The 72,089-nt window shown below is 44.1% G+C and overlaps 1 protein-coding gene and 1 pseudogene across 4 annotated transcripts; one reads left to right on the top strand and one right to left on the bottom strand.

Moving 5' to 3' along the window:
- Window positions 1-32,769: 32,769 nt before the first annotated feature.
- LOC123068755 (uncharacterized) lies at window positions 32,770-47,318 on the top strand. Of its 4 annotated transcripts, none has more exons than XM_044491400.1 (16): window positions 32,770-33,053; window positions 33,168-33,224; window positions 33,375-33,545; window positions 33,647-33,712; window positions 33,859-33,963; window positions 36,915-37,034; window positions 37,150-37,284; window positions 37,392-37,517; window positions 37,604-37,729; window positions 37,812-37,958; window positions 38,074-38,202; window positions 38,314-38,448; window positions 38,573-38,698; window positions 45,685-46,662; window positions 46,749-46,878; window positions 46,945-47,318. In XM_044491400.1, exons 1-14 carry the CDS (start codon window positions 32,921-32,923, stop codon window positions 46,608-46,610), a joined length of 2,502 nt encoding a protein of 833 aa, XP_044347335.1. In that variant the 5' UTR covers window positions 32,770-32,920; the 3' UTR covers window positions 46,611-46,662; window positions 46,749-46,878; window positions 46,945-47,318. The 4 variants fall into 4 exon arrangements, with proteins under 4 accessions (XP_044347335.1, XP_044347337.1, XP_044347333.1 ...); XM_044491402.1 differs by having other exon boundaries at window positions 46,789-46,878; XM_044491398.1 differs by having other exon boundaries at window positions 46,749-47,318.
- Window positions 47,319-47,572: 254 nt separating this feature from the next.
- LOC123067344 (putative serpin-Z5) lies at window positions 47,573-49,111 on the bottom strand (annotated as a pseudogene).
- Window positions 49,112-72,089: the final 22,978 nt, after the last annotated feature.

The following is a 72,089-nucleotide window of genomic DNA, read 5'->3' on the forward strand; positions in this document are numbered from 1 at the left end:
GAAAAGATACTTGACATTAGAAAAGCTTTAGCATACGAACTACACGATCTTTGTGCTAGGCTTAGGATTGGGTCTTGTCCATCACATCATTCTCCTAATGATGTGATCCCGTTATCAATGACATCCAATGTCCATAGTCAGGAAACCATGACTATCTGTTGATCACAACGAGCTAGTCAACTAGAGGCTCACTAGGGACATATTCTGGTCTATGTATTCACACGTGTATTACGATTTCCGGATAATACAGTTATAGCATGAATAAAAGACTATTATCATGAACAAAGAAATATAATAATAACACTTTTATTATTGCCTCTAGGGCATATTTCCAACATGGTGCCCACAAGGGTCGGCGGGGCACAGTGGGCAGCCGTCGGGATGGGCAAGGGCGCGGGGATCGGTGCCCTCGTCGGGGCAGAGGGCGTCAGCGGTGACGTTGACCAGCCTGACGACATCGGTGGCGGCGACGACGGTGACGTTGAGCAGCCTGACGGCGTTGGTGGTGACTGATACATCCATTTTGCATCATGCTTTATATCAATATTTATTTCATTATGGGATGTTATTACACGTTATGTCACAATACTTATGGCTATTCTCTCTTATTTTACAAGGTTTATCATGAAGAGGGGGAATGCCGGCAACGGGGATTCTGGCTGGAAAAGGAGCAAATATTGGAAACCTATTCTGCACAGCTCCAAAAGTCCCCCAACTCCATGAAAGTCATTTTTGGATTTAATAAGAATTATTGGGCAAAGAAAGTACCGGAGGGGGCCCACACCCTGGCTAGGAGGGTGGGGGGTGCCCCCCCTACTGGGCGCGCCCCCTGTCTCCTCGGCCCCCTGGTGGCCCTCCGGTGCCCATCTTCTGCTATATGAGGTCTTTTATCCTGGAAAAAATTAGAGGCAAGCTCACGAGATAAAACTTTGCCGCCACGAGGCGGAACCTTGGCGGAACCAATCTAGGGCTCCAACAGAGCTGTTCTGCCGGGGAAACTTCCCTACGGGAGGGGGAAATCATCACCAACGATCCTCTCATCGGGAGGGGGTCAATCTCCATGAACATCTTCACTAGCACCATATCCTCTCCAAACCCTAGTTCATCTCTTGTATCCAATCTTGTATCAAAACCACAAATTGGTACCTGTGGGTTGCTAGTAGTGTTGATTACTCCTTGTAGTTGATGCTAATTGGTTTAGTGGAAGTGAAGGAAATATGCCTTAGAGGCAATAATAAAGTTATTATTTATTTCCTTATATCATTATAAATGTTTATTATTCATGCTAGAATTGTATTAACCGGAAACATGATACATGTGTGAATACATAGACAAACATATAGTCACTAGTATGCCTCTACTTGACTAGCTCATTAATCAAAGATGGTTATGTTTCCTAACCATAGACATGTGTTGTCATTTGATTAATGGGATCACATCATTAGGAGAATGATGTGATTGACATGACCCATCCCGTTAGCTTAGCACTTGATCGTTTAGTATTCTGCTATTGCTTTCTTCATGACTTATACATGTTCCTGTAACTATGAGAATTATGCAACTCCCGTTTACCGGAGGAACACTTTGGGTACTACCAAACGTCACAACGTAACTGGGTGATTATAAAGGAGTACTACAGGTGTCTCCGAAGGTACATGTTGAGTTGGCGTATTTCGAGATTAGGTTTTGTCACTCCGATTGTCGGAGAGGTATCTCTGGGCCCTCTCGGTAATACTCATCACTTAAGCCTTGCAAGCATTATAACTAATAAGTTAGTTATGAGATGACGTATTACAGAACGAGTAAAGAGACTTGCCGGTAACGAGATTGAACTAGGTATTGGATACCGACGATCAAATCTCGGGCAAGTAACATACCGATGACAAAGGGAACAACGTATGCTGTTATGCGGTTTGACCGATAAAGATCTTCGTAGAATATGTAGGAACCAATATGGGCATCCAGGTCCCGCTATTGGTTATTGACCGAGAATGGTTTTAGGTCATGTCTACATAGTTCTGGAACCCGTAGGGTCCGCACGCTTAACGTTTCGATGACAGTTTTATTATGAGTTTATAAGTTTTGATGTACCGAAGTTTGTTCGGAGTCCCGGATGTGATCGCGGACATGACGAGGAGTCTCAGAATGGTCGAGACATAAAGATTGATATATTGGAAGCCTATGTTTGGACATCGGAATGGTTCCGGGTGAAATCGGCATTTTACCAGAGTACCGGGAGGTTACCGGAAACCCCCGGGGGGTTGATGGGCCTACATGGGCCACGAGGGAGAAGAGGGAAGGAGCCAGGAGGGGGCCGCACGCCCCTCCCCCTCCTAGTCCGAATAGGACAAGGGAAGGGGGGCGGCGCCCCCCCTTTCCTTCCCCTCTTCCTCCTCTTTCCCCCCCTTCTCCTACTCCTACTTGGAAAGAGGGAGTCCTACTCCCGGTGGGAGTAGGACTCCCCCCCTTGGGGCGCCCTCTAGGCCGGCCGCCTCCTCCCCCCTGGCTCCTTTATATACGGGGGCGGGGGGCACCCCAAAGACACACAAGTTGATCTACGGATTGTTCCTTAGCCGTGTGCGGTGCCCCCCTCCACCATATTCCACCTCGGTCATATCGTCGCAGAGTTTAGGCGAAGCCCTATGCCGGTAGAGCATCATCATCGTCACCACGCCGTCGTGCTGACGGAACTCATCCGCGAAGCTTTGCTGGATCGGAGCCCGGGGATCATCATCGAACTGAACATGTGCTGAACTCGGAGGTGCCGTACGTTCGGTACTTGGATCGGTCGGATCGTGAAGACGTACGACTACATCAACCGCGTTGTCATAACTCTTCCGCTTACGGTCTACGAGGGTACGTCGACGAACACTCTCCCCTCTCGTTGCTATATCATCACCATGATCTTGCGTGTGCGTAGGAAATTTTTTGAAATTACTACGTTCCCCGACAGTGGCATCCGAGCCTAGGTTTTATGCGTTGATGTTATATGCACGAGTAGAACACAAGTGAGTTGTGGGCGATACAAGTCATACTGCTTACCAGCATGTCATACTTTGGTTCTGCGGTATTGTGAGATGAAGCGGCCCGGACCGACATTACGCGTACGCTTACGCGAGACTGGTTTCACCGTTGCGAGCACTCGTGCTTAAAGGTGGCTGGCGGGTGTCTGTCTCTCTCACTTTAGCTGAATCGAGTGTGGCTACGCCCGGTCCTTGTGAAGGTTAAAACAGCACTAACTTGACGAACTATCGTTGTGGTTTTGATGCGTAGGTAAGAACGGTTCTTGCTCAGCCCGTAGCAGCCACGTAAAATTTGCAACAACAAAGTAGAGGACGTCTAACTTGTTTTTGCAGGGCATGTTGTGATGTGATATGGTCAAGACGTGATGCTATATTTTATTATATGAGATGATCATGTTTTGTAACCGAAGTTATCGGCAACTGGCAGGAGCCATATGGTTGTCGCTTTATTGTATGAAATGCAAACGCCCTGTAATTGCTTTACTTTATCTCTAAACGGTAGCGATAGTCGTAGAAGCAATAGATGGCGTAACGACAACGATGCTACGATGGAGATCAAGGTGTCGCGCCGGTGACGATGGTGATCATGACGGTGCTTCGAAGATGGAGATCACAAGCACAAGATGATGATGGCCATATCATATCACTTATATTGATTGCATGTGATGTTTATCCTTTATGCATCTTATCTTGCTTTGATTGACGGTAGCATTTTAAGATGATCTCTCACTAATTATCAAGAAGTGTTCTCCCTGAGTATGCACCGTTGCGAAAGTTCTTCGTGCTGAGACACCACGTGATGATCGGGTGTGATAGGCTCTACGTTCAAATACAACGGGTGCAAAACAGTTGCACACGCGGAATACTCAGGTTATACTTGACGAGCCTAGCATATACAGATATGGCCTCGGAACACGGAGACCGAAAGGTCGAGCGTGAATCATATAGTAGATATGATCAACATAGCGATGTTCACCATTGAAACTACTCCATCTCACGTGATGATCGGACATGGTTTGGTTGATTTGGATCACGTGATCACTTAGATGACTAGAGAGATGTCTGTCTAAGTGGGAGTTCTTAAGTAATATGATTAATTGAACTTAAATTTATCATGAACTTAGTACCTGATAGTATCTTGCTTATCTATGTTTGTTTGTAGATAGATGGCTCGTGCTGTTGTTCCGTTGAATTTTAATGCGTTCCTTGAGAAAGCAAAGTTGAAAGATGATGGTAGCAATTACACGGACTGGGTCCGTAACCTGAGGATTATCCTCATTGCTGCACAGAAAAGTTACGTCCTGGAAGCACCACTGGGTGCCAGGCCTGCTGCTGATGCAACTGACGACGTTAAGAACGTCGGGCAGAGCAAAGCTGATGACTACTCTATAGTTCAGTGTGCCATGCTTTACGGCTTAGAACCGGGCCTTCAACGACGTTTTGAACGTCATGGAGCATATGAGATGTTCCAGGAGTTGAAGTTAATATTTCAAGCAAATGCCCGGATTGAGAGATATGAAGTCTCCAATAAGTTCTATAACTGCAAGATGGAGGAGAATAGTTCTGTCAGTGAACACATACTCAAAATGTCTGGGTATAATAATCACTTGATTCAACTGGGAGTTAATCTTCCTGATGATAGTGTCATTGACAGAATTCTCCAATCACTGCCACCAAGCTACAAGAGCTTCGTAATGAACTATAATATGCAAGGGATGAACAAGACTATTCCCGAGCTCTTCGCGATGCTGAAAGCCGCGGAGGTAGAAATCAAGAAGGAGCATCAAGTGTTGATGGTTAACAAAACCACTAGTTTCAAGAAGAAGGGCAAAGGGAAGAAGAAGGGGAACTTCAAAAAGAACGGCAAGCAAGTTGCTGCTCAAGAGAAGAAACCCAAGTCTGGACCTAAGCCTGAAACTGAGTGCTTCTACTGCAAGCAGACTGGACACTGGAAGCGGAACTGCCCCAAGTATTTGGCGAATAAGAAGGATGGCAAAGTAAACAAAGGTATATGTGATATACATGTTATTGATGTGTACCTTACTAATGCTCGCAGTAGCACCTGGGTATTTGATACTGGTTCTGTTGCTAATATTTGCAACTCGAAACAGGGACTACGAATTAAGCAAAGATTAGCTAAGGACGAGGTGACGATGCACGTGGGAAATGGTTCCAAAGTCGATGTGATCGCGGTCGGCACGCTACCTCTACATCTACCATCGGGATTAGTATTAGACCTAAATAATTGTTATTTGGTGCCAACGTTGAGCATGAACATTATATCTGGATCTTGTTTGATGCGAGACGGTTATTCATTTAAATCAGAGAATAATGGTTGTTCTATTTATATGAGTAATATCTTTTATGGTCATGCACCCTTGAAGAGTGGTCTATTTTTATTGAATCTCGATAGTAGTGATACACATATTCATAGTGTTGAAACCAAAAGATGCGGAATTGATAATGATAGTGCAACTTATTTGTGGCACTACCGTTTAGGTCATATCGGTGTAAAACGCATGAAGAAACTCCATACTGATGGGCTTTTGGAATCACTTGATTATGAATCAGTTGGTACTTGCGAACCGTGCCTTATGGGCAAGATGACTAAAACGCCGTTCTCTGGTACTATGGAGAGAGCAACGGATTTATTGGAGATCATACATACAGATGTATGTGGTCCAATGAATGTTGAGGCTCGTGGAGGATATCGTTATTTTCTCACCTTCACAGATGATTTAAGCAGATATGGGTATATCTACTTAATGAAACACAAGTCTGAAACATTTGAAAAGTTCAAAGAATTTCAGAGTGAAGTGGAAAATCATCGTAACAAGAAAATAAAGTTTCTATGATCTGATCGTGGAGGAGAATATTTGAGTTACGAGTTTGGTCTACACTTGAAACAATGCGGGATAGTCTCGCAACTCACGCCACCTGGAACACCACAACGAAATGGTGTGTCCGAACGTCGTAATCGTACATTACTTGATATGGTGCGATCTATGATGTCTCTTACTGATTTACCGCTATCATTTTGGGGTTATGCTTTAGAGACGGCCGCATTCACGTTAAATAGGGCACCATCAAAATCCGTTGAGACGACACCTTATGAACTATGGTTTGGCAAGAAACCAAAGTTGTCGTTTCTTAAAGTTTGGGGCTGCGATGCTTATGTGAAGAAACTTCAACCAGATAAGCTCGAACCCAAATCGGAGAAATGTGTCTTCATAGGATACCCAAAGGAGACTATTGGGTACACCTTCTATCACAGATCTGAGGGCAAGATTTTCGTTGCTAAATTCGGATCCTTTCTAGAGAAGGAGTTTCTCTTGAAAGAAGTGAGTGGGAGGAAAGTAGAACTTGACGAGATAACTGTATCTACTCCCTTATTGGAAAGTAGTTCATCACAAGAACCGGTTCCTGTGACAACTACACCAATCAGTGAGGAAGCTAATGATATTGATCATGAAACTTCAGATCAAGTTTCTACAGAACCTCGTAGGTCTACCAGAGTAAGATCCGCACCAGAGTGGTACGGTAATCCTATTCTGGAAGTCATGTTACTTGACCATGATGAACCTACGAACTATGAGGAAGCGATGATGAGCCCAGATTCCGCAAAATGGCTAGAGGCCATGAAATCTGAGATGGGATCCATGTATGAAAACAAAGTATGGACTTTGGTTGACTTGCCCGATGATCGGCAAGCTATTGAGAATAAATGGATTTTTAAGAAGAAGACTGACGCTGATGGTAATGTAACTGTCTATAAAGCTCGACTTGTTGCGAAAGGTTTTCGACAAGTTCAAGGGGTTGACTACGATGAGACTTTCTCACCCGTAGCGATGCTTAAGTCTGTCCGAATCATGTTAGCTATTGCTGCATTTCATGATTATGAAATTTGGCAAATGGATGTCAAGACTGCATTCTTGAATGGATTTCTAGAAGAAGAGTTGTATATGATGCAGCCGGAAGGTTTTGTTGATCCAAAAGGTGCTAACAAAGTGTGCAAGCTCCAGCGTTCCATTTATGGACTGGTGCAAGCATCTCGGAGTTGGAATAAACGCTTTGATAGTGTGATCAAAGCATATGGTTTTATACAGACTTTTGGAGAAGCCTGTATTTACAAGAAAGTGAGTGGGAGCTCTGTAGCATTTCTAGTTTTATATGTAGATGACATATTGTTAATTGGAAATGATATAGAATTTCTGGATAGCATAAAGGGATACTTGAATAAAAGTTTTTCAATGAAAGACCTCGGTGAAGCTGCTTATATATTGGGCATCAAGATCTATAGAGATAGATCAAGACGCTTAATAGGACTTTCACAAAGCACATACCTTGACAAAATTTTGAAAAAGTTCAAAATGGATCAGGCAAAGAAAGGATTCTTGCCTGTGCTACAAGGTGTGAAGTTGAGTCAAACTCAATGCCCGACCACAGCAGAAGATAGAGATAAAATGAAAGATGTTCCCTATGCTTCAGCCATAGGCTCTATCATGTATGCAATGCTGTGTACCAGACCTGACGTATGCTTAGCAATAAGCTTGGCAGGAAGGTACCAAAGTAATCCAGGAGTGGCTCACTGGACAGCGGTCAAGAACATCCTGAAATACCTAAAAAGGACTAAGGATATGTTTCTCGTATATGGAGGTGACAAAGAGCTAGTCGTAAAAGGTTACGTCGATGCAAGCTTTGACACTGATCTAGACGATTCTAAATCGCAAACCGGATACGTGTTTATATTAAACGGTGGAGCTGTAAGTTGGTGCAGTTCTAAACAAAGCGTCGTGGCGGGATCTACATGTGAAGCGGAGTACATAGCTGCTTCTGAAGCAGCGAATGAAGGATTCTGGATGAAGGAGTTCATTTCCGATCTAGGTGTCATACCTAGTGCATCGGGACCAATGAAGATCTTCTGTGACAATACTGGTGCAATTGCCTTGGCAAAGGAATCCAGATTTCACAAGAGGACCAAGCACATCAAGAGACGCTTCAATTCCATTCGGGACCAAGTCCAAGTGGGAGACATAGAGATTTGCAAGATACATACGGATCTGAATGTTGCAGACCCGTTGACTAAGCCTCTCTCACGAGCAAAACATGATCAGCACCAAGACTCCATGGGTGTTAGAATCATTACTATGTAATCTAGATTATTGACTCTAGTGCAAGTGGGAGACTGAAGGAAATATGCCCTAGAGGCAATAATAAAGTTATTATTTATTTCCTTATATCATGATAAATGTTTATTATTCATGCTAGAATTGTATTAACCGGAAACATGATACATGTGTGAATACATAGACAAACATATAGTCACTAGTATGCCTCTACTTGACTAGCTCATTAATCAAAGATGGTTATGTTTCCTAACCATAGACATGTGTTGTCATTTGATTAATGGGATCACATCATTAGGAGAATGATGTGATTGACATGACCCATCCCGTTAGCTTAGCACTTGATCGTTTAGTATTCTGCTATTGCTTTCTTCATGACTTATACATGTTCCTGTAACTATGAGAATTATGCAACTCCCGTTTACCGGAGGAACACTTTGGGTACAACCAAACGTCACAACGTAACTGGGTGATTATAAAGGAGTACTACAGGTGTCTCCGAAGGTACATGTTGAGTTGGCGTATTTCGAGATTAGGTTTTGTCACTCCGATTGTCGGAGAGGTATCTCTGGGCCGTCTCGGTAATGCACATCACTATAGGCCTTGCAAGCAATGTGACCAATGAGTTGGTTACGGGATGATGCATTATGTAACGAGTAAAGAGACTTGCCGGTAACGAGATTGAACTAGGTATTGGATACCGACGATCAAATCTCGGGCAAGTAACATACCGATGACAAAGGGAACAACGTATGGTGTTATGCGGTTTGACCGATAAAGATCTTCGTAGAATATGTAGGAACCAATATGGGCATCCAGGTCCCGCTATTGGTTATTGACCGAGAATGGTTTTAGGTCATGTCTACATAGTTCTCGAACCCGTAGGGTCCGCACGCTTAACGTTTTGATGATAGTTTTATTATGAGTTTATAAGTTTTGATGCACCGAAGTTTGTTCGGAGTCCCGGATGTGATCACGGACATGACGAGGAGTCTCGGAATGGTCGAGACATAAAGATTGATATATTGGAAGCCTATGTTTGGACATCGGAATGGTTCCGGGTGAAATCGGCATTTTACCGGAGTACCGGGAGGTTACCGGAAACCCCCGGGGGGTTGATGGGCCTACATGGGCCACGAGGGAGAAGAGGGAAGGAGCCAGGAGGGGGCCGCGCACCCCTCCCCCTCCTAGTTCTAATAGGACAAGGGAAGGGGGGCGGCGCCCCCCCTTTCCTTCCCCTCTTCCTCCTCTTTCCCCCCCTTCTCCTACTCCTACTTGGAAAGAGGGAGTCCTACTCCCGGTGGGAGTAGGACTCCCCCCCCCCTTGGCGCGCCCTCTAGGCCGGCCGCCTCCTCCCCCCTGGCTTCTTTATATACGGGGGCGGGGGGCACCCCAAAGACACACAAGTTGATCTACGGATCGTTCCTTAGCCGTGTGCGGTGCCCCCCTCCACCATATTCCACCTCGGTCATATCGTCGCGGAGTTTAGGCGAAGCCCTGTGCTGGTAGAGCATCATCATCGTCACCACGCCGTCGTGCTGACGGAACTTATCCCCGAAGCTTTGCTGGATCAGAGCCCGGGGATCGTCATCGAACTGAACGTGTGCTGAACTCGGAGGTGCCGTACGTTCGGTACTTGGATCGGTCGGATCGTGGAGACGTACGACTACATCAACCGCGTTGTCATAACGCTTCCACTTACGGTCTACGAGGGTACGTGGACGAACACTTTCCCCTCTCGTTGCTATATCATCACCATGATCTTGCGTGTGCGTAGGAAATTTTTTGAAATTACTACGTTCCCCGACAGGAAGCTCATACGTTCAGATCCTTAATGCATATTAATACTCCTCTGATTATGAACAGGAATATGCTTTGTGAGTAGTTACGTTTGTTCCTGAGGACATGGGTGAAGTCTTGCTATTAGTAGTCATGTGAATTTGGTATTCGTTCGATATTTTGATGTGATGTATGTTGTCTCTCCTCTAGTGGTGTTATGTGAACGTCGACTACATGACACTTCACCATTATTTGGGCCTAGAGGAAGGCATTGGGAAGTAATAAGTAGATGATGGGTTGCTAGAGTGACAGAAGCTTAAACCCTAGTTTATGCGTTGCTTCGTAAGGGGCTGATTTGGATCCATATGTTTCATGCTATGGTTAGGTTTACCTTAATACTTTTGTTGTAGTTGCGGATGCTTGCAATAGGGGTTAATCATAAGTGGGATGCTTGTCCAAGTAAGGGCAGTACCCAAGCACCGGTCCACCCAGATATCAAATTATCAAAGTACCGAACGCGAATCATATGAGCGTGATGAAACTAGCTTGACGATAATTCCCATGTGTCCTCGGGAGCGCTTTTCTCATTATAAGAAATTGTCCAGGCTTGTCCTTTGCTACAAAAAGGATTGGGCCACCTTGCTGCACCTTATTTACTTTCATTGCTTGTTACTCGTTACAAATTATCTTATCACAAAACTATCTATTACCTACAATTTCAGTGCTTGCAGAGAATACCTTACTGAAAACCGCTTGTCATTTCCTTCTGCTCCTCGTTGGGTTCGACACTCTTACTTATTGAAAGGACTATGATAGATCCCCTATACTTGTGGGTCATCAAGACTCTTTTCTGGCGCTGTTGCTGGGGAGTGAAGCGCCTTTGGTGAGTGGAACTTGGTAAGGAAACATTTATATAATGTGCTGAAATTTTCTGTCACTTGTTACTATGGAAACTAATCCTTTGAGGGGCTTGTTCGGGGAATCTTCGCCCCAACCAGAAGAGCAAAGAGTTGCTCCTCAACCTACTGAACCTACTGAAAATATTTACTTTGAAATTCCTTCGGGGTATGATAGAGAAACTGCTAGCTAATCCCTTTGCAGGAGATGGAACATTGCATCCCGATTTACACCTTATCTTTGTGGATGAAGTTTGTGGATTATTTAGGCTTCCAGGTATTCCCGATGATGTTGTTAAGAGGAAGGTTTTCCCTTTATCTTTGAAGGGAGATGCATTGACGTGGTATAGGCTATGTGATGATACGGGATCTTGGAACTATAAACGATTGAAGTTGGAATTTCACTAGAAGTTCTATCATATGCATCTTGTTCACCGTGATCGTAATTACATATATAATTTCTGGCCTCACGAAGGAGAAAGCATCGCTCAAGCTTGGGGGAGGCTTAAATCAATGTTATATTCATGCCCCAATCATGAGCTCTCAAGAGAAATGATTATTCAATATTTTTATGCTCGGCTTTTTCTCAATGATCGCACCATGCTCGATACTTCCTGTGCTGGTTCTTATATGCTGAAGACTACTGAATTCAAGTGTGACTTATTGGAAATAATTAAACGCAACTCTGAAGATTGAGGTTCCAACGATGGTAAGAAGTCAGGTATAACACCTAAGTTTGATTGTGTTAAATCTTTTATGGATACCGATGCTTTTCGTGGATTTAGCGCTAAATATGGACTTGACTCTGAGATAGTGCTTCTTTCTGTGAATCTTTTGCTGCTCACGTTGATCTCCCTAAGGAGAAGTGGTTTAAATATAATCCTCCCATTGAAGTAAAAGTAGTTGCACCTATTACAGTTGAAGAAAAGACTATTACTTATAATGATCCTATTGTTCCTACTACTTATGTTGAGAAACCACCTTTTCCCGTTAGAATAAAGGATTATGCTAAAGCTTCAACTGTTGTTTGTAAGAGTAATACTAGACCATATACACCTCCTGAGCAAATTAAAGTTGAACCTAGTATTGCTATGGTTAAAGATCTCTTGGAAGATAATATAGATGGGCATGTTATTTATTTCTGTGATGAAGCTGCTAATATTGCAAAACCAGAAGCTAAGATACATAGACCTGTGGTAGGCATGCATGTTATTTCTGTTAAAATAGGAGATCATTGTTATCATGGCTTATGTGATATGGGTGCTAGTGCTAGTGCAATACCTATTTCCTTATATCAAGAAATTATGCATGATATTGCACCTGCTGAGTTAGAAGATATTGATCTTACAATCAAACTTGCCAATAGAGATACTATTTCACCAGTTGGGATTGTTAGAGATGTTGAAGTCTTGTGTGGGAAGTTCAAATACCCTGCTGATTTTCTTGTTCTTGGTTCCTCACAAGATGACTTTTGTCCCATTATATTTGGTAGACCCTTCTTGAATACTGTTAATGCTAGGATCGATTGCAAAAAGGATGTTGTCACGATTGGTTTGGATGATATGACTCATGAATTTAATTTTGCTAAGTTTCGTAGACAACCCCGTGATAAAGAATTACCTAGTAAAGATGAAATAATTGGTCTTGCTTCTATTGCCATACCTCCTTCTAATCCGTTAGAACAATATTTGCTAGATCATGAAAATGATATGTTTATGAATGAAAGAAGGGAAATAGATGAAGTATCCCTTCAACAGGTTCCTATTTTGAAACATAATTTGCCTGTTGAAGTCCTAGGGGATCCTCCTCCACCCAAGGGTGATCCCGTGTTTGAGCTAAAACCATTACCTGATAATCTTAAATATGCTTATCTTGATGAAAAGAAGATATATCCTGTTATTATTAGTGCTAACCTTTCAAAGCAGGAAGAGGAAAGATTATTGAAAACTCTGAAGAAGCATCGTGCTGCTATTGGATATACTCTTCATGATCTTAAGGGCATTAGTCCTACTCTATGCTAACACAAAATAAAAGTGGAGAATGATACCAAACCCGTTAGAGATCCTCAACGATGGTTAAATCCTAAAATGAAAGAAGTGGTAAGAAAGGAGATACTAAAGCTCCTTGAGGCAGGTGTATTTTATCCCGTTGTTGATAGTGAGTGGGTAAGCCCTGTCCATTGTGTCCCTAAAAAGGGAGGTATTACTATAGTTCCTAATGATTAAGATGAATTGATTCCACAAAGAATTATTACAGGTTATAGGATGGTAATTGATTTCTGTAAGTTAAATAAAGCTACTAAGAAAGATTATTACCCTTTACCTTTTATTGATCAAATGCTAGAAAGACTATCCAAACATACACATTTCTGCTTTCTAGATGGTTATTCTGGTTTCTCTCAAATACCTGTGTCTGCGGATGATCAATCAAAAACTACTTTTACTTGCCCTTTCGGTACTTTTGCTTATAGACGTATGCCTTTTGGTTTATGTAATGCACCTGCTACCTTTCAAAGATGCATGGTGGCTATATTCTCTGACTTTTGTGAAAAGATTTGTGAGGTATTCATGGACGACTTCTCCGTCTATGGATCCTCTTTTGATGATTGCTTGAGCAACCTTGATCGAGTTTTGCAGAGATGTGAAGACACTAGTCTCATCCTGAATTGGGAAAAGTGTCACTTTATGGTTAATGAAGGCATTGTCTTGGGGCATAAAATTTCTAAAAGAGGTATTGAAGTTGATAAAGCTAAAGTTGATGCTATTGAAAAGATGCCATGTCCCAAGGACATTAAAGGTATAAGAAGTTTCCTTGGTCATGCCGGCTTTTATAGGAGGTTCATTAAGGACTTCTCTAAAATCTCTAGGCCTCTGACTAATTTATTGCAAAAAGATATTCCTTTTTCCTTTGATGATGATTGTGTAGAAGCATTTGAAATACTTAAGAAAGCTTTGATCACTGCACCTATTGTTCAGCCACCTAATTGGAATTTACCCTTTGAAATTATTTGTGATGCTAGAGATTATGCTGTAGGTGTTGTTCTAGGGTGGAGAGTTGATAAGAAATTAAATGTTATTCAATATGCTAGTAAGACTCTTGATACTGCCCAGAGAAATTATGCTACTACTGAAAAAGAATTCTTAGCAGTTGTATTTGCTTGTGATAAGTTCAGACCTTACATTGTTGATTCTAAAGTTACTATTCACACTGATCATTCTGCTATTAAATATCTTATGGAAAAGAAATATGCTAAACCTAGACTTATTAGATGGGTTCTCTTGCTTCAAGAATTTGATTTGCATATTATTGATAGAAAGGGAGTTGAGAACCCCGTTGCAGACAACTTGTCTAGGTTAGAGAATGTTCTTGATGAACCACTACCTATTGATGATAGCTTTCCTGATGAACAATCAGCGGTTATTAATGCTTCTCGTACTGCTCCATGGTATGCTGATTATGCTAATTACATTGTTGTTAAATTTATACCACCTAGTTTCACATACCAGCAAAAGAAAAAGTTCTTTTATGATTTAAGGCATTACTTCTGGGATGACCCACACCTTTATAAAGAAGGAGTAGATGGTGTTATTAGACATTGTGTGCCTGAGCATGAACAGGAACAGATCCTACGCAAGTGTCACTCCGAGTCATATGGAAGACACCACGCTGGAGATAGAACTGCACATAAGGTATTGCAATCCGTTTTTTATTGGTCTGCTCTCTTCAAAGATGCTCGTAAGTTTGTCTTATCTTATGAGGAATGTCAAAGAATTGGTAATATTAGTAGACGTCAAGAAATGCCTATGAATTATTCTCTTGTTATTGAACCATTTGATGTTTGGGGCTTTGATTATATGGGACCTTTTCCTACCTCTAATGGATATACACATATTTTAGTTGCTGTTGATTACGTTACTAAGTGGGTAGAAGCTATTCCAACTAGTAGTGCTGATCATAACACCTCTATTAAGATGCTTAAAGAAGTTATTTTTCCGAGGTTTGGAGTCCCTAGATATCTCATGACTGATGGTGGTTCACATTTTATTCATGGTGATTTCCGTAAAATGCTTGCTAAGTATGATGTTAATCATAGAATTGCATCCCCTTATCATCCACAGTCTAGTGGTCAAGTAGAGTTGAGCAATAGAGATCTCAAATTAATTTTGCAAAAGACTGTTAATAAGTCTAGAAAAAATTGGTCCAAGAAACTTGATGATGCATTATGGGCCTATAGAACTGCATATAAAAATCCCATGGGTATGTCTCCGTATAAGATGGTTTATGGAAAAGCATGTCACTTACCTCTTGAACTTGAACATAAGGCATATTGGGCCATTAAAGAGCTCAACTATGATTTCAAACTTGCTGGCGAGAAGAGGTTATTTGACATTAGCTCACTTGATGAATGGAGAACCCAAGCATATGAGAATGCCAAGCTGTTTAAAGAAAAAGTTAAAAGATGGCATGACAAAAGGATACAAAAGCGAGAATTTCACGTAGGTGATTTGTGTTGCTATTCAACTATCGTTTAAGATTTTTTGCAGGAAAACTTCTCTCTACTGGGCGTGCCCCCCCTACTGGGAAGGACACGTGGCCTCCACGAGGGTGGAGGGCGCCCCCCTACTGCGCGTGCCCCCCTGTCTCGTGGACACCTCGTGTGCTTCCCGGACTCCGTTTTCTTGCACGTTACGTATTTTGGTCGGTAAAAATTCATTATATAATCTCCCGAAAGTTTTGACCACCGTATCACGCAAAAATCCTCTGTTTTTTTTGTTTCGAGTAGTTCCTGTTGCAGATTTAGAGTAATATGTCTTCTCAAGAGTCAGTCGGGGAGAGTCGGGTGTCTCACCCGACACCAGATCCAGGAGCAAGTAGCGATGCTTATCACTTTGGACCATCAACGGAGGATGAGATGGAGGCCGACTTGAAAAGGATAGATGCCATGGAGGAAGATCAAGAAGTTACCTCCCGTTTCCAAGAAGGAGACATAATCACATGGGTATGGGCACTCCCCTTGGCAACTGCCAAGCTTGGGGGAGGTGCCCCGGTATCGTATCACCATCACACTCCTATCTTTACCGTTTTACTTAGTTCGATCCTTTTAGTAATATCTTGATCCATTAGATTAAAGTTTTGGTATGAATTAGTTTTGAGTTTTGCTTTGTGATCCATCTACGTAATCGAGTCCGTGAGCTATCTATAATAAAGATTAGTGTTGAATCAAGGGCTTTGTTATCTTACCATGATCTTAAGAAAAACAAAAATAAGTAAAAGAGTTCATATTAATCTTATGGATAGTAATGACTTCACATATAGAAATTATGAGGCTTAAAAGATGTTGAGAGTTGACAAACATAGTTTTGGTCATCGTTGCAATTAATAGGAAGTAATAAAGAAACAGAGGTTTTCACATATAAATATACTATCTTGGACATCTTTTATAATTGTGAGAACTCATTAAAGTATGACATGCTAAAGAGTTGATGTTGGACAAGGAAGACAACGTAACAGTTTATGTTTTCTCGCATCTCAGTTAAAGTATATTGTCATGGATTATTCAAATATGTTGAGCTTGCCTTTCCCCCTCATGCTAGCCAAAAAATTCCTAGCACCAAGTAGATATACTACTTGTGCTTCCAAATATCCTCAAACCCAGTTTTGCCATGAGAGTCCACTATATCTACCTATGGATTGAGTAAGATCCTTCAAGTAAGTTGTCATCGGTGCAAGCAATAAAAATCGCTCTGTAAATATGCATGACTTATTAATGTGGAGAAAATAAGCTTTATACGATCTTGTTATGGAAGCAATAAAAGCGACGGACTGCATAATAAAGGTCCATATACAAGTGGCAATATAAAGTGACGTTCTTTCGCATTAAGATTTTGTGTATCCAACCCTAAAAGCGCATGACAACCTCTGTTTCCCTCTGCGAAGGGCCTATCTTCTACTTTATGTCTTTTACTTTATGCAAGAGTCAAGGTGATCTCCACCTTTCCCTTTTTCATTTTATCCTTTAGCAAGCACCTTGTGTTGGAAAGATCCTGATACATATATCCAATTGGATGTTTGTTAGCATGAATTATTATTGTTGACATCACCTAAAGGTGAATATTTCGGGAGGCAACATTATAAGCCCCTATTTTTCTCAGTGTCCGATTAAAACTCCATAACCATAAGTATTGCGTGAGTGTTAGCAATTGTACAAGACTATATGATAGTTGAGTATGTGGGCTTCCTGAAAATCTCTATTCTTCACTCTTTCTGATGTTATGATAAATTGCAATTGCTTCAATGACCGAGGTTATTGTTTGTTAGTTTCCAATGAAGTTTATGTTCCATACTTGACATTGTGAATAGATTGTTACCTGAGCATAAGAAATGATATGACAAAATCTATATATGTTGTTGTTATAAGAATGATCATGATGCCCTCATGTCCGTATTTTATTTTTATCGACACCTCTATCTCTAAACATGTGGACATATTTTTCGATTTCGGCTTCCGCTTGAGGACAAGCAAGGTCTAAGCTTGGGGGAGTTGATATGTCCATTTTGCATCATGCTTTTATATCAATATTTATTGCATTATGGCCTGTTATTACACGTTATGTCACAATACTTATGGCTATTCTCTCTTATTTTACAAGGTTTATCATGAAGAGGGGGAATGCCGGCAGCGGGGATTCTGGCTGGAAAAGGAGCAAATATTGGAAACCTATTCTGCACAGCTCCAAAAGTCCCGTAACTCCACGAAAGTCATTTTTGGATTTAATAAGAATTATTGGGAAAAGAAAGTACCGGAGGGGCCCACGCCCTGGCCAGGAGGGTGGGGGGCGCACCCCCCCTACTGGGCGCGCCCCCTGTCTCCTGGGCCCCCTGGTGGCCCTCCGGTGCCCATCTTCTGCTATACGAGGTCTTTTATCCTGGAAAAATTCAGAGGCAAGCTCACGAGATGAAACTCCGCCGCCACGAGGCGGAACCTTGGCGGAACCAATCTAGGGCTCCGGCAGAGCTGTTCTGTCGGGGAAACTTCCCTCCGGGAGGGGGAAATCATCACCATCATCATCACCAACGATCCTCTCATCGGGAGGGGGTCAATCTCCATCAACATCTTCACCAGCACCATCTCCTCTCCAAATCCTAGTTCATCTCTTGTATCCAATCTTGTATCAAAACCACAAATTGGTACCTGCGGGTTGCTAGTAGTGTTGATTACTCCTTGTAGTTGATGCTAATTGGTTTACTTGGTGGAAGATCATATGTTCAGATCCTTAATGCATATTAATACTCCTCTGATTATGAACATGAATATGCTTTGTGAGTAGTTATGTTTGTTCCCGAGGACATGGGTGAAGTCTTGCTATTAGTAGTCATGTGAATTTGGTATTCGTTCGATATTTTGATGAGATGTATGTTATCTCTCCTCTAGTGGTGTTAGGTGAACGTCGACTACATGACACTTCACCATTATTTGGGCCTAGAGGAAGGCATTGAGAAGTAATAAGTAGATGATGGGTTGCTAGAGTGACAGAAGCTTAAACCCTAGTTTATGCGTTGCTTCGTAAGGGGCTGATTTGGATCCATATGTTTCATGCTATGGTTAGGTTTACCTTAATACTTTTGTTGTAGTTGTGGATGCTTGCAATAGGGGTTAATCATAAGTGGGATGCTTGTCCAAGTAAGGCCAGTACCCAAGCACCGGTCCACCCACATATCAAATTATCAAAGTGCCGAACGCGAATCATATGAGCGTGATGAAACTAGCTTGACGATAACTCCCATGTGTCCTCGGGAGCGCTTTTCTCATTATAAGAAATTGTCCAGGCTTGTCCTTTTCTACAAAAAGGATTGGGCCACCTTACTGCACCTTATTTATTTTCATTGTTTGTTACTCGTTACAAATTATCTTATCACAAAACTATCTATTACCTACAATTTCAGTGCTTGCAGAGAATACCTTACTGAAAACCGCTTGTCATTTCCTTCTGCTCCTCGTTGGGTTCGACACTCTTACTTATCGAAATAACTACGATAGACCCCCTATACTTGTGGGTCATCAGCGATGGAGACGGCAAGGTGGAGCAGGGGCGTCGGGCAGCTACGGCGACGAGGAGGAGCAGGGGCGTCGGGGAGAAGAAGTGATGGATTTTGTCGAAACTGTTAAGTGCTTTCTTATATACCCAGGGCATTGGTACTGGTTCGTGGCACCAACCGGTACCAATGCCCCCCTTTAGTCCCGGTTGGTGCCACCAACCGGGACCCACCTCACTAGTTGAGAGGGGCGCATAGTGGTTTATAAGCCCCACTGTCGCACCCCTCTCGAGCTCCTCTCCATTGCAGGCTTACGGGCCTAATCTAACACTGCTATGCTTGTGGCCTACTGGGCCTTCTGCGGGCCTGAATCCTGGCCTATGGTTGGGTTTCTAGTCGTATTCAGGTCAAGGTGGCCCAGTAGGTGGTATTTTTTTATTTTTTTTTCAGTTTTTTAGTTTTTTGCATTATTTATTTTCTTTTGTTTTTTGCTTTATTTTTTAGTTCTTTTTTGCTTTTAGGTAATAAAAATTATAAACTTTCTATTGGTGCCATTTGTTTTCCAATTTGAATAGTTTAAATTTGAACTTTTTGAAATTTGTGTGAATCACTAGTTTTTGAATAACTTTACTATAAATATAGATTTTTGAGTGATTCTTTTTCCTGCTATTTAATATTACTGTATTCTATCATTATATTCAAAAACAGATTTTGTTATTTTAGTTTCTAACACAAAAATTCTTTATGATAATTCTTTTTGCTATTGAAGTTTCTAACAAATTTTTTTATGTTTTTTTTGCTTTTAATGTTTTGAACAGAAAATACTTTGATAATTTTGGTTGCATAAATTTTATATAATTTTAGTTTCAATATTACTAGAGGTTTATAAAAGTTTTTTGGGTTGATTCCTTTTGCTATTGGAGTTTTATAAAAGCTTTTTAGTTGATTCTTTTCGCTATTGAAGGATATTATAGTTTTGTTTTAGTTGATCATAACAGAATATTTTAATTGATTATTTTTAGTTCATTCTTTTTGCTATTAGTTCATTATTTGAGCTAAATGACCCTGAAATTGAAAAGCACTACAAATGAACTTTGAAAAGGTTCAAAGTTGGCATGGTATCATCATTTCACCCACATAGCATATGCTAAAAAGTTGAGAGGGTTACGACAAAAACTGGATGCACTTCGTGTGCAAAATGGACAATCTCTTTCGAAGTATCAGGGTTTTGGACGGAAACTCATCTGTTACAAAGGGATTCTGTTTTTTTTGAACTTATTTGAACTCCAGACTTTTGTGTGTTCAAAATGCACCATTCAAAGCCACATCATCAATATTCAACCCTCTCTGACTTCATTTGGTATTTTTCATGCATGTACTGATTTTTTGAGCTAAATGACCCTTAAATTAAAAAGCACTACAAATGAACTCTGAAAAGGTTGAAAGTTGGCATGGTGTCAGCATTTCACCCACATAGCATGTGCTAAAAAGTTGAGAGGGTTACGACAAAAACTAGATGCACTTCGTGTACAAAACAGACAATCTCTTTGGAAGTATCAGGGTTTCGGACGAAAACTCATCTGTTACAAAGGGATTTCATTTGTTCGCATGTAACTGCAGTGATATTCTAGATCAAAGGCTCATCATAATAGTTGTTGATAGAAACTCTTCACTTTTTCTTTGCTTGTGTCCTTTGCTTATTGTGCCGTAACCATGGATAATCTTCATCGTTTAACAGGGTGCTTGTGTCAGCCTTGACTTTGAAGGGAGGAATTTCATGAAACTTTTCATAATCTTCAGACATGTCTGTCTTTCCCTCCAATCTCACGATGTCTCTTTTTCCTGAAAGAACTATGTGGCGCTTTGGCTCATCGTATGATGTATCCACTTCCTTATCTTTTCTTTTTCTCGGTTTGGTAGACATGTCCTTCACATAGAAAACCCGCGCCACATCATTGGCTAGGACGGATGGTTCGTCTATGTACCCCAGATTGTTCAAATCCACTGTTGTCATTTCGTACTGTGGGTCTACCTGTACCCCGCCTCCCGGCAGATTGACCCATTTGCACTTAAACAAAGGGACCTTAATATCATATCCATAGTCAAGTTCCCATATATCCACTATGTAACCATAATATGTGTCCTTTCCCCTCTAGGTTGCTGCATCAAAGCGGACACCACTATTTTGGTTGGTGCTCTTTTGATCTTGGGCGATCATGTAAAATGTATTCCCATTTATCTCGTACCCTTTGTAAGTCATTACGATCGAAGATGGTTCCCTCGCCAACGAGTACATGTCATCAGAAACAATGTTGTCACCCCTGAGACGTGTTTGGAACCAACTGCCGAAACTCCTGATGTGTTCACATGTAATCCAGTTGTCACAGTGGTCTGGATGTTTGGAGCGCAGAATGTTCTTGTGTTCATCGACATACGGTGTCACCAAGGTAGAATTCTGTAGAACCGTGCAGTGTGCTTGAGATCAAGAATGCCCGTCCCTACATATTATTGAGTCCCCTCCTAGCTTGCCTTTTCCACCCAGTCTCCCCTCATACCATGATTGAGGGAGACCTATCTTCTTAAGGTCAGGAATGAAGTCAAGACAAAACCCAATGACATCCTCTGTTTGATGGCCCATGGAGATGCTTCCTTCTGGCCTAGCGCGGTTACAAACATATTTCTTTAGGACTCCCATGAACCTCTCAAAGGGGAACATATCGTGTAGAAATACAGGGCCCAGAACGACAATCTCGTCAACTAGATGAACTAGGACGTGCGTCATGATATTGAAGAAGGATGGTGGGAACACCAACTCGAAACTGATAAGACATTGCGCCACATCACTCCTTAACCTTGGTAGGATTTCTGGATCGATCACCTTCTGAGAGATTGCATTGAAGAATGAACATAGCTTCACAATGGCTAATCGAACGTTTTCCGATAGAAGCCCCCTCAATGCAACCGGAAGCAGTTGCATCATAATCACGTGGCAGTCATGAGACTTTAGGTTCTGGAACTTTTTCTCTGCCATATTTATTATTCCCTTTATATTCGACGAGTAGCCAGGCGGGGCCTTCATACTAAGAAGGCATTCAAAGAAGATGTCCTTCTCTTCTTTGGTAAGAGCGTAGCTGGCAGGACCTTCATACTACTTTGGAGGCATGCCATCTTTTTCATGCAAACGTTGCAGGTCCTCCCGTGCCTTCGGTGTATCTTTTGTCTTCCCATACACGCCCAAGAATCCTAGCAGGTTCACGCAAAGGTTCTTCGTCACCTGCATCACGTCGATCGAAGAGCGGACCTCTAGGTCTTTCCAGTAGGGTAGGTCCCAAAATATAGATTTCTTCTTCCACATGGGTGTGTGTCCCTCGGCGTCATTCGAAACAGATAGTTCGTCGGGACCCTTTCCGAAGATTACTTTTAAATCATTGCCATAGCAAGTACGTGATCACCGGTACGCATGGCGGGCTTCTTCTCGTGATCTGCCTCGCCTTTGAAATGCTTGCCTTTCTTTCGACATTGATGGTTGGTCGAAAGGAATCGACGATGCCCCAGGTACACATTCTTCCTGCATTTGTCCAGGCATATACTTTTGGTGTCATCTAAATAGTGCGTGCATGCGTGGCATCCCTTGTTTGTCTGTCCTGAAAGGTTACTGAGAGCAGGCAATTCATTGATGGTGACAAACAACAACGCATACAGTTAAAATTCCTCCTGTTTGTGCTCATCCCATAGCTGTAAAAGTTCTTCAACTAATGGCCTTAGGTACACATCAATGTCGTTGTCGGGTTGCTTAGGGCCTTGGATGAGAACTCGCATCATAATGAACTTCCGCTTCATGCACAACCAAGGAGGAAGGTTATAGATACATAGAGTCACGGGCCAGGTGTTGTGATTGTTGATCTTCTCCCCAAAAGGATTAATGCCATCCGCGCTTAAACCAAACCATACATTCCTTGTGTCACCTGCAAACTCCTCCCAGTAGTTTCTCTCGATTTTTCTCCATTGCGATCCGTCAGCGGGTGATCTCAACTTCCCGTCTTTCTTACAGTCCTCTTTGTGCTATCGCATCAACTTGTCATGCTCTTTGTTTCTGAACAAGCGTTTCAACCGTGGTATTATAGGAGCATACCACATCACCTTGGCAGGAACCCTCTTCCTGGAGCACTCGTCGTCAACATCACCAGGGTCATCTCGTCTGATCTTATATCACAATGCACCGCATACTAGGCATGCATTCAAATCCTCGTACGCACCATGGTACAAGATGCAGTCATTAGGGCATGCATGTATCTTCTGCACCTCCAATCCTAGAGGGCATACAACCTTCTTTGCTGCATACATACTGTCGGGCAATTCGTTATCCGTTGGAAGCTTCTTCTTCAATATTTTTAGTAGCTTCTCAAATCCTTTGTCAGGCACACCATTCTCTGGCTTCCGCTGCAGCAATTCCAGTACGGTACCGAGCTTTGTGTTGCCATCTTCGCAACTGGGGTACAAACATTTTTTGTGACCCTCTAGCATGCGATCGAACTTCAGCTTCTTCTTTTCACTTTCGCACTGTCTCCTTGCATCAACAATGACCCGACGGAGATCATCATCGGGCACATCGTCTGGTTCCTCTTGATCTTCAACAGCTTCCCCCGTTGCAGCATCACCGTATTTAGGGGGCACATAGTTGCCATCGTCCTCTTCTTCTTCGCTGTCTTCCATCATAACCCCTATTTCTTCGTGCTTGGTCCAAACATTATAGTGTGATGAAACCCTTATAAAGCAGGTGGGTGTGAAGGGTTTTTGAGTCAGAGTAAGACTTCGTATTCCCACATATAGGGCATAAACAACACATAAAACCATTCTGCTTGTTTGCCTCACCCACTTCGAGAAAATCATGCATGCCCTTAATGTACTCGGAGGTGTGTCTGTCACCGTACATCCATTCGGTTCATCTGCGTGCATTATATATAATTAAGTGTGTCAAAAACCATTACACAACATCATGAATAGATAATTAAGTGACCAAATTAATAGAAGTTCATCATCACATTAAAATCAAAGTACATACAGCTCTCCAGAGCATCTAATTAAACTACATGGAAACTATGTAAAACATTTCAATGCGAAAACAAATGCGATCATAATCGCAACCAAGGTAACAATTGATCCAACGGCATAATGATACCAAACCTCGGTATGAATGGCATATTTTCTAATCTTTCTAATCTTCAAGTACATTGCATCCATCTTGATCTTGTGATCATCGACGACATCTGCAACATGCAACTCCAATATCATCTCCTCCTCCTCAATTTTTTTTATTTTTTCCTTCAAGAAATTGTTTTCTTCTTCAACTAAATTTAACCTCTTGACAATAGGGCCGGTTGGAATTTCCGGTTCACATACCTCCTAGATAAATAAAATCTATGTCACGTTGGTCGGCATAATTGTCATAAACAATAAATGAACCAAATAGTTATAAAAGATAATATATACCACATCCAAATCCTAGACAAGACGAGGGCCGATGGGGGCGGATACGAAAACCATCGCACTATATAATAAGAAGCAATAATAAAAGTAAGAAAATTATACAAGTATCTATCTAAACATACAAATAAGAATTTTTTCCTTTCAGAAAGAAGATAAGAACAAGAGGCTCACCACGGTGGTGCCAGCGACGAGATCGGCGCGAGCGATCGATGGCGGTGAAGACAGGGACGGGACGTGACAGACCACTAAACCTAGACAAATATTGAGGAAAATGGAGCTTGGAGGTCGAGCTTGGAGAGGAGAAAGCTTAAGTAGTGTGGCTCGGGCATTCCATCGAACAGCTCATGTGCATAGGAGGTGAGCTAGAGCACCACAAAGCCCTCCCCTCGCCGGCCAGAAAAAACAGAGCAGTGTGGAGTGCTCTGCTCGCAGGTGAGGGGGTATATATAGGCATCACATTGGTCCCGGTTCGTGGCTGGAACCGAGACTAAAAGACACCCTTTGGTCCCGGTTCAAGCCACCAACCGGGACTAATGGTGGTGGGCCAGGAGCGAGGCCCATTGGTCCTGGTTCGTCTCACCAACCGGGACCAAAGGGGCTAGATGAACCGGGACCAATGTCCCCACGAGGCCCAGCAGGCCCCCTAGCCTCACGAACCAGGACCAATGCCCCATGGGCTTATCTGGCCTGAACCAAAGGCCCTATTTTCTACTAATGATTCTAGAACTAAAATACATCTAGATACATCATTTTCCCCGACAATATTTCCAGATGGAGGGAGCAGGTGCATACGGCGCCTACATTTTTGTTGCTCCTCCAGTGTAGGCAATGATGATCAAACTGGTGACCTCATGTCAGTATGTCACAGTCTCTGCATGCTCTCCGGTGGCTGCGGTGCCGAAGACAAAATAAAATATACTCCCTCCGTCCCAAAATAAGTCTCTTAATCTTAGTACAAATTTTTACCAGCGCTAGTACAAAGTTGAGACACTTATGTTGGTACACGCAATGACACATGCACATGAAGAAGCGTTTTGAAAAGAGAGAATGTAACGACCCGATCTGGATGGAGAGGAGGGGGATTGCATAGTCCAGGAGGGAAGGGATAGAAGCACAGTAGGGCAGGTGAGATTGCAGAGAACATGAGATGATAATTCAATTCTTCATAGTCTGTCCACAGGATTACAACCACTTAAATAGCCACTCCACATGATCACACACTCACACCGCTGGCACATAAACCCCACACCCTTGCCCTTCTCTGCCTCGTCAGTAACATGTATCTTCAGAGTGCGACTCCTGAAGGTGCAGTGGTGACAATGCCCTGTCATTGAGAGGCTTCCTCCCAAATCGATGTTGCTGGAAAATGTTGCCGCAGAAAATCATATCTTCCCAGGTTGCTTCCTCCGGTGTGCACAACAACACGAGGACCAACGAACCTTGATCTACACGACAATGGTGGCGCCTTTCTCGACCATATGATGCTCCAGAAAGGCCATGCAGAGGGTAAGGCCGCTGTGGGGGATGTAGACAACAAGAAGGAGCAGGTGGCAGATGTAGCACAAGGCCTGAAGTATGCAGCCGGGAGCAATGGCACAGGTACAGTGAGGAAACAGTAGGGGAAGAAAAAGCAGGGACAAATGTCAAAACCAATCATTTCGGTGCTGGGCAAAAGAGGCGAGCGCCTTATCCCTAGCGGCCCAGACAAGGGTGATGTTCTTGGGGGGGAGGATGCAGAGATACACCGGAGGAAAAGAGGTGTAGGAACTCAAAAGGAACAGGTGGACAATGGGAATGGGGATGTTCTAGAAGCGACCGGGCCAGGGGCTCCCGGTGAACAGACGGACACGAAGGACGGCGTCCGTCAGGAGCCATGAAAATTCTCATGGGGCAACCCCGGACAGTTCAAGAGTTGGTGTGCTAGGTGAGCACACAACGTCCATCTATCATTTTTTTATCAGAGACTAGGCAGAATAAAGAGAGAGTGAGCAACCTCAGGTGGCGATTGGGGCTAAAGAACTATATGTTGCATGATGGCATAGGAAAGGGAGCAGGAATCGCTTTGTACTGGGATGAATCTGTTGAAATAAAAAAGCTATCTATTGGACCTCGGTATATTGATGTGTTGATTCGAAATAATCCCAATGATCAGTGGTGGAGAGGTACTTTCGTGTATGGTGAGCCAAAAGCTCACGAGAGGATCCACATGTGGAACCTACTAAAGAGAATCAAACACAACTCAAATGCACCATGGCTTGTGATCGGTGACTTTAATAAAACATAGTGGCAAAGCGAACACTTTTCAGCATCAAGGAGGTCAGAAAAATAGATGGCAGATTTTAGGGAAATGCTGGACTGGTGTGATTTGTATGATCTGGGCTATAGAGGCCCGGATTGGACTTATGATAATAAATAGGTGGGTAGGAGGAATGTAAAGGCGAGATTGGACAGGGGTGTGGCCAACCCAAGCTGGAAAAGTAGGTTCCATAATGCTAGGCTTGAGCATATCTGTTCCACTAGATCGGATCATCTTCCACTGTTGCTAAAGTTTGGAGGGAAGTTGGAGTACAGAAGGAAAAAGGAATTTAGATATGAAGCACTATGGAGAGGGATGAGTCGCTGCAACGCGCAGTGGAAGATAGTTGGAAGAGTAACGATCCTGCCACAAGCCTACAAGAAATTCAGGGGAAGTTGCTGAATATGCAACAAAATCTGAGCAAATGGAGCGCAAAGAAGATTGGATCGGTCAGACAGAAAATTTGCATGCTTCGGAAAAAGCTGCAGGTCCTAATGAACAAACTAATAAGCCCTGCAAATGACAGTGAGATCAGTCGGCATTCAAAGGAGTTGGGCGGGCTGCTGCTCCGGGAGGAGATCCTTTGGTGCCAACGGTCTAGAGCAACATATCTCCGTGAAGGGGATAGAAATACGGAGTGGTTCCACCGCCAAGCAACGTGGAGAAGGAAACAAAATACCATCACCAAATTAGAATGAAAATGGCCAGTGGGTAGAACAAAAAGAGGACCTTCATAAATTGTCAACGAGTTTCTTTAAAGGACTGTATACGGCTGACAGGAGGGTTGACCCTCAGGAGATCCTGGGGCTATTTGATGAATTGGTTACAAATGGGATGAATGAGAATCTGGAGAAAGAATTCACGGAGAAATAAATAAGTGATGCGCTTTTCCAAATAGGCCCCCTAAAAGCCCCAGGGCCGGATGGTTTCCATGCACGCTTCTACCAAAGAAATTGGGGAGTTTTAAAGGGAGAAGTGGTCATGGCTATTAAGAAATTCTTCCTGGATGGTGTAATGCCGGAGGGGCTTAATGATACTATCATCGTTCTAATACCAAAAGGCAATGATCCGAAAATTTTGAAAGACTTTCGTCCCATTAGCTTGTACAATGTTATATATAAGGTGATTTCGAAGTGCTTGGTTAACTGACTGCGTCCTATCCTAGATGAACTCATTTCGGAGTCGCAGAGTGCTTTCATTCCAGGGCGTACCATCACAGATAATGCCCTCATTGCCTTTGAGTTCTTCCATAAAATCCAACATAGCAAGTGTTGGGGAACGTAGTAATTTCAAAAAATTTCCTACGTACACGCAAGATCATGGTGATGGCATAGCAACGAGAGGGAAGAGTGTTGTCCACGTACCCTCGTAGACCGTAAGCGGAAGCGTTAGCACAACGCGGTTGATGTAGTCGTACGCTTCACGATCCGACCGATCCAAGCACCGAACGTATGGCACCTCCGAGTTCAGCACACGTTCAGCTCGATGACGATCCCCGGGCTCCGATCCAGCAAAGCTTCGGGGATGAGTTCCGTCAGCACGACGGCGTGGTGACGATGATGATGCTCTACCGGCGCAGGGCTTCGCCTAAACTCCGCGACGATATGACCGAGGTGGAATATGGTGGAGGGGGGCACCGCACACGGCTAAGGAACGATCCGTAGATCAACTTGTGTCGTCATGGGGTGCCCCCTGCCCCCATATATAAAGGAGCAAGGGGAGGGCCGGCCAAGGAGGAGGAGGCGCGCCCAAGGGGGGAGTCCTACTCCCACCGGGAGTAGGACTCCTCCTTTCCTAGTAGGAGTAGGAGAGAAGGAAGGGGAAGAGAGAAGGGAAGGAAGGAGGGGGTGCGGCCCCTCCCCCTAGTCCAATTCGGACTAGGCCTTGGGGGGGGGGGGGGGGGGGGGGCGTGGCCTGCCCTAGGCAGCCCCTCCCTCTTTCCCGTATGGCCCAATAAGGCCCAATACTTCTCCCCGGCGAATTCCCGTAACTCTCCGGTACTCCGAAAAATACCCGAATCACTCGGAACCTTTCCGAAGTCCGAATATAGTCGTCCAATATATCGATCTTTACGTCTCGACCATTTTGAGACTCCTCGTCATGTCCCCGGTCTCATCCGGGACTCCGAACTCCTTCAGTACATCAAAACTCATAAACTCATAATATAACTGTCATCGAAACCTTAAGCATGCGGACCCTACGGGTTCGAGAACTATGTAGACATGACCTAGAACTATTCTCGGTCAATAACCAATAGCGGAACCTGGATGCCCATATTGGTTCCTACATATTCTACGAAGATCTTTATCGGTCAAATCGCATAACAACATACGTTGTTTCCTTTGTCATCGGTATGTTACTTGCCCGAGATTTGATCGTCGGTATCCAATACCTAGTTCAATCTCGTTACCGGCAAGTCTCTTTACTCGTTACGTAATGCATCATCCCGTAACCAACTCATTGGTCACATTGCTTGCAAGGCTTATAGTGATGTGCATTACCGAGAGGGCCCAGAGATACCTCTCCAACAATCGGAGTGACAAAACCTAATCTCGAAATACGCCAACTCAACATGTACCTTCGGAGACACCTGTAGTACTCCTTTATAATCACCCAGTTACGTTGTGACGTTTGGTAGTACCCAAAGTGTTCCTCCGGTAAATGGGAGTTGCATATTTCTCATAGTTACAGGAACATGTATAAGTCATGAAGAAAGCAATAGCAATATACTAAACGATCAAGTGCTAGGCTAACAGAATGGGTCATGTTAATCACATCATTTTCCTAATGATGTGATCCCGTTAATCAAATGACAACTCTTTTGTCCATGGCTAGGAAACTTAACCATCTTTGATTCAACGAGCTAGTCAAGTAGAGGCATACTATTGACACTATGTTTGTCTATGTATTCACACATGTATTATGTTTCCGGTTAATACAATTCTAGCATGAATAATAAACATTTGTCATGATATAAGGAAATAAATAATAACTTTATTATTGCCTCTAGGGCATATTTCCTTCAGCAAGCACCCATAGAACACTTTCTATGCATACAAGCTTGATCTCGCAAAGGCGTATGATAAAGTGGACTGTACTTTCCTGGAAGGGGTACTAATTAAGTATGGTTTCAGTAAAAAATGGATAACTTGGGTAATGGTGTGCGTCAAATCTGTGCGGTATGCAGTGAAATTCAACGGCGAATTGTTGGACAAGTTTGAGCCATCGAGAGGCTTAAGACAAGGTGACCCGCTGAGTCCCTATTTATTTCTGTTTATGGCAGAAGGGCTGAACCGTTTCCTGCAAAAAAAGGCCACTAATGGAAATATCACGCCGATCAAGGTTGCATGAGGAAGCCCAGGTATCTCAAACTTGATGTTTGCTGACGATAGCTTACTATTTTTTAAAGCCTGACAAAATAAGCGAAGGAGGTAAAGCAAACAATTAACGTCTTCTAGGATGGTACATGACAGCTCTTAAGCACACACAAATGTTCGATGCTTTTTTCAGAGAAATGCCCACAGGCGACACAAGATGAAACTAAAAAGGTTCTTGAGGTGGAGACATCTACTTTTGAAAGCAAGTATTTAGGCCTACCAACACCAGATGGCAGAATGAAAGACGAGAAGTTTCAACCCATAATGGATAGGTTCATGAAGAGATGCAACAATGGATCAGGGAGACATATGTCCTATGCGGCGAAGGAAGTGTATGTAAAATCGATCGTCCAATCCTTACCAACCTTCACCATGGGCGTCTTCAAGATGTCCATTGGTTTTTGTGAGAAGTATGAAAAAACTAATAAGAGAATTCTGGTGGGGAGAGGATGAGGGGCACCGTAGAGTCCACTGGATGGCTTGGGAGCGGATGAAAAAACCAAAATGAGGTGGGGGAATTGGTTTTAGAGACATACACATGTTTAACCAAGCTTTGCTGGCTAGACAAGGATGGAGATTGATCCAAAAACCCGACAGCCTTTGCGCAAAAGTGCTCAAGTCCAAATACTACCCTAAGGGGGATCTACTGGACACGGTCTTTGCATCAGACGCATCACAGACTTGGAGAGGCATTGAATTTGGACTTGAACTCCTCAAGAAAGGCCTCATTTGGCGTGTTGGAAATGGGAAGAACATTCAGGTTTAGAGAGACCAATGGATACCAAGAAATGAAGGACTTAAAGTAGCGGATCTCATTGGCAGAACAAGGATCAGATGGGTAAATCAACTCATAAACCCCATATCTAGGAGCTAGAATCAGGATCTCATTCATCCTTTTGACGCCACTGAAATCCTCAAAATTAAAACTCCACAACGAGAGGTAGAAGACTGTGTGGCCTGGCATTACGAAAAAATGGGATCTTCACTATATTGAGTGCCTACAAACTTGCCATGATGGACAGAGGAACAGGCCCCCAAACATCTAGCTCATCGGCAAGTGTGGACAACCAGAGCATATGGGACGCCATTTGGAAAGCAAGAGTTCCGGAGATGATTAAAATTTTTGCATGGAGAGTAGCAACAAAAAGCCTGGCTACCAAAGCAAATAAGTGCAGACGCACTCTGGCCACAGACAGTGTATGTTTCATCTGCGACACAACAGAGGAGAGCGAATACCATGATGTGGTGTCATGTACTAAGAGCAAAGCACTCCGTCAAGAGATGCGAACACATTGGAAGCTACCAAAGGATAAAGCATTTTGGTATACTGGTCAGGATTGGCTACAAAGTCTTCTGAATGCTTGTGAAACAGACGAATGAAACAAAATCTTACTGCTACTATGGCGTGCTTAGTTCCTCCGAGATAATATAATTCATGGGAATGGAAAGGAATCTATATCGAGATCAGTAGCCTTCCGGATTAAGTGTGAACAAGAAGTGAAGGCTTCTCAAGACAAAACCAACACTGACGTCAGTATCTGTTGCCAGAACCTATTTGAAGAACAGATCCAACCAATGTCAGCAGCGATCTCAGATAAATGGGTTCCCCCGCCGCCAGGGTTGGTTAAACTTAATACAGACGCGGCATATGAGGTTTCGTCGGGTCGGAGCGCGGGAGGGGCCATTGCCAGGAATACTCAGGGACTGATATACCTGACGATGGGTCGCAACCTGGGACAATGCAAAACAGTAGAGGAAGCTGAAAGCCTTGCGCTACTGGATGGCCTCCGGAAGTTGGCCAAATACTTCAATGGCGCGCCTCCAGGTTGAGGTGGACTGTCAATCACTGGCAAGATCGCTGCCTTGGGAGCTACAAACAAATCTCGCCTATTCCCAACCATGGCAGATATCACCGCAGTACTGAACGGCTTCAGATCTTACAGTATTGGATGGGTCAAGAGAAACCAGAACAAGGCTGCCGACTGGCTGGCTGGCCAAGCTAGAAACATGGGCAACTTTCTCCAGCTGGGTTCAGCCCCTGAGTACCTCAAGGAGATCCTACTTAATGACTGTAACTAAGCTGGTTTGACCCAATTGGGTTATCCTCAAAAAAAAAGAAAGGCCATGCGGATGATAGGTGTTGTGCTGTCGTCAAATCTAGTGGGCGCGACAACTAAGAGAAGACCAGCATATAATCAGGGATGAAGGGTTTGGGCTATGAGACGTGGAATACCGGATGGATGTGGCTGTCGGCTGGGAGATCAAGCTTGTACGCCAGGGTGGCCATCTTCTTCGCCACGGTGCATGGCTCAAAAAATTTGCAAGCCAACTTCGGACATGGTCGGGTTGGCTACATGTATGGTTAAATTCTCCTCTTGAAAATTTATATATCCCTGTAAAGCTTATACGATGGAATAAATTCGCCTCAAAAAAAAATTACGCAGTTTGTCTTAAAAAAAGCTTCATATATTTTTATTTTTGACTTTTTATCTATAAAGATCGAACATAAATCATCATGGAATTGCTTACCACACATTATGTGGCATTTCCCGCCACAAGTGCCGAATAGGAGGTCCCGGCGGCGTGCGGGCCAGGCAGTGGCAGGCTGGACATCACTGTGGGCCGCACGCCCATGGTACGGTAGGGTCGGCCCATCTCCCTCGGGCCCGACCGGGAGGGCGAGAGGAAAAAAAGAGCGGGAGGAAGCGCTGCGCGCCGTCTGGCCATTTCCCATTTCCCGTTGTCTCATTTTTACTTTCCCATTTCCCGTCACCCATTTCCCTCGCCACGTGTCCGTTTTGAAAAGTGTTTCGTCCCCAATCTCCTCCCCCTCTCTCGGACCCGTCGCGCCGGCGGCGAGCGAGAGATCCCCGCCGAGATTCCGGGAGAGACCCCCGCCGCGATGCCGAGAAGGTGGCAGGTCTGGGGCCGGCCCGACGGCAGCCAAGTCTGGATCCCCGCCCCCGACCCCGACGCGCCGCCGCCGCCCGCCGCGGGGATAGCCGCCGCTTCATTCGAGGACGCGCCGGTCAAAGGTACGGCCCCATCGTTCTCCCATCTCGGCGTGGATTCCGTCGTAGGAATGGTGCTGGAAACTGACGTGGCTGTCCCCTCTCCTGCCTCCTCGTTTCTCCTATCCGAAACCCTAGGCGGGGGTGCTGCCGACGGATGCCGCGTCGAGTCCATGGCCGACCTCCTCGTCCAAGGTACCGTCTCCCCCCTTCACCTCATCTATTTGGTTCTGTCAGTGTGAGCACGCGTGTGCCCTTATGTGTGTATATCGTCTCGGCGTTTGGACGCAAATGCTTCTTTTATTTAACCGGTGATTGGCGGCTTCTTACTGATGGAATCCGCAGCGCGGAACAAGCTGCTCGAAGGTGATGGGATGGCCGGAGCAACCGGGGATGCAGGAAAAGGTGAGCTGTTCTGCACTGGATCGGGGAGACCAGTGTCTCTCAGCGAGAGGGCTATAAGGAGGGCCAGGGCGTTGGTCGGGGAGGATGTGGAGAGGGCTGGTATTAAGAGAAGTAAGAGCTTATGTGTCCAACTTTTGATTTGCTTTGGTCAAATTGTTCCATTTTCCGTTTCTGCATGTTTTGTGCTGGGCTGACCAGATTTTGCGTTTCAGAGCAATCATTTGGCGATTTACCTGATGTAGAGGGCGGATTGAGAGAAATGGACGCCCCATTTAGAGGTAGGACTTGCTTTCACCTTTTTCTCTGTACAGACAAGATTGAATGTTGCAACAATAGCATCAAAGTGCCTTGGTTTGATAGCTGTACGAACTTTATTTTCTTGAGGTTATGCATCACTATCAGTTTTCCATCTTATGAAATTTAGGTGGAGTGCAAAACACCACCATGCCCCCATTGTTCCAAACTGGATCAGGAAAAGCGGCCTTGCTGGGCAGGAACTCAATCCAAAAGGCAAGAGTTGTTTTAGAAGGTAGGAAGTTTAACACCTGCTTATTTTCTATATAAATGCTGAAAGTGCTCTGTTATCACTTTGTTCATGGTGACATTTATATGGCTCGGAGTAATTTAAGATTTGTTCATCCTGTGTACCGCTAGAAATTATGTCATAATTAATAATAATAGAATATTTATTAAACTAGCCAGATTTTCCGCAGCTGCCTGACTATTTGTTATACTTACAACTGAAGATATATTTAGATGTGCTTAGCTTGTTGAGCATTTCTTGCCTAGCTTGTTGGGCATTTCTACCCCATAATAATATACAGTGACTTAACATAGTTTTATTTACACTAATTAGGGTCCACCAAATTGATGGCTGCATTTTTTTTGTGAGAACTTCTGGTATATTTTCCAGTTTTTCTTAGCAATTTTTTTGAATCGAAAGGGTTTAGGCTTAGTAGAACTAAAACCGAGTACATGATGTGCGGTTTCAGTACTACTAGCTGTGAGGAGGAGGAGGTTAGCCTTGATGGCCAGGTGGTACCTCGGAAGGACACCTTTCGGTATTTGGGGTCAATGTTGCAGGAGGATGGGGGTATTGATGAAGATGTGAACCATCGAATCAAAGCCGGATGGATGAAGTGGCGCCAAGCTTCTGGCATTCTCTGTGACAAGAGAGTGCCACAAAAGTTAAAAGGCAAGTTCTACAGGACGGCGGTTCGACCCGCAATGTTGTATGGCGCGGAGTGTTGGCCGACTAAAAGGCGACATGGGTCATTCTGTTCTTGCCGCTAACCCTGAACCCGACTAAGTCCTCCTAGGGTTCCCCCCGCTCCTCCCCCCGCTCCGCCGCCGCCGCCGGCCCCCTCCCCCCACCCTCCCGCACCTCCGGCCGCTTGCGCCGCGCCGCCCCCGCCTCCCTACTCCCTCCCGGCCCGCCCCCCGCGTCGCCTCCCCGAGCGAGGCGACCGGGGGCCCATCTCCCCGCCCTCCAGCGCCTCCCCCTCCCGTTCCCCTCCTCCCGCCGCCGCCGGCCTGCGCCACCGGGCCCTGCCCGCGTGGTGTTGGCGGCGGCGGCGGCCGTCCCTTCCCCGCGCGCGGTGCCACGGCTCGGGTGGTGGCGTCCCGCGGCGGTGCTCCTCGGTCAACGGTGATTCCGGCAGCGGCGGCTGCTCCAGGCGGCGCAGCTCCGGGTGGCCTAGAGGCGGCGGCGCAGCCCCTTGGCGGCGCGCTGGCGCGGTGGATGGTGGCGGCGCCCGCCCGGCCCAGATCTGGGCCCTTTTGGGCCCCATCTGGGTCTGGGCGGGCCTGACTCGGTCTCGCCTGCGGCGGCTCCGGCCGGGGCGGTGGTGGTGCGGCTCGTGCGGGGGGTGGTGGAGACGGCGGCACGTCTACTGCAGCTCGGCGACGGGTGCTTCACGAGCCCCTTTTGGGCTTGGCCGGGCCTCGAGGGCCTGGTACGCTCCCCTTGCCGCGTCCGGTCGGTGACCGCCGATGGCGGTGGAGGTTGTGTCCTCCGGCGTGGCTGCTCTCGCTGCCGCTCCTCGTTCCCGGCTGCTCCCTCTCGTCCTTGTCGGTCTCGCTTCGATGACCACGGTGAAGCGGCGGTGATGATGGCAAGTCCGTGGTGGCGCACGTTCGTGGGTGGCTTGTCTGGTGGTGCGCGTCGGACCGTTCGGGGTTGTGGGTGTTTGGCGGATGGGAGAAATCCGGGCCGGCTTGCCGGCTCTGACGCGGTGACGCCCGTGGGCGCCATCGTTCCTTCCTGAAGGGCGTCGGGTCTTCCCCTTCCCCACGCCTCTCCGCGTACCGGGGGAAACCCTAGGACCTGTCCGGGCAGCAGCGTCGTCATCGTCGTCGTGTTCCTTCCTGAAGGTGCTGCTTGGTATGCGGAGGTTCGAGGTGCCTGGAGCGAGGTGGTACATCTCCGGTGGGCGCAACGGTTTTGGGTTGGTTATCATCGTTTTCGTCGATCCGACGCTGCGGACATTATTTTCTCTCTTCTTTCTCTTTTGTTTCTTTTGGGCATGCTTGTGCTGTTTGCCCCAGCATTGGACTCTTTGTTGTATCGGGCGGTTGCTATATCAATATAGCGGGGCGAAAGCCTTTTTCGTTAAAGGCGACATGTTCAACAGTTAGGTGTGGCGGAGATGCGTATGTTGAGATGGATGTGTGGCCACACGAGGAAGGATCGAGTCCGGAATGATGATATACGAGATAGAGTTGGGGTAGCACCAATTGAGGAGAAGCTTGTCCAACATCGTTTGAGATGATTTGGGCATATTCAGCGCAGGCCTCCAGAAGCTCCAGTGCATAGCGGACGGCTAAAGCGTGTGGAGAATGTCAAGAGAGGGCGGGGTTGACCGATTTTGACATGGGAGGAGTCCGTTAAGAGAGACCTGAAGGATTGGAGTATCGACAAAGAGCTAGCTATGGACAGGGGTGCGTGGAAGCTTGCTATCCATGTGCCAGAGCCATGAGTTGGTTGCGAGATCTTATGGGTTTCACCTCTAGCCTACCCCAACTTGCTTGGGACTAAAGGCTTTGTTGTTGTTGTTGTTGTTGTTGTCACTTTTGTTGCACAATACTTCCTCCTTTCCCAAATATTTGTCTTTCTAGACATTTCAAATGGACTACAACATACGGATGTATGTAGACATATTTTAGAGTGTAGATTCACTCATTTTGCTCCGTATGTAGTCACATGTTGAAATCTCTAGAAATACAAATATTTAGGAACGGAGGCAGTAGTTATTTATAGTGCTGCTGTTGCCATACAACCAATGTTCTGTACTGGACTTGGTAGGCCGGTTCCTGTGAACCGGACCTTTATTGATAAGGCAAGAGCTGTTTTGGAGGGATTAACAGCTGCAGAACAAGGTCATTATGATGAGAGTATAATAAAAGTTTTGGATAGTTTCTTAAAGAAATAAATTCCAAGCATGCCTTAAATTTTTGAATAACTGACCCCTCTGTCAGCAGGTGTGGACGGCATGGAACAGTTTCCGTTGTTCCAAACTGGTTCAGGAAGAGTTGTATCAGTCAGTTCAGCATCTGTTCAGAAAGCTAAGTCTGTGTTGAAGGATAATAATACAAGCGAGGGTGAGCTTTGCTTATTCTGCTATTTGCATTCAGAGCTAATGATCTTGCCTGGTTATTGTGAAACGCATGGCTTTTTTTGGTGTACTGAACTATGATGGCATTCCTCTCCTATTAGAAAATATGGAGAGTTTTGGTAGGCCTAACCAGCCTATGATGTTCCAAACTGGTTCAGGAAGACCAGTCACGATCAGTGAAAGATCCATTGAGAGATCTAGAGCTGCGGTGAATAAGGGAGATGCGGAAAAGAGTGGTAAGATTGGAGTACCTGGGTCTTTTGAAAAAAAGCTTGGACTATCTGTCCTTTGATTTATCCAAACAGCTACACACTTTATTTCTAAGTGGTACTTTTCTGTGTAGGACATTGGGATACTGGTTGCCAGTTCCCAATGTTCCAAACAGGATTAGGGAAGCCTGTTGCTGTGAGCTGGAGCGCAGTTCAGAAGGCAAGGGCAGTATTGGAGGAAGAAAAAATTAAAACAACTGGTACATAGACATATGGCCTTGTTATTTATCTGTGTAATGTTAATGCAGAAGATCAGCATTTTTTCCTTGTATTCTTTGAGATTCAGGACATGGAGATAGCAGTGTTTATGCCACAACTCTTCAAAGTGAAACGCCAAGGTCTGTTTTGATGAGTAGCAGTTTGATCATGACTGATAGAAGTGTTACACCAAATGGAGATAGTGCAATGCAAGGTACTTGACTTTCTCAAGCTGACTGTGTCTGTGTTACCGACACATCTGGGGTGTTCCTCATATTTCAAATAATCTTTTTCAGTCACTCGAATGGAGAAAAATCATGAGGGTGGCAACCACTTGCCGTTGTTTCAAACTGGGTTAGGGAGGTCAATTGCTATAAGTAAGAGCTCAGTTAAGAGGGCAACTGCAGTTCTAGAGCCAAGGAATATTGCAAAGGAATTGGAAGGTAAATTGCTCTCTAAACACACAAAATGGTTTTGTAGCAAGTGTGGTCTCTTGTCACTAAATTTGTGATAAATATGCATTTATATTTACTGACAATCAAATTTTCTGTCTGTTAGATGAAGCTCATTTAGATGGTGGCCATGACACTTCCATGTTCAAAACTGGATTAGGAAGGTCTATCTTGGCAAGTGATGGCTGTAGAAATGAATTGTGTATCTTAGAGGCTGAAGAAGCAGTCAAAAGTGGTACTTTCATGTTCTGAATTAAGAGTTCGTGCACACGGGTCTAAATAGTAGGTAGAAATAAACTTTTAATGTCTGCACTCAGTTAACAATTGCTTTGTATGTGCAAACCAGTAAACAATTGCAATGGAGAAGCCTTTGTTGAAGAGGCAGCGTTCCAAGCTGGAATACAAAAGTTTGTACCCCAAAATAGAAGTTCAAGTCATAAGGCCAGTATGCTTTTGGAGCAACGAAACTTCATGGAGAAAGGTAGTTTTTGGAATTATTGGGTTATATAGTGGGGGCATTTACAGAGTTCGTTACATTTGGATCTTAAAAGCAACTCGTGACTCCTTTTTCCATTCCTTTGACATATGCAATATTGTTTTGAAAGGATACGAAGACTGTGGAAGTCAACTGCCAATGTTTCAAACCGGATCTGGAAAGTCAGTCTTGATTAGTGAAACCTCAGTGCAGAAAGCAAAGGTTGTTCTGGAGGAAGAAGTCAAAATAAACAGAGGTATAACAGCTAATCAATTTTTTCTGAGACTTTCATTGATGCAGCCACTGCTACGTTATTTCAATAGAAGATGGTATAGAAGTTCAGCATGCATGTCTAGTTGAAGTGTCTATTCTCAAACTAGTCCTTTAGTTCATTTGTACAATACCGCTCAGCCCATAGGTTAGCTAACCATCACGCATTCTGTTAAACTTTCGATGCAGCTGGTCATTGCTAGACTGGTGTGCTAATCCCAAGGTTCTGTAATGCTTTTTAGTAAAAATTAGACCAACTTAACAGAAGTAAAGCCTAGCACTGAACGACCAATGTGTAACCTGATTATGTTGCAGCTTTCATTTAGAATGATACACTTATTGCCTTCGACTTTTGAGGCAGCTGTTTAGCCTATTCTGTCTAGAATGTATCGTTCTTAAATCATAATAAGCAAATGTATGTTTTCAATAGTACCAAATGTCAAGAATACAATGTATGATCACGGTGAGCTGTCCAATGATCAAGTCAGGCATTGGAGTGGCATGTTGATGTGGTAACATGCACTTCTTTATTATTGGAACTAATTGATAGACAATTGAGAGAGACAATCGAAGAGACAACAAATGATTCAACTGTATCCTTTATTGATCATGTTTACAGTATATATATGACATGGGGAGACGCCTTCAGGCGTCGGTTTGGAGAGGCGCCGATTCGGGAGAGAACCATCATGAGGCAGTTACTACCTTGCGTAGGTTGCGGGATGCAACGGTGTGGCAGTTTGGATAAGGGGAGATTCCCTTAATTAATCATGTGATGATTAATCACAACACTCCCCCTAATCTACGCTTGTCCAAATAGCATTATATATTGTAAAGAGTCTCCTCTAAAAACCCTGTGGGAAAAATGTGAGGAGTATAGTGTTTGATATGTTGCCAAAACTCCTGCAAACCCAGTGGGAAAATAAGGAGAAAATAATGCAACATATAATAGTTATTGTCTCGGTTAACCAATATGATAGAACCATAGAGTTTGGAGAACAATAATATGTCGTGTATACTTTCCTAAAAACCCCAGTGGGGAAAACGGAAAGTATGCCATATAATCTTGTGTTGATATTACCTCATTAAAAACCTTTATGAGAACCTGTATAGTAAACTCATAAAGGGAAAAGAGTATAATATGATGCATTGAATAGGAACAATTCAGGAAGATACTCCCCCTGATTCTTGCAAAATTAGAAGCCGTCACATACCAATTCCATGAACATATTTGTGGAATGTAAAAGTTGGTAGAGACTTGGTGAACAAATCAGTTGCATGATTTGACTTGCAAGATGTGCAATATAAAGATATTGCTTATTAGTAACCTATTTGCATCCGGGCAACACAAGCAACATTATCGTTGAGATAATGGTTGGTGGATGTAGCCATGAGGTCTGTTTCGAAGACTCTTCATGAAAGGGCTACCACACCTAGTAGGAACACTAAGCTTGTCTACGATCTGACATAGTGGGGATCTGATCGATGTATCCAATGATATCGGTGTTCACATTTCTGTGAAACTGAAAAACCAGGACAAGATGTTTGATGCCTTGGAGATATCGAAAGATATTCTTGAGTACCAACCAATTGTGTTTGGTGGATCCAATGGCATTATGGAACATTGAGTCCCAATATCTCATTTCCATCATCTCTTGGTCTAAATAGATCTTTCTCTACGTCTAGAGAATGAACTACCATGAGAGTTATGGATGGATAAGATTTGTCCACAATGAATTTCTCCAATATATTTTGGATATAGACAACATAGTAAACCATAATGTATGAATGAAGGTGCTCAAGTTGTAGTAACGAGCAGTATTTTGGTTTACCCAAATCCTTCATTTTAAACTCCGTCATTTAGATGATTACACGTGTCATCATTGCAGACACACAAATATGGATAATCATCATTGTAGGAGTAATCCTTGTGCATAAGGAACCCACTACGTCGGTTGTACCATATGTACCACAACAATAAGTCGTATGGTGACTTACTGATTCTACACAATGTATGTTGCATTTTGTATTTCGATTCAGAATTGAGATTCCATTGGGAATCATCATATATGTCTGAATCTAGTGATCCACATGGATATGCGATCACTACATCTATCAACTGCAGAGATAGATGATTTTGTACTGCCAATTATATAAGTTACCGGAATGAGATTCCACCTCTGGAGAATAGTTAGGTATCTGTGTAAACCCTTGTGCTACAATACTTGCTTTTTGTTTCACCACCTCGTTGTTCTCAATTCTGTTTCCAGAAGAAAACTGTTGTAGGTATTGCTTATGGATACCTTCCCATTATTGAGCAAGATCATTTCTACCTAGATTATACCCTTTGCTTGAGTTCAGTCCGAGTGTTGTTCACACTTTGCCATGGCCATGGTCTTTGGATCTGAATCAATTGAAAGGTTTTTTCAATCTAGTTGAGAAATGTATGTTGACAATTATAGACTTCCGATTATATGATTCTCCAGAATCTATATATCAATATATAGTTGATGGAAATATCGTTACCCATGGTGACTGCTCGCGGTTTCCCAATGCGATTGAGTCGGGTATTCCGATGTCCCGGTCATTGTGTGCACTATGACCTGGGTTGGTGGAGGTTTCCCGTCCACTGGGTGTATACTACCCATTAGGTGTCCCGGTGAAGTTGACTTGCATTTACTGATTCACAGGCCTTGATATCCTTGCTTGCGAGAAGCTGAATCCTGATGTACTATTGCCATACTTCTCCCCCTGTTGCTTTGAACGGGGAGTGGAGTGGATTTTGTTGGTACCTCCACTCTTTCAGGCATACTTTTGCAAGATTGTAGGATTGTGTGACACCTTTATAGTCAGTAAATGAATCTGGCAGGTTATTTGCAATATGTTGCAAATCTACTGAACACATGGTTCAGCTCTTTGATTACGTGGATATGAGGCAGAAATGTGTTGAACATTCCACTAATTTCCTGGCATTCTTTATGGTACTTGAATTCTCCCCCTAATGCCTGGAAATATTCCTCATTGAATCAACATACTGGCCTTGAATAACTCCCCATGTGAGGGGCTTGAGGTATTGACGGTAATACAGTTATTCCTCACATAGATCCCAACTATATGTTGAGGGGCCAATGATGTATGTCGGGGTGATGATATCGGTGTGTAACCGAATTACCACAGATAGGAAATACTTGGTAGATTTCCACGTATCAAAGATAGAGGGGAATAAAATTATGCAGTTTCGTCATGAGCGTGTAAAACTCCATGACTCCAACGTAAAGTTGGTAAGTTGCAATTTCAAAGTAAAGATCATGCAATGAGCCCAATTCTTTGGATGGGATTCTACCAAACCATTTTGAGTCTAGACATTAGAACAAATTGCTAAACTTCAATCCTAGGGCCATAGAAAAAGGCACTCAAGGAGAATTCTGCAAATGCTATCCATTCGATTTGCTTGAAATCGATGTCAGGATAATGAGTCAATGGTTTCGTGTGAATAAAGCACACTTGAGACCATCATGTAGATGTGTCTTATAGAACCATGGAACACCTGAATAGTCTAGTCAATGGATGGGAAGAGTCACTTACCTCAACTTGATGCATTCAAGGAGTCTGAGTGGTTCAACGTAAACTTTAAGGTGCGCGAGCCTTAAAATTAGCTTCCCTGTGTCACATGTAGTGCACACAAAATCCAAATATTGTTAGTATTTAGCATCATAACAATCATAAACTATTAGAATTGTTGATAGTTTCAGTTTCAACCCAATGTCTCGATGACCAAGGCGAGTATGCCAAGTTTGCGATGTATAAGACATTTTGGAAAACTATCACGGGCGCAACATGTGCTACGGGTTTTGTAGTATGTATAGTACAATCCAGATGATAGATAGAGAATATGTTTTCCATATCCGTTGCATATGGTAAAGAGAATGCATTCCTCTTTGTTGTCATCATAAGTTTCGCTATGGAAACTATTTGAACGGATACCTCTATAGTTTAGTAGGGCACGAGTTAAACCTGGGAAGCAATAAAGCATCCCGAAATTACTCAAGTACCCACAGGGATAGTAAATATGACTCGAGTTGAGTCAACAAATACCTCATCGCATCCAGCGATTTTAAAATATCTCCTTTCTCTCAATGAGAGCGTAAACATTAGACTTCCCTGAGTATAGAGTTTGTGGTGCATATGCCCACACGGCACATATCAATTTTCATTGGATTGACTCCCGTAGAAATCTATATATAGACATGAAGATTCTCAAGAAAATTAATGTGGGATATATAGAATACATACAAATGAATTTGTATCAAAGTGCTGATACAATATATTGTGATATACAATATATAATGACAATAATAATCATGTTCTTATTAGAACATCATAAATGGACATAAATAAATAGATCACTAAGGAGACTAAGGGACTAAATGTATAGTCTCCAAACATGTCTGTTGATGCATATTCAACCATCATGCTCTCCATGCTCATAGGGTCTCGTGACAGCTTGATGGTGTCAGGTTGAGGGTTTGAAGTGAGTTTCAAACCATTACCCTTGAGGCCCTTTGCGTCCCGGTGGCGTGGCTTGGGTTGCACGCGCTATTCCATGGGATACAAGACTGATCTTGATGTCCATGACCCGCTTAAGTAAGTTGTGCCCATTGAGGGCAAGTGCCTCAAATTGTTAGCCATCGATTACTTATAGGGACAAGTCAGAGATAATTAATTTACAAGAAGTAAATTAAAAACCATCATGGTTTTGTAATAAGAATGCAAAAAATTGACTCAGGTGTATAACTTGAAAATGCTCAACCTCAGTTGTGGGAACATAACACATTGAAGATCATACAGATCTCACAGTAATAGAGATATTCTGCACATGAGCAGTAGATTCAACTCATTACCTTGTGTTTTCCTAATATAATGAGGGAGATGTTATTGTCAAAAATTTACAAGTTTGTTGTGCTGGAGAAATCAACCTCGACCGCTGTGACATGTTCATGAAGAATGTCAATGTGGTAAACACATAGAACATATCATTCCCGGTGAAAACCTGGTAATTTATTTATATTACAGATTGTGTAATATAAATACATCTTAATGTTGCAAAATTAATAGATTTCAAGAAGGTGGCTCGAAATCATTAGTGTGAATCTCAAATTGCTAAGGATAACACCTTGAATTTTGCATATGTATTTGCAAGAAATTGAAAATCTCAATTGCAAATAGACGTATTAATCTCGACATGTAGCGAACATGGAGATACATACATTCCGGAATACATCGTACTCAACGGAAATACACTACTATTGTAATGAATAGTAATGATGTTGTAAATTTGATGTTCAAGTGAGAACTTGAATTGTGTAGATCTCGAATTAAAATAAGATCTTGTATCAAATTGCAAGATAATTTAGCAAAGTGAATTAATATTTTGCAAGAGAAAATTAATTTCAATCGCAATGAGATTGTTTTGCGAGAAAAATTTCTCAATCGCAAATCAACATTGTTGTGCGAAAACAATGTCGTTGTATCGGTAAAGAACATGACAGGCATTAACAACCATGTATCTCTGGAAATTTTAAAATTCAATAGAAGATGATTGAAATGCAGATCTGGCCTAAACATGACAAATGCTAATAAATAGCAATAGTTGTTGGAGCACTAATATGTAAAAGAAGCTAAAAATACAAGCAATTAAGCAAATAATGCAAATTAGCATGAGCACCTGGTGGCTCAACCGCATGCAAATAGGACACGTAGGGCAGCCCAGCCAGGTGCAGCCCGGTCAACCGGCCGAATGGATAAGGAAGAGCAGACAGGGATATCCACATGAGGAGTAGATTCGGTCCCTAATCCACATGACCAAGACCGGAGGGACTCCAGCCGCGCTCTTCCTTGGAGGCACCTACGGCCGGTCGCCCGCATCACGGGCGACGGGAGGAATTCCAGCCGGCTATTCCTCGTCAGAGGAGTCGCCGGGGAGGCGGATGCCAGGCACGGCCCGAGCGCTGCAGGGCCCCAAGTTCTCTTGCGGGCAGTGTGGCTAGTCGACGGCGGGCTGCGGCTGCTCGACGCTGTGAAGGCGGAGGCCACGAGGCGCCGACAAGTGCCTGTGTGCGGCGAGGGCGCCGCCGCGGCGCGGGCCTGCCGAGGCCTGGCACAGGGCGGGCGTGCGCGAGGGCGGCCACGGCCTGGCGCGGCGCGGCTGCATCAACATCGACGACTGCTCATGACGCGCATGCCGAGGGCGACCCTGTAGAGGGCCGGCGCCGCCGATCTGCGCGGATGCGCGTTTCCGTCGCGGGAGGCGAAGCCGGTGGTTCCGTTCGCCCAGTCTAGCGCGGGGTCGAGGCCAGACGCTGATGGCAAGATGGCGATGAGCGCCACCACCAGTCCAGCGAAGATGGTAATGAAGTGAGGCATCGTACCTTTTGTTGATTCACGTTCTATAAAGAGAAATTTGGATCAACGTATGCCAATGCCCTTGTTCTTCATTCTCTCGTTCACTTCCTGTTGCGGCCGGAGACGACGGCACGAGGGCTGCATCGCGCGCTTCAGTCATCGAGGACGCCAACTCCGGTTGCTTTCTCTCGGCCAAATCGCTCTTGGCTAGGAGCGTGCTGATAACGTATTGGAACTAATCGATAGACAATCGAGAGAGACAATCGAAGAGACAACAAATGATTCAACTGTCTCCTTCATTGATCATGTTTACAGTATATATATATGACATGGGGAGACGCCTTCAGGCGTCGGTTTGGAGAGGCGCCGATTCGGGAGAGAACCGTCATGAGGCAGTTACTACCTTGCGTAGGTTGCGGGATGCAACGGTGTGGCAGTTTGGATAAGGGGAGATTCCCTTAATTAATCATGTGATGATTAATCACAACATTTATTGCATAATATTAGTGCATTTTAATTTGTACACATTTGCCATTTAAAGAGATCTGATCGTGAGTTATTCTTTGCCAGATAATCATAATCTCCTTAACTTGGACAAAAATATTCCTGTCTTTGCTTCACCTCTCAAGACAAGCTGTGCAAAAACAGTTAATATATCTTCAGCTGGTGTATCTCGAGCTGCTACTTTGTTGGGCTTGGAGGAGAATACCCTTTCAACACAATTTTTTGGACATGTGGGCGATAAGCTAGGCACTAAAATAAATTTTGAGCGGAAAAATCCAGAACAGAGGCTTGATCTTGCATCTTGTTCAACAGAAAACCAAGTGCATAAGGAACCACACCGGCCATTTGAACTTTCTAATAACACAGTTTCTGATTCTGGTGAGCATTCTATCAGATTCAGTACCGCGGGAGGCAGATCAGTGGCTATTTCTAGTGATGCACTTCAACGCGCGAGAAGCCTTCTCGGCGAATCTGATCTTGTGGTTTCAACAAATAATTTAGTAGGCCGCCCTTTGGCATCTGCATGTAATGTTGAGATGCCAAATTCAACCGTTGCCCCAAAAGGTGGACCTGATTTATCAAAAATAAGTAGGGTCAATGGGAAAACCGAAGTTGCAACATTTTCCCACCAGACAATGTCTGGTAGGAAGCACACCGGATCCTCTAAAAATGCTGCACCTGCTATCCCGGCGACTAACAAACCACCCAATATGTTTCATGTTGGGAGTCGTTCAATCAGTGAAATTCCAAAGGTCCCGAAGCCCTCTTCCATGTGTTTATCTGAAACTGACAGTGCAAATGACACTAAAAATAAGGCCCAGCGACTCCATATGCCAGCTGGAGCGTTGGTTGACATTAGTAACATCATGGGTACACATTCTGGAAATATTGACCATGCTGTTAATGAGAAGAGAAGAAGTGGGGGAAGCAACTCTGCATCTTCGTTTAAACGCCCCCGCTCATCCAGGTCCTTTGATTTGCATCCCTGTTAGCAGACTGTATACTCCTTGATGCCATGCTTCTGCTATGCCCTCGCTGGCAATGGTAGGTTCATTGTGCCTATACTGCAGGTGTTATTTTTCATGTTGGTAATGTATTAATGAATCTCCTAATCTGTATCCTTGTTGCAGTGAGTTTGACATTAAATGCTGCCGACGTTTTTTTACGCAGCAGCCAGAAAAGGCAGTGGCTCTTTTTGGACAGACAGATCTAAATTTATCTCGGCATCACAGCCCAGAGCAAGATGATTGTCTTCCAGCAGTAAGCTTTTCTTGCCCAACTGCCGTCGATGACTGCTTTTTAACGTTACGCCCTTTCTGGAAATAGATAAGATTATCTCTCTTAAGGAAGCTCACCATGGAATAATGGGCGCTGCTGCTTTTGGAAGCAATGCAAGAAAATGTTTGTTGGAAGTCCTGCAGAGTTTACTATCCTCACTGGATGCTCACTGGTAGTTGTTGAAATGTGTATAGTAGGGTGTATGTATAGCGTGCGCGTGATTTCGGATCCTGATCCGGTTAAGTTAGGCTTGATCTCCTCTGTACAGGTTTGTAGTAAACGTCGAGATCAAAGCCCATAACGACTGGTTCCTAACCTCTGTAATCTCCTGGCCTGAACCTTTTTATAACGTGCATGCGTCCTTGTTGATAGCATACACTTCCACCTAGCTTTACATGGTAACCAGAGTCCTCTCTCTTCAACCTTCTGCTTTCAGCTAGGCGCATGCCTCCTTCGCTAGCATGTTTGACATTGCTTATCCCCTTCTATAGAAGAAATATTTAGTTCATAAATGTGAATTGCTTTTGCATTTGATTTGTTGAAACTTTTGATTAGAATTGAATTGTTCATAGCTCACACCAATTTTCTTGGGCTCATTATAAGATTTTAGTTCATCAACCTAACCTACAATCGGTGCATGTTGTTTTTTACCAGTCTCCACACTAGAGGCAAAATCTCAGCCCCCTATCTTAAAATCCTGGCTCCGTAGTATTTTGACGCAAGTAACAAAAATTGGTGTAGCAAAAGTTTGCAAAGTTGATTCAAGCCGAAGAGCAGTGCCATCCGAGCCAGACGGCAAGTACACGAAACACAATCTTCTAATCTAATGCATTCTGCAAGTCCCTGCTAGCTAGCTACCTAGCCGAACAAGCAACGGAGGTTGTGACGAAGAAACGACAGTACGCTCTTGTTCCATCGATGGCGAGGGTTCAAGGACGTTCCCCGCAAAGACAATGGCGCCCGACCTCTCCTCAATCACAAAGAAGGCAAACGGATGATCAGCAACAAAATCCACGGGAACCGGCCGCGGATGCTTGGGCGCGCTTTTGCCAACCATCATAGACGCGGTGACGGCTGCGGCCTCGGTACCGTCCTCGTTCACCTCGATGACCGCCTTGTGGATGATCCCGCTCAGACCCAACGGCCTGTGGGTGCCGTCGTCCTCCACCATGCTGGACAAGTCCGCCTCTTTCTCGTCGAATGCCGCCTCGAGTCCCAACTCTCGGAGAATGTCAGACATGTCTTTCGAGAAGGTCAGCTTGAATCTGGGCAGCCTGAGCTTGCCGACCGGGACAAGGCTCGTCGGAAGGTGCGAGCCGATGAAGTCCGGGCTCGACGCCATCATCTCCACGAGGGCATGGAGCCCGTCACGGGCGTCCGGGAGGAAGATGCACATCGAGAAGGGCGAAGGTCGCTTGTGTCCTTCCTTGTACTGGAGCTTGAGCACCTTAAACCCTTTGTGGCAGGCGATGTACTGCTGCCCAAAACCCCGCATGAAGGGGACGTGGAAGGTGCTGCCGTTGAGGCGGCGGAACTTGTCGTCCGCGGTGTGCTCCTCGCAGAAGGGCACGTGCCACCTGCCCTTGAAGTAGACGGCGTTGGCGACGATGACGTCGGTCTCAGCGAATACTTGCCCGTCGGGGAGGACCGAGTCGATGAGGTTGTCCGTCGCCGCCGCCGCTCACGCGTTGATCTGCTTCACGGCCTCTCCTGGCTGCGGCCGGATGATTAGAAATTTAATAAAATCGTGTGTCAAACATGAACAAATGCTGAAGAGATTTGTGGCTCCACATGCACCGACCTTTCCGCGGAAATCAACGGCGCGGGTCTCCGCCTTGTAGTACTCGGCGGCTGCGGCGCAGAAGGTGGCGTCGAGCTTCAGGGTCTCGTCGTGCCACACGCCGAACGCGAAAGAGACGCGCGGCCCGCCCCTCCGCGACCGGTCGGCGAGAGCGTGCTTCGACAGGCCGCGGACGGTCTCGGCGATGTCCTCGCAGGACTCGGCGCCAAGGAGGGCGAGGAGCTCCTGGCGAGTCGTGCCCTGGGCGCGGGCGGACGTGAGCGCGAGTGCGGCGTAGATGGACAGCGGCGAGAAGACGAGGTTGCCGCCGGCCGCGCTCGTCGAGGAGAGCGCCCCGATGAGGCGCAGGGCGAACGCTGTCAGGCCGAGGCACGTGTGTGGGTGGGTGTTGGCGGTGGTCGATGTAGCCTCCATCGTGATTCGTGAGATCGAGGCACGGCGCGATGCCGTTGTGTTGGCGTACAATAATCCTACACGGCGTAGGATCGAAACCCCGTATGGGTGGTGATCTAGTAGTCGTATTTATTTGTACTTAGAATCCAATATTATGAAAACGCAACGGAATAGGGATGTAAAGCGGAATACATTGAGGACTAGTACAGAATATGTCTTTGTGATAAGTTTTATACGTTGGATCAATTTTCGGGGAACCAAAGGAAAGGATGATTTTCTACCTGTGCATGCATGCAACATTTCCATTATTAGGCCTCCTTTGGTGCATAGGATAGAAAAATCGTAGGAATAGGAAAGTCATAGAAAATGAGATGATATGTATCTCAAATCCTATGAGTAGGAATAGGAAAGAAGATGCCCTTTGATTTATATCATAGGGCCTCTTTGGTTCATAGGAATATTGTAGGAATTGTAAAGGATAGGAACTTTGTAGGAAAAATTCCTTTGAAGCCCTTTGGTTTATAGTAATGGATTCCTATTCCAATATAGGATAGAAATCAATTCTTCACATTTCAAAGGAAAAAAACATTAGCCTGGACTTAATGGAAAAATTTCTATCCTATGCATCAAATGTCATCTCTTTCTTTATAGGAATTGAGATGCATGTCATCTCACTTCCTATGATTTTCCTATTCCTATGCTATTCCTATCCTATGAATCAAAGGAGGCCTATGATTTTTCTCATTGAGTCTAGACTAATGTTTATTTTTCTATGAATGTGGAGGATAGGAAGAATTCCTTCCATAGGAATAGGATTTCATTCCTACAAACCAAAGGGCTCTAAAGGATTTTTTCCTATAGAAATCCTATCCTATGAAATTCCTATAAGATTCCTCTAAACTAAAGGAAGCCTTATTGTGTGGGATCTGACATTATAGCGTTTCTCTCCCTTTTTCTTAAGGGACTATAGTGTTTATCTACATAAGAGCATCTATAGTCGGACGCATCAAACCCTCTGTCATACGCCCGCGGACACGCCCAGTCAGTGACCAGACAAGAGAGAGAAGAAAAATATAGTGACCCAACCGGACTCCTCATATCATCCCTATATGTCTGGACTGTCCGTGAGCCCTCATATTGACGACAAATTTAGGGAGGATATGAGGGCTCGCGGACACGCCCGGGTAGTCCGCCGCGTAGGACGCGGCCCACCCTGGACCACCTTTTTCTCTTTGTTTATTCTTTCTTTTCTTTCTCTTTCTTCTATCCACCAATCACATGCAAGTGACCAGACATATAAGGGCGAAAATGAGAAGTGTGGATGAATAAACAGAAAAATAGGGGCTCAAAACGGACACGCCCGATCACTGACCGGGCGCGTCCGCGGGCGTTTAGGGGATCAGATTTGTTAAGTCCGGCCGTCGATGCTCTAAATGACATGCTATTCCCTAGTGACTTTCATTCAAATAAATAGATGCCTAATGTATTTTCAAATAAAAAGTTTGATTTACATTCTATTTGTACATTTTTTTGACAAGATCTTAAAACAACACCAATACTGAATATATTTTTAAAATAATTTTTTTCAGCACTAAATCACCACACTTCAAACTTGTTTCATCCAAATTCACTACTTCCATGCGGAAAAGATCAATAAATTTTATTCGGTTTCACAGAAAATATCTTATTGTTTCATTACAGCTGGCCATGTTTCGTGGCTTATCATAATTTTACATTGTGCCAATGTGTATCAAACTGATTCTTATGAATGTCAAAGTTTATAAATATCAATAAATCTTATTGCAATAAAAGTTCCAATTCATTGTGGTGTACATTGTGGTCGAGAATGCATCATGGTATTCATTACGTGTTAGTGTGATTTAAATTGTTTCATACGGTATTTAAAAGTTGGTATTTTAATCGTGGTCGGATCATGAATGAGTTTAACAAAATATCTCATGGTTTTATGTACTCGTGTTTCACCATGTTTCAGAATTTGAATTTTGAAACTTGTCAAAAATATATTCAAAATGGTCTTACTTTAAAGTCCTCGTCATCATAAACACAAATATGTAATTGGACTTTTTGGTTGAAAAGATAAAATAGATTTAAACTTGGGAATAAGGTGAAAATGCATGTGATGATGAAGTGTAGCATCTTGGGTCCAACACTATGCAGATCTAGTAAGCTCCGCTAGCCTCCGCATAATATCGATCCTAAGGCGCCACCTTCACACAATTTCCATGTGAGAGCGTGCACACCATGTGGTGGAATGGTTGGCATCACAACACAGATAACACAAATTCACAACAATTACAATATATATACAACAACTCTCGAGAGTCAGGTTTAACAAAATAATACAATAAGGGTCTCACGACAAAGATACAACGCATACAACATAAGCGACTATACCTACATGTAAATAATACAAATTGACTTAAGGATGCTTCAAAGAAAAGCAAATGACGTCCATAGACCTACCGAGACCACTGTGTGCTTGATAACCAGCTAACATCGTCCATCAACAAACCTACATCATGAGTTGATGTTGGCTGGATTGCGACAATCCAGGAAAAATGAGTAAATTAAGCAAGGTGAGTACTCAACTTTACTTGCAAGACTCACATCAGACCTAAGCTAGAATTATTGAACATGTCTCAATGGAAGGGGGTAATGGTTTAGCGGCACAAGCACTAAGCATTCTATAGAGACTCGCTACAACTTGCGTCTATTAGAGATAAGATGAGAAAGCCCATAAAAGTAAAGCAAGGTGCATACTCTACTCTATCCACCTACCTATTGCAAACACATCACTACCTTGTCTTCCCCTTGTATCTCTCACAAAGAAGAACCCACGAGGAACTCACACGCCTGGCAAATTTTAACCATTAAGTTTAAAGTTTGTCAGGGATATAACGCTGTGATATAACCCGCCCTTGAATGGGCCGGGTTAAAGTGTCGGCGACTCAATAAAGGAGGCCTTAAACAAGCCTAGGAGATCAAGACGTGAGACCCAAAGGGCGACTTATGAGATGAGCCGCCATGGGCCCAAACCCAGAAGATGGAGTGAGACCCGATGTTGTAAGCCACCCAACGGTGACTTGCCTGGTAAGGCAAGGCGACTTAGAATCAGAGTCGGTCACGTAGTATGATCCGACCTGGACTCTTGTAAGACCAGGGCCTTGACCTGTGTATATAAAGGTGAGACCCTGCGGTGGGTTTGGTCAAGTGACAACCAATCGATAGCTAGGTCAAGTGATTCTGCTCCCTTGTAATCGATACTCAAGCAATACAACTCAGAGCGGGACGTAGGCTTTTACCTCATCGATGAGGGGCCGAAACTGGGTAAAATCGTGTCTCTGCTCCCGTTCAACCCCTTTAAGCTAACCAATGTTGTGATGCCTCCACACTTAAGTCCTTTCACTAGGACATCTGTCGTGTTAACCACACGACAGTTGGCGCCCACCGTGGGGCCAGTGCACGGTGGTTTCGAGTTCTTGAAGGGCTCCTTCCTGGGGATCGAGGGATACGCCGTCGGCAGGATAACCAAGAGTCGCCGTGGCAAGCTCTATATCGATGATGCTGGCTGGGGCCCTGAGGCCGACTCAATCGAGTACGAGTACCGGGTCCCCTTCGGCGGAATTCACGTCTTCATCAGAAATATCAGCGAGTCTGAGCTTGAGCTGGACACCTCCATCGACATCATCGAGTCAGCTCGGCGCATGCAACCCGCCCGGGTTCAACCTGACCAGAAGAGTGTCTTCGTCGGCTTCACGCTGGGCTTGGATCTTGCGGATAATTTGGTCTACAGAGGAGAGAGTCTTTTCTACTCAGGTGATGAGTCCTCGACTAGAGAGACGGAATCAATCTATTAGCTTCAAGAGACGGGCTTAGGGGCTATTCCGATGGCAACAGTTTTTCGGACTCTTATGAGCCGCCATCCAGGGCTTCTATCTTCATGGCTGGCACTAGCCCGGTTCTCAACTCGTCAACAACTGCAGCTATGACGTCTGGCTCGACTGCTACTGCGGCGGCTGGGGCTGGCGCTCTGATAGACTGCCGACTCAGGTTTTGGCAGATCTTCTCGGCACTTTGATGACTTTACTGGCAACAGAGGTCAGCCCGACGAATCATACGGACCGTAATGCGGAGATCACAAACGTACATGATGAGGTGGCCAAAGCCCAGACAGATCTTAATGCAAAGAACACCAGGATGGCAGCAGAACGGGCCTAGATGGATGCCGAGATGCGACGTATAAGGGAGGAGGCTTTTCGCTTAAATTTGGATCAGAATGCCTCCAATGCAGTTCTTCGAAGGAGACATCAAACCCGCTTGCCTTTACAGTATGAGGCGCATAACCATTTTAACACGCCCGGGGCAAGGACAAGTAACCCACCAGGTGCAGCCCGGGCCGCGGAGGTGCCAGGAAGTGGGGCGGCGGCTTAGCCTTGGCTGCCAGACCCGCCCCATAGGGATCAAAACCCCGCTTCAACATGTTTCTCAATGCCACCTGGTCATTATTCTAATCCGATGGATAATATATGGTGGCGGCAGCTACCATGCTCAACGCGCTCCCTCTTGCTAATGAGACGCCCTTTGCAGTAGAGGCGCGAAATGCAATTGAGCTTTTGCAAACAGCGGTTGCACAGAGAAATATTCATACAGTCGTGATCAGGTGCATTCAACTTCCCTCCCGAGTCGCAATTACAACCGACATATTGAGTCGCCCGCAGTCTCCAGAAGTGAACGACAACGACTGGCCCAGACTGACCTGCCCCATGGGAATAACCCGCCCCTTACTAATGCTCAGGCGATTGTGGATGAGGCCAGGGCCCGCCGAGAGGCTGAGGTGGCAGCGACGGCTCAATTAGGGACTTATCAACAATCTCCTATTACCCCTTCAGCTTTGATGGGAGTCGGGACAATTTCCAGGACGGTTGGAGTGCCGTGTTTAGTACCGGATTTGCGCAATGAGCGTCTGCCCAAAGATTTTAAGGGTCCTCGCAAGGTGCCCAATTACATAGCTGATCTCCCTCCTAAGGCTGGGATTGAGAGTTATGAATTAGTCATGGAGATGCTGTATGTTAACGACGTTGTTTGTGCCAAGTACTTCCCTATGATGTTGGAGGGGCCGGCTCGTACATGGTTGAAAGGCTTGCCTCCTAATTCAATCAATTCATGGGCGGAGTTGAAGGCGCGTTTTATCAAGAATTTCCAAGGGACGTGCAAGCAGCCTCTGACGATTGTCAATTTGGATCACTACATGCAGCGTGAGGATGAGTCGGCCCATCATTGGGTCCGGCGGGTCTCGACCATTATTCATTCATCTGATAACATCGCGGTGGCTCAGGCAGTCTTGATCTTGGAGAAGAATTGTCGGTTTTTGCCTCTCAAGCACAAGCTCGGGCAGCTTAAGCGTTATTGCACTGATATGGGTGAGCTCATGGCGGCTCTCACTAAATATGCTGACTCTGACAATACAAAAGACCCTGGTTCTAATGATGAGGGTAAGTCTAGTAAGGGTAAGAAAAATGACAATGGTAAAGGCCAGGGTGGTAATCAAGGTCATAACATCAACAGTCAAGGTAATGGTGGTAAGCGGAGAAACCCCGATGGCGGGTCAGATCTAGTTGCTAACAATAATGATGGGTATAAAAACCAGCGCCAAAACGGTCATGGAAAGCCGTCCTTGGGAGGAAAGTCCTTTAACTAGAAGCCATACTCAATGACCCTTTCCCAAAACATAGTCTGCCTAGTAAGCCGGCTACTCACGCTTGAAGGATTGCTTTATCATGCGAGAGTACATGAACTATAGCCTTAATCAGAATCAAATAACAATGGGCCGCCTGGCGGGTCAAGCTCAGGTCCTCAGGGGTCCGGCTTAGGCGGTGGTGGTTCAAGCTTGAGTTATCAAGGTCAAGGTAGCCATGGCGTGCACATCCAACATTCTGGTCAGGGGAACCAGCAGTAGGGTCATCAGTCAGGATATATATTAGAGTAATCCAAAGCAGCTTAATGGTGTCCAGTATCATGTTTTTACTATGAGTCTTTGCAAGCGAGACCAGAAGGTTCATAAGAGGGCGGTTCATGCTGCGGAGTCGGCTGTTCCGCAGTACCTAAGATGGTCTGAGCATGGAGTAGGGCGGATCATCCGCCACGGGTTGATAACCCGGGTCAATTGGCCCTTGTGGTGGCTCCTTAGGTTGGTGGATATAAATTCACTAAGGTTCTCATGGATGGTGGAAACAACATCAATATGTTGTATTATGATACTTTTCGCCGGATGAATCTGACTGATAAGCAACCCAAGCCATCCTCTACAATGTTTCATGGGGTGGTGCCTGGTAAGTCAGCATATCCTGTGGGAAAAATTGCTTTGGAAGTCGCTTTTGGTGATGACTATGACTACATGGCTGAGACACTGTGGTTTGAGGTGGTTAAAATCAAGAGTCCATATCATGCCTTGTTCGGCCGGCTGGCTTATGCTAAGTTCATGGCTCGCCCTTGTTATGTATATCTACAGCTCAAGATGCCAGGGGGAAAGGGGACCATTATGGTACATGGTGACTGGAAATCTCCTTAGAGTGTGAGGAGGGTGATGCCGCTTACGCAGAAGCAAGTTGCGCCGAGGCAGAGCTCAAGTTTACAAAGACAATGTTGACCCGACTGATATGAGCCCTTTGAAGAAGCCCACCACAGAGCAGGACCTGTCGCTCAAGTTTGAATCGGCCGATGACACCAAACAAGTTGATTTTGTCCCTAGCGACTCTTCACAACAGTTCACTATTGGTACTGGGATGGATCCTAAATAGGAAAGCGCGCTCATCGAGTTCATCCATGAGAACCGGGACATCTTTGCATGGAAACCTTCTGACATGTTGGGTGTGCCAAGAGAACTCGTTGAGCACCACCTTAATATGGATCCTAAATTTAAGCCGGTCAAGCAGTTCCTTCGTTGTTTCAATGAAGAGCGACACAAAGCTATTGGGGAAGAGCTGGCCCGGCTCTTGGCTACTGATACGTCTCCAATGTATCTATTATTTTTGATTGTTCCATGCTGTTATATTATCATTCTTGGATGTTTTATAATTATTTTATATCATTTTTTGGTACTAACCTATTGACATAGTGCCCAGTGCCAGTTGCTGTTTTCTGCATGTTTTTTACATCGCAGGAAATCAATATCAAACAGAGTCCAAACACAACGAAACTCCTGGAGGATTTTTTTCGGCCATAAGAAAGCCAGTTGGCCAAGGAAGCACCTGAGGGGCTGCTCGAGGGGAGCAGCACCCACCAAGGCGCGCCAGGAGGCCCAGGCGTGCCCAGGTGGGTGCTGCCCACCTCAGGTGCCCCTCGAACTGCCTCTTTGCTCTATAAATACCACAATATTCTAGAAACCATAGGGGAGTCGACAAAATATTGATCCAGCCACCACAGAGTCCAGAACCACCAGATCCAATCTAGACACTGTCATGGAGGGGTTCACCACTTCCATTGGTGCCTCTCCTATGATGCGTGAGTAGTTCTTTGTAGACCTACATGTCCGTAGTTAGTAGCTAGATGGCATCCTCTCTCTCTCTTGATTATCAATACAATGGTCTCTTGGAGATCCATATGATGCAAGTCTTTTGGCGGTGTGTTTGTTGGGATCCAATGAACTTTGAGTTTATGATCAGATCTATGTTTTTATCCATGAAAGTTATTTGAGTCTTCTTTGATCTCTTATATGCATGATTGCTTATAGCCTCGTATTTCTTCTCTGATATTTGGGTTTTGTTTGGCCAACTTGATCTATTTATCTTGCAATTGGAAGAGGTGTTAGTGCTTGATCCCAATGACAGAAGGGGAACTGACACGTATGTATCATTGCTACTAAGGATAACAAGATGAGATCTATATCTCTGCAATAGATAAACAAATCTCGTCTATATCATGTCATCATTCTTATTGCATTATTCCGTTTTCTCATGAACTTAATACACTAGATGCATGCTGGATAGCGGTCGATGTGTGGAGTAATAGTAGTAGATGCAGGCAGGAGTCGGTCTACTAATCTTGGACGTGATGCCTATATAATGATCATTGTCTGGATATCGTCATGATTTTTTGAAGTTCTATCAATTGCCCAACAGTAATTGTCTCCCACCGTTTGCTATTTTTCTCGAGAGAAGCCACTAGTGAAACCTATGGCCCCGGGGTCTCTTTTCATCATATTTGCCTTTGCGATCTATTTTCTCTTGCATTTATTTTCAGATCTATTAAACCAAAAATACAAAAAATACCTTGCTGCAATTTATTTGTTCCGCGATCTATTTATCATATCTACCACTTTTTACCTCACGTTTTTGCCTATCTTGAGGCGCCGTACACGGAAGGGATTGACAACCCCTTTAACACATCGGGTTGCGAGTATTTGTTATTTGTGTGCAGGTGTTGTTTACGTGGTGTGAGGAGCTTCTCCTACTGGTTCGATAACCTTGGTCTAATCACTGAGGGAAATACCTACCGTCGCTATACTGCATCATCCCTTCCGCTTTGGGGAAATACCGACATAGTTCTAGCAGACATCAAAAGGAATTTCTGGCGCCGTTGCCGGGGAGGATCTTCAACATCAACTAGGTTCCTAATCACAAATCTCATCTCCTCACAATTTACATTATTTGCCATTTGCCTCTCGTTTTCCTCTCTCCCACTTCACAAAAAATGCCGTTTTATTCGCACTCCTTTTCTTCCGCTTAAGCTCTCTTCTTTGTTGCAATGGCCGACCCCAAAAAGGCTAAGGATTTTTTCCCGAGTTTTAATGCTTTGGATAGCCCCTCTGTCCTCTCCAAGCTCATAAACAATGATGCTATGGAAAGGCTTACCGGGGTTGTTAAGGAAAATTCTAATGATTTCAATGAAGATGATCCAGGAATTTTTCGCTATTTGCTTGATGAATCTTTGAAAGATGCTTGGGATAGGCTATTGAGAATCCGAGCTAGCTATGTGCCCCAATATCAAATAGAGATATACTTGAAAAGTTTTTATATTGGTTTACCTTCTTCCTTCAAGCAAGTTTTGGATTCTATATTTGAAAACGGTTTTCTTGGAGGGGATGCCATTGATACTTATGAAAGGATGAAAACCATATTTGGGCACCCCAAGGAAAAGAATGTTGAACCCACTACCCTCATGTGCTTTTACCAAAATGAATTAATCAAAGAGATGAAGGATAGTTTAGATATGAATTTTCGCAACATGCTTAATGTTTCCTCTACTATTAATGGTCACGTGCTTTCACAAAATAGAAAAATAGATGCCATTGATAAGAAATTTTCTCTTTGGTTTCAAAAGGGGTGAGATGACAAAACTTAGATCCTACGCGTTATGCCTAGCTAGGGGCGTAAAACGATAGAGCTTGTTGGGAGGCAACCCAATTAAAATTTATTTTTGCTTTTTTCTTTCTGTTCTTGAGCGTTAGCACAATTATTCTACTGTTATGATTGTGTTTTTTGTGTTTTAGTTAGTGTTTGTGCCAAGCAATGCCTTTGGGAAGACTTGGGTGCTGAAAAACAGAAACTTTTGCGCTCACGAGATTCATTGTCATTTTTTTAGAAGTGATTTTAAGTTTATTCTTTTTTCAGAGGATTAATAGAAAAATTCCTCACGTTCACCAATTTATTTCATAATTTTTGGAGTTACAGAAGTATTCGAAATTTTCAGATTGCTACAGACTGTTCTGTTTTGGACAGATTTTGTTTTCTTTGCGTTGTGTGCTTGTTTTGATGATTCCATTGTTTTCTTTGATGTGTTTTTGCCATAGAAAAGTTGGAATACAGTAGATATAATGCAAAAACAAAATAAGAATAGGTTTGCTACAGTAATTATAGTAGTGGTTTGGTTTCTTATACTAACGGATCTCATGAAGGTTTTGTTTGAGTTTTGTGTGATTGAAGTTTTCAAGTTTTGGGTTATCTTACAATGGATTAAGGAATAAGGATAAGCAAAAGGATAAGCATTGGGATGCCTGAGGCACCCCAAGATAATATTCAAAGAAGTAGCAAGCAACTAAGCTTGGGGATGCCCCTGAGTGGCATCCCTGCTTTCTTCTAACAACCATCAGTATTTTACTTGAAACTATATTTTTATTCGTCACATGATATGAGTTTTGCTTGGAGCGTCTTGTATGATATGTATCTTTTCTTGTCTTGCTTTGTGTTTTAAGTGTTGAATCCTTGCTGGACACACCCTTTTGAGAAAGCCAAAAATTATGCTATGCTTGCTCCTATGCTTCACTTAAATTTTTAGAGCCATGGACTTGCTCTAGTACTTCACTTATATCTTTTTGAGCACGGTGTGCTTTGTTAATTTTGAAGAAATGCTCTCATGCTTCACTTAGATTTATTTGAGAGTTAGTAATTTTTTTTAGAAATTCTCTTTTGCTTCACTTAGATTATTTTGAGAGAAAGAAAAAATTATGCTCATGATCTTCACTTATATTTGTTTGAGCTTATCAAAAACAACATATGAAAATAGTCCCAAAGTGATAGATATCCAAGGAGGATATAAGAAAAACTTTCATGAAGATCATTGGACAAAATAAATTTGATTCTTAGTAATGGTTTTGAGATAATGATATGATATGTGAGTCATGTTGATGAGTAATTGTGCTTTAATAAGAATATTGATGTTAAGGTTTGTGATTCCCTACGCAAGCACGAAGTCAATAGTTATGCAATTAAATTTACATCCTATTTATGGTGCATTACTCGGTGTTACTTATGCTTAATGCTTGGGTATGAGATTTTTCGCTTTTTGGTTGGTCGCTTCTCAATCTTTTTGCTAGCCTTCATTTTGCACTAAGTTTGATCACTACTTGTGCACACAAAACCCTTTAAACCAGTTTTGCCTTATGAGTCCACTATACCTACCTATATGCGGTATTTCCATGTCGTTCTAAGCAAATTTGCATGTGCCATCTCTAATATTCAAAATAAATTTCTCTTTTGTGTGCTCTACTACTCGCGAGGCAGTAAAGGGTAGCCAATATTTTCCATGCTAGATGTGTTATTCTCACGATGAGTGTTTATTCACTTGTCATTGCACAAGAGTACGATAAAGGTACTAGGGATTCCCAGTCCCGAAATGAATAAATGAATTTACTTTATGTTGTCAAATAATAAATTCCTTGGAAAGTGTTGGTATGGAGGGCACCCGTGGATACGGTTAGCCATGGAAAGTGAAAGTTATGGTGGAAAAAGAATAAACTTTATTTTCTGTTTGGGAACCGCCTATGATGTATCTAGCATGGAAAGTGTTGGGATGCTCCAAGTTGTTTTCGTTGGTAGGAAAAGTATGCCTCTCAAAAATAATTTTATCTCTCAATTTAAGCTTTGAGCTGTCGCACCTCTACAAATTCCTACTTCCCTCCGCGAAGGGCCTTTCTTTTACTTATGCAATTTTTATTTTGAATTTGAGTCTCCACCTTCTCTTATAAAGCACAAACTAAGGGGCACTATGATCGTATTTGAGCATTGGGTGTAGCTAATATTCGAGTGTGTTTCATGAATGTATCAATGATTGAGCATAATGGGCTAGGGATAACTTTCTTTAGTGTTGATATTTAGAAAGACATGGTTGCTTGTTGGTATGCTTGAGTATTAAAGTCTTCATGTCAAAACTAGACTATTGCTTTGAATCATATAAAAGTCCATATGTCCATGCTATAAAGAAAAGAATGTGATGAACATGTTAGGCAATATTCCACATCAAAAATTCTGTTTTTATCATTTACCTACTCGAGGACGAGCACGAATTAAGCTTGGGGATGCTGATACGTCTCCAATGTATCTATAATTTTTGATTGTACCATGCTGTTATATTATCATTCTTGGATGTTTTACGATCATTTTATAGTCATTTTATATCATTTTTGATACTAACCTATTGACATAGTGCCTAGTGCCGGTTGCTATTTTCTGCATGTTTTTTACATCGCAGGAAATCAATATCAAACGAAGTCCAAACACAACGAAACTCCTGGAGGATTTTTTTGGGCCAGAAGAAAGCCAGTGGGCCAAGGAAGCACTTGAGGGGCTGCTCGAGGGGAGCAGCACGCACCAGGGCGCGCCAAGAGGCCCAGGCGCGCCCAGGTGGGTGCTGCCCACCTTGGGTGCCCCCCTGAACCGCCTCTTTGCTCTATAAATACCACAATATTCTAGAAACACTCCTGGCGCGCCTAGGTGGGTGCTTCCCACCTCGGGTGCCCCCCGAACCGCCTCTTTGCTCTATAAATACTATAATATTCTAGAAACCCTAGGGGAGTCGACGAAACATTGATCCAGCTGCTGCAGAGTCCAGAACCACCAGATCCAATCTAGACACCGTCATGGAGGGGTTCACCACTTCCATTGGTGCCTCTCCTATGATGTGTGAGTAGTTTTTTGTAGACCTACGTGTCCATAGTTAGTAGCTAGATGGCTTCCTATCTATGTCTCTCTCTCTCTCTTGATTATCAATACAATGGTCTCTTGGAGATCCATATGTGTAAGTCTTTTGGAGGTGTGTTTGTTGGGATCCGATGAACTTTGAGTTTATGATCAGATCTATGTTTTTATCCATGAAATTTATTTGAGTCTTCTTTGATCTCTTATATGCATGATTGCTTATAGCCTCACATTTCTTCTCCGATATTTGGGTTTTGTTTGGACAACTTGATATATTTGTCTTGCTATGGGAAGAGGTGTTCTTACGGTGCTTGATCCCAGTGACAGAAGGGGAACTGACATGTATGTATCGTTGCTACTAAGGATAACAAGATGAGATCTATATCTCCGCAATATATAAATGGATCTCGTCCACATCATGTCATCGTTCTTATTGCATTACTCCGTTTTCTCATGAACTTAATACACTAGATGCATGCTGGATAGCGGTCGATGTGTGGAGTAATAGTAGTAGATGCAGGTAGGAGCCGGTCTACTAATCTTGGACATGATGCCTATATAATGATCATTGTCTGGATATTGTCATGATTATTTGAAGTTCTATCAATTGCCCAACAGTAATTGTCTTCCCACCGTTTGCTATTTTTCTCAAGAGAAGCCACTAGTGAAACCTACGGCCCCCGGATCTCTTTTCATCATATAGTAGGTTAGTCCCAAAAATGATATAAAAGTGTAAAGTAAAGCCCATAAACATCCAAAATGGGCAATATAATAGCATGGAACAATAAAAAATTATAGATACGTTGGAGACGTATCATGCACCTATACAATTTACCATTGTATTGGGTGTGTTGGGGACACAAGAGACTCTTTGTTATTTGGTTGCAGGGTTGCTTGAGAGAGACCATCTTCAACCTACGCCTCCCATGAATTGATAAACCTTAGGTCATCCACTTCAGGGAAATTTGCTGTTGTCCTACAAACCTCTGCACTTGGAGGCCCAACAACGTCTACAAGAAGAAGGTTGTGTAGTAGACATCAGACGTCTTTTATCACGCTTTTTGGGGCTTTCTGCTATGTGTCTCTACCTTTTGTACTAAAAAGTGCTCTGGCAGCTTATCAGCGCTGTGTCCAGAATTGTTTTCATGGTCAGATTGGCCGCAACGTTCATGCTTATGTGGATGATATTGTGGTCAAGTCTAGGAAGGAGACTTTACTTGCTGATTTGATGGAGACCTTTGACAACCTCCGGGGATACAAGATGATGCTTAACCCGGCCAAGTGTGTTTTTGGTGTACCTGCAGGTAAACTGCTGGGATTTATAGTTTCACAGTGGGGTATTGAGGCTAACCCCGAGAAAATAAAGGCCATCACTTCACTTGCTAAGCCGGCGTGTATCAACACTACTAGGGAAAACCCTAGCAGTAGCGCTGGTTTTGTGCTCGCTAGTAGCGTGGGTAGGCACGCTACTAATAAGGCGCTACAGCTATTGCTTAGCAGTAATGCGTGCCCGCACGCGCTACTGCTAGGACAAATAGCTGCAGCGTTTGTTCACTCCCACGCTACTGCTAATGTAACTAGTGGCAGCGTGTTTTCTCTCCATCGCTACTAGTATTCTTTTTATTTTTTTATTTTTAGTGTATTTATGCGCCATCGTACAAATATTGGTACAATACCAGTTATGAGGTTTACATCATTATTTCCATAACAGTGTGTCAAATGAAGGTGGATTAGGTCAAGTGGAGGCAATATGTGGTGCATGTCAAAACTATACTACTAATCCAAACTTGATCTAGTTTGGACTAGTAGTACTTTCGATGTGCACTACATGTTGCCTCCACTTGAATCTAATCCGCCAGCACAAGCTATTTAATCATCATCATAGTCATTACCACCAACAATATTTATTTAATCACCACTAACACTAGCTAATTATAATCATCATAGTCATTACCACCAACACTAGCTATTTTATCATCATAGTAATAGTGTAGCACATCATCATCTTCAAACTCATTTCTAGCTAGCTAATCACTCCTGCTGCTCTCTCTCAGGTAAAATAACATAAAACATGTGTAGCTCTCCTCCTTGATCAAGTTGGAGCATGCAGATGAACCTGTGTCCTAATCGTGGGCTGCGCTTCTGCTTGCTGCCCCCTAGTACTTGTCTGCGCTCCCTCATCACATATTTGGTCCAGTCTTGCACTATTAAGCATCCATCGCTAATCGTGAATGCACTGAAGTAATCTGTAGGATATCTTGGCCGTAAGCTAATAATACTCATGGTACCTTTAGTCTTGATCCCATAAGGCACAACATTCATCGGGAGTCCCTGTTGAAGAACATCGTATGGTAACATACTTAGCAATGAAGTTTAGCTTCAAAAATAATGTATGGAAAAGATGCACTGAGGACAAATAGTAAAATCTTACCATCCTTCCTAAATAGATGTGACCCTAGTTCATTACAAACACTATTGGTCGCACGTTTTCAGCACTAACATTTCTAAATGCAGGAAGAAAATTTGTCTTGACAGTATCAAGATCCGCAAGCCATGAAACGTAATGACTGAGCTCCTCGCAGTTCAGTTCAGCCCCGGCACAATATACGGTCCTGTCTACCAAGCGCTGGACATGTTTGCTTGCACCGAAATAAGCTGACAATACAAATTAGTTGTCAACTATTTTTGAATAAACAATATCAAAGACATAAATATGGTTGAGAAACTTACATAATGGTATAACTGGAGGCATCTGCACATCGACCCAGATGTCGTTATTACCTTCAATATCATCTTCCGGACGAATATCAAAGGTGATAACCATATCAGGCTCAAATGCATAAGTCTTGCATAGTGCTGGCCATGTTTTGCATCCAAAATAGGTGTAGTCGTGTGAATTGTATAATGTTACGTTGAAAATATAACCATGCTCGGTCTTCAAGTAAACTTTCTTTACCTCCATAGTACGACTGAAACCTATCTTATCCAATACAAAAACTCTTGCATGGCAGGGGATACGCTAGTAGAATAGTAAAAATAAATAAATTATAAGTTCAAGAAAATGAAGCATATGTCATGCTTAATTACGAAAAAAAACTTGTCGTTGTGACTTACTGTATCCACTTTAAAGTTCTCGTCCAGCTTGATGCTGAAGCGCCTATCATCATCTAGGAAGATTCCGTCGCACAGGCCGCGCTCGTCTTCGCAGTATTTGCAAGTACCGAAATCCTTTTCGTCGTCAGACATTCCTATGTTCATAGTTGAAACATTAATTGAAAATCGATCGAAGACAACAATCAGGATAATCAACACACAAAATCCGGGGCACTCGATATTTCCTACAAGTCATGCCAAAATTCACGGAAAAATCCGGCATGACCTTTGCTAAAATAGGACATATCGAGCGCCGGAAATTTATCGGAACGGATATGAATCAACACTCCGGCAAAACATAGGCCACTCAGAGGTGTAACCTACAAACATGACCAGCCACTTGGGCAAGCACATATCCTATTTGAGCAACACAAGATATACATTTCAAAATATCTTATAGGACTCAAATTAGCATGCACTCAATAAGCAAAAGTAAATCATCTCATGCGTCCGTACATCATCGAATATTATCACGAATACATCCCGAATAGTGTCATACATATAACATCACTAATACAACTAAAACCCTAGCACACGACGGGTATCAGCGCGGGCGGTGGACACCCACAGAGAAGGAACCATCATGGGATCATAGCTCCAGTGAGATCCCTGGAGAACCTGCCAGGTATTGGAGAACCTGTGCTCCAACGCAAACAAGTAGCGACGGACGTGCACGTCCTCCTCACTGACACGGTAACGCACCACCTCTGCAGGGTCCTCGAGCCTCTAGACCGTCACTAGCCCACGCGATAGCCACCAAAGAAGGTTCGGGTCAACGACATGCGGGCTCCTCACCAACCTGCGCCCCCCGGTAGGTAGCGCCTCCCAGTACCACCCCGGCGGAGCCCAGTCCCGAACATGGCCCGTCTGGTCAAGCAGGTGTCGTCCTCCGCCGACTCGACGACGAGGATGAGGGATAGGCATCTGCTACATCTTGAGCTTGCATTGGTTTTCCTCGAAGAGGAGACTGTGATTGTAACGCCCCGGATCCGATGCGCCAGGTATCTGCCAGTTATTCGCCGTCATTGCCATGTCATTTGCTTGCGTGTTGCATATTGCCATGTCATCATGTGCATTTCATTTTGTATACGTGATCGTCTCATGCATCCGAGCATTTTCCCCGTTGTCCGTTTTGCAATCCGACACTCCTATGTCCCCCGGCGCCCCTTTTTACCTCGTTGCGTGAGTGGCCGAAAAATGTTCTCGGAATGGGTTGAAACTTGGCATGCGGTCTTATTATAGTGTAGACAGAGCGCCTGTCAAGTTTTGTCGCATTCGGAGCTCGTTTGATAGCCCAACCGTCAAATATATAGCGGTACAATTGCCGGTATTTTCGCCGGACGTTTTGGTCTCCAGAACAGTCGCCGGGCCTCACTTCTCTTTTCTCCTCTCAGCCCGAGGCCTCTCTTCACAGCCCACCTAGTCCCCCCTCTGTCTGGAGCCGCACGATCGCGATCGTATGGCTCGAAAACCTCCCAAAACCTCTAACCCTAGCCCACTTTCTATATATAGACGCCTCCCCTGCCAATTTTGGCCTCCTACCTACCCCTAGCCTCCTCCCACCTCTCAGCCGCCGCCACCTCTGCCTCGTTTTCCGCGCCGGCGGATTCCCCGCTGCCACTTGTCGTGCCGCCAGAGGCCTGCACCGCCGCCAGATGCCTCCTCAGCAAACCGGGGCGCGCCACGCGTCCCTGGCCAGCGCCCCACCACCGCGGCCCACCTAGGCCTAGGGAAGGCCCGCCCCAGGCCGAACGGGCCCGCGCCTCCCCCGCGCCCCTCCGCGTGCCCGCAGCGCCGCCTGGCCACCACGGGGCTCCGCCGCCCGCTCGCCTCCGCGCCCCGCGGCCGCCGCCTCCGCCGCCCCGGCAATGCTCCGCCTGCGTCCCGCCTTCCCGCCGCCGCCGCGTCTCCATTCCCGCCGCCGGGTGCCCTCGCGCTCTGGTCTCCTTTGCCTCACCTCGCCGCTGCCAGGGACCACGCCTCCTCGACCCCTTCGCCGCCGGCAGCCGCCTCCGCCTCGAAGCTCGCCGCCCCACCCAACTCCGGCCAGATCCGACAAGGAATGGGTGCCCCGCGGCCGGATCCGTCCTTCCCCGGCTTCCCCGACCTCTCCCTCGACTCCGGCCGCCGTCTCCGTCCTTCTCCGATGAAGTTCCGACGAGATCCACCTCCCAGGTTGACTTTCCCGCGAGGTCCAAATTCTTCCAAGTCCCGAAATATTTGCATTTTCATGCCCTGTTCAATGCATCATAACTCCATGCATGCTGCTCCATTTTGTGCGTGTAACATATCAAACTGTTCGTTCTGAGATGCTCTTCATTTCATTCCATGGTGCCATGCTTGTTTGAGTCCATCTTGATTTCCGAATCATCGTTGAAAGAGTGCTATCTGATGTTAACTGCTGTCTGTTAACAGAACTTGATGATTTGTCTTTTTCGTTGCATTTTGTGTGTGCATCCTATGAGCATGAGCTCTACATGTGTTTTGTGCTATATCATGCCATATTTATAGGGGTTCAATCTATGTATTTTTGTTTGTCCTGTAGTGAGTGCATCGAGCTCGTGAAGTAGGGTACTTGCTGTTACCGTTTTGCTAGTCTGAATCTGCTATATCCTGATGCTATGTAAACCTGCTTCTACAAGTCATTCTGTGCATACTCTGGAGACGTTCACTATGGATGATTTGTTGTACATGTCATGCTCTACCATCCATGCCCCTGTTTGCATTTATAGCCTGCTGTAGCTTGTTGTAATCTTGCTCCAAAATTGCTAAATAATGTTGCTGTCAGCCTATTAACATTAAGTTCAGTTTTGGCCATGTGTTTTGCTAGTGATCCATGCACCCTATGAACTTGATCTTGCCATGATTAGCTTCATAAACATATATTCTTCATGTTGGTTGCCTTTTCTTGCCATTTATTGCTCTTTGGTGAGTGGTACAAGCTCACCAAGATGCCTACTTATTGTTGTTCCTGCCATGTCCGAATCTGTCATATCACTTGCCATGTTTACATGGGTGCCATCATATTTTCTGTGCCCTTTTGGGTCATGGTCAGTAAGGGACTTTTGTTCTATGCAATTAGTAGATTCATGCCATGCCTTTTTTTGCCATGATAAGTTCCTGTAGAATGTTGTTTGATAGCTCTAACCATGGCAACCTGCTGTTATTTCTGTCATGTCCTATGAATTCTGCAGTCTGTGAACCTGTTATTATTTGCAATCTTGCCATGTCATTTTGAGCATGTTCTAGTGATTTCTGGAGATAGCTCAGTGTTCATGTTTTGTCATGAATTACCTGTACATCATGCCCATGCCTTTGTTTTTCACGTTGAGATGCTGTAGCATATTGTTTTGATGTTTGCTATATGCCTAGTTGCTGTTTTGGACAGCTTGTCCTTTAAACTTGTATAGAGTGTATGTGTTGAACCGTTGCTCCGTTTTGAGTGTGCTCTTTATGAAACTTGCTTAGAATTGCATGTAGTCTCATATTATCATGTTGCATCCATGTTTGAGAGTGTTTGCTTGATGTTTGGATGCATTTTGCATCAATGCCATGTTTAACTAGTTTTGCTCATATCTTCTAGGCCGTAGCTCCGAATTAAATGAACTTTATATGTAATTTGACTAGAATCTCATGTAGATCATCTTGGTGCAGCTTAACTTGCTATTTAACAACTTCAACTTAATGTTTGTTCAGATCTGGACTAATTTCTAAATTTGCATATGAGGACTTACCGGAATTGTTATATGTTATTTTCCGGCCTCATTTAAACTTGCTTTGATGTGTTGCTCTTGTATGCATCATCTCTTGCCATGAGTAGCTTCATGTAGCCTTGTCATGCATCATGCTTGTTGTGCATCATGTCTTGTCTATGTGTGGTGTGTTTACCATGTTGTGTGCTTCTTCTCGATAGTTCCCGTTTCGTTGCGATCGTGAGGATTCGTTCGTCTACGCTTGGTTCGGCTTCATCCGTTTGTCTTCTTCATGGACCCGTTCTTCTTCCTAGCGGGATTTCAGGTAAGATGACCATCACCTTTGATCTCATTACTATCATTGCTATGCTAGTTGCTTCGTTCTATCGCTATGCTGCGCTACCTATCACCTGTTATTCAAGCCTCCCAAATTGCCATGTCAGCCTCTAACCTTTTTCACCCATCCTAGCAAACCGTTGCTTGGCTATGTTACCGCTTTGCTCAACCCCTCTTATAGCATTGTTAGTTGCAGGTGAAGTTGAAGATTGCTCCATTGTGGACAGGATTATGTTGGGATATCACAATATCTATTATATTATTAATGCATCTATATACTTGGTAAAGGGTGGAAGGCTCGGCCTTATGTCTGGTGTTTTGTTCCACTCTTGCCGCCCTAGTTTCCGTCATATCGGTATTATGTTCCCGGATTTTGCGTCCCTAACGCGGTTGGGTGATTTATGGGACCCCCTTGACAGTTTGCTTTGAATAAAACTCCTCCAACAAGGCCCAACCTTGGTTTTACCATTTGCCTCACCACCACCTACTTTTCCCTTGGGAGTCGCGATCTCGAGGGTCATCTTTATTTAGACCCCCCGGGCCAGTGCTTCTCTAAGTGCTGGTCCAAACCAGAGCCCTTTGCAGCGCCCCCTCAGGGAAACTTGAGGTCTGGTTTTAGTTGTACGGATTGCTCATCCGGTGTTGCCCTGAGAACGAGATATGTGCAGCTCCTATCGGGATGTCGGCGCATCGGGCGGTCTTGCTGATCTTGTTTTACCATTGTCGAAATGTCTTGTAAACCGGGATTCCGAGACTGATCGGGTCTTCCTAGGAGAAGGAATATCCTTCGTTGATCGCGAGAGATTATCATGGGCTAAGTTGGGACACCCCTGCAGGGTTTGAACTTTCGAAAGCCGTGCCCGTAGTTATGTGGCAGATGGGAATTTGTTAATGTCCGGTTGTAGATAACTTGACACCAAATCCGAATTAAAACGCATCAACCGTGTGTGTAGCCGTGATGGTCTCTTTTTGGCGGAGTCCGAGAAGTGAACACAGTTTTTGGGTTATGTTTGACGTAACTAGGAGTTCAGGATCACCTCTTGATCATTGCTAGCTTCACGACCGTTCCTTTGCTTCTCTTCTCTCTCTTATTTGCGTATGTTAGCCACCATACTTGCTTAGCCGCTGCTGCAACCTCACCACTTTACCCCTTCCTTTCCCTTTAAGCATTGCTAGTCTTGATACCCATGGTAATGGGATTGCTGAGTCCTCGTGGCTCACAAATTACTACAACTATAGTTGCAGGTACAGGTTTATGCGATGATCATGACGCGAGGGCGATGTTTGCTTGTTTTGGAGTTCTTCTTCTGCTTCTTCTTCGATCAGGGGATAGATTCCAGGTCGGCAGCCTGGGCTAGCAGGGTGGATGTCGTTTGAGTTTCTGTTTGTGTTTCATCCGTAGTTGGATGGTGCTCTTATGTAAGATGATGTTGTATTCGTGTGGCATTGCATGCCTTTTGTATGTATCCCCATCTATTATGTAATGTTGATGTAATGATATCCACCTTGCAAAAGCGTTTCAATATGCGGGTCTATCCTTGGTGGGACCTTCGAGTTCCTTTTGGATAGGGTCGCATATTGGGTGTGACAAGTTGGTATCAGAGCCTCGACCGACCCTAGGAGCCCCCTTGATTGATCGAGTAGTTTGGCCGTTGTTGAGTCTAGAAGAAAACTGATTTCTGAGTCTAGTTATATCGGAGAGTAGGAATTCTTTTTACTCCTCAGCCCCTTCGTCGCTCTGGTGAGGAATCTTGACGTAGGTGTTTTGGATTACTCCTCTTCCCATTCAAATTTTTCTTTATGTTCACGCAGTTGGTTTTTTCGATTGTTGTTCCTCAGCTCTTTGCATCCGGTGCATTTCTCCTCAAGGTGATTTGACCCTCTCCGTTTTTGCAAGTTCAAACCTCAGTTGTCTTCTTTTCCCACCCGCCCACCCTTTCCTTCTCGGAGCCGGAGTCCACAATCGAGTATCCATCCTACTCATGTGAAGTCTTTGCTTTTTTTCCTCAATGATTTCAACCGGTGTTTTCTCTTCAAGATATTCGTTGGTTTCCCCGTCCAAGTTGGCTTTGTTTTCCTGCCCTCCCACCCTCTTCTTCCCAGAGTCTGAGTCTGTTTCGAGCATCAATTCCATTCGTCTGGAGTCTTTTCAGTCTTCCCTCAATCATTTCAACCGGTGAATTCTCATCTCGGTGGGCATTCTTCATCTCTTTATCTTCTCTGGTGGATTCAATTCTAATTTTCGGGTAGTGATAATATTCTTTCCATCGGCTTAAGTATTTTCCCTGCTCGTTCGCCTCTCGCCAGCTTATCCTTCCGGAGCGTTCAAGACATCTCAGGAGATTCGTCTGTGTTCCAATTAATTCGAGGCTGTCACCTCATTCAAATATTTCAATTGTTCCGGTGCATCATCTATCTGTTCAACATCCCATTCCAACGTTGTTTTCTCTTTAGTGGGCCCTAACCCACAGGTCTTTTCCCAGGATCTTACCTGGCTCTTCTAATTATTCCGGAGCCATTCCAAATTCTTTTCAATTGTGACATAAGAATGGATCCCATCAGTCACATGCCTTCTCAAAGATCATTTTCAAATTCGTTGCATTGTTGGCTCAACCTCTCCGCTTTTCGTTCTCCCGGAGTGCTTTAACAAATGTTGGTGGTGTTTTTCGTCGTCATTTGAAGACCGAAGAAGAGTTTTTCCTCTAAATCTTGTCTGTTCTCTCAAAGATTCGTGCTTCATGTTATCCTCTCAAACTATTCCGTTTGGCAGACATTCTTTTCTTACCCATCCAGAGTATGTCAGGAGTTGTTTTTTTTCCGTTTGTTTTCACCCGAGGCCACTATTCCAGAAGAATTCTTTCTCCTCACATATTGGTTCTTCTAATTCTTCCCGGTGATTCAGTCTCCCGGTGCTTCGTTCAAGTGTTCTTTAATCAGCTCAGGATCTCTTTGTTCTTTTGCATCTAAATCCCCTCTAGCATATTGGTTCTTCTAATTCTTCCCGGTGATTCAGTCTCTTTCATCAGTCATTTTCGAATTCTTACGGTGGTTTGTTCAAGATTCTTTTTCCTTGATTATCATTTTATTCCATTCGTTCTTTCAAATCCTACCGGTGGTTCAAGAAGACTCTCTCAAATTTTGTGCTATGTTCCCCTTAATCCTTTTTCAACAAGAATAAGGTGCATGCCAAATCCGGTTGTCATCAATAAATTTGATGAGGATAAGCATAACATAATTCTTATTCTTATTTCATCATCGTCAAGTAATCCCTTCCTTCGGAGTTTGTTCGTGATGAATAAATTCTAGTTACAAGTGTTTTCATCTTTTCTTTTCCGGAGTTCAAATTTCCTCGGCCACTTCGTCGGAACCTCCATCTAAATCACCACA

The sequence above is a fragment of the Triticum aestivum genome, chromosome 3B (assembly GCF_018294505.1).
Source record: "Triticum aestivum cultivar Chinese Spring chromosome 3B, IWGSC CS RefSeq v2.1, whole genome shotgun sequence".
In the NCBI taxonomy this organism is placed as follows: Eukaryota; Viridiplantae; Streptophyta; class Magnoliopsida; order Poales; family Poaceae; genus Triticum; species Triticum aestivum.

What these genes read in the sequence shown, in the direction of transcription:
- LOC123068755 (XM_044491398.1), top strand. Translation starts at nt 32,921, where the DNA reads ATGCCGAGAAGGTGGCAGGTCTGGGGCCGGCCCGACGGCAGCCAAGTC. An exon ending in TATTGCAAAGGAATTGGAAG is followed by an intron (nt 37,959 to 38,073) that starts GTAAATTGCTCT and finishes TCTGTCTGTTAG; the next exon opens with ATGAAGCTCATTTAGATGGT. An exon ending in AGAAGTCAAAATAAACAGAG is followed by an intron (nt 38,699 to 45,684) that starts GTATAACAGCTA and finishes ATTCTTTGCCAG; the next exon opens with ATAATCATAATCTCCTTAAC.